This window comes from Neofelis nebulosa, chromosome 8, assembly GCF_028018385.1.
Source record: "Neofelis nebulosa isolate mNeoNeb1 chromosome 8, mNeoNeb1.pri, whole genome shotgun sequence".
NCBI classification, from domain to species: Eukaryota; Metazoa; Chordata; class Mammalia; order Carnivora; family Felidae; genus Neofelis; species Neofelis nebulosa.
Window position 1 is genome coordinate 121,071,214 of NC_080789.1, and position 72,089 is coordinate 121,143,302.

Genomic DNA, 72,089 nt, shown 5'->3' on the forward strand with positions numbered 1-72,089 from the left:
TGGAGCCTACTTCGGACTCTGTGTCTCCCTCTCCCTCTCTGCCCCTCCCCCACTCATGCTCATTCTATTTCTCTCAAAAATAAATAAACATTAAAAATTTTTTTAAATTAATTTCTGTGTCTAAGCCACCTAAGCTATGGCAACCCTAACAAACGAATATAGTTTCCCCTTTTGTCTTATTATTAGTCCTCTTTGTTATAAAAGTGACACATATCCAGTGGACCAGAAGTTCCGCGAGGGTGCACCGTGTCTGCTTTATTCACCGCCGAATCCATGGTGCCCACCATAGTGCCCAATGTGCTGCAGATGCCCAAAAAGTATTTGTTGACTGATTACAGACAAATTTAAAATGACAAGCAAGTATTAATAAAAAATACAAATAATAGGGAATCCATTAATTGAAAACCATTATTTTCACAGCGTATCATTTCTCTCCACCATCAAGTATTTCTCAAAAATATGCTCTGTATCTCTTGGAGATACCGACTGAAACTTAATTTTTAACTACTTCTTAATTACTCCTTTCTAACTACTACTCATTTTTAACTACCTTTGGGTATTTAAATTGCTTCCATTTTTGTCATAAATACCATGAAGGATATCCTCGTAAACATAGGATTGTGTCCTGTTTCCTCAAAATAGATTTCTAGAAGTGAAGTGCTTAAGTCAGGCGTATACACACCATTAAGGTTTTAACATAGATGTCAAGTTTTTATTACTTAGGGCTTGACCAGTTTATACTCCCCTATCAGTCTGTTGGGTTTCTAGCTTCCAATAATGATTATAATTTGAATATTAACTGAGCCTTTACTATGTGTCAGATGACGCACTAAGCACTTTATAAGCGTGATTTTACATAAATCTCCCAAACCCCCTTGGAGGTGGTTACTAATATTATCTGCATCTTACAGATGAGGACAGGAGTCTTAGAGAACATAAATGACATGCCCAAGTTCCCTTTGCTAGTAAGAGGAAGAGCCTAGAAGCATAAACCAGTCTGTCTGATTCTAGTAACTCCCCGGTACCCTTTGCCAACACAGGGTATTGTTGTTTGTTTTCTCTTTGCAAACCTGATAGATAAACATAGAGGGCTGTCATTTGAATTTCAGGCTTATGAATTCGTTTGAGCCCATTTTTCCATGTTTCTTGGCCATTTTCTTAACATTGCCATGTTCTTCCCGAGTGAATTGTCGTCTCCGTTCCTCGCTTGCTCTGCTACTGAGAGCAACACCATGATTATTAAGCCTGGGAGCTGCCATGAACTCACTGGTACTCATGCAGACCCCCTGAAACCTCATCTGGCACAGATCTGGAACAGGTACTTCAGCTTATAGGCATTGCGGCCAAATTTTCGGGATGGTCTCCTCATCTCGGGAGCCACACTCGTTTGGAGACAACCCACCCGGCCGCTGCTTTTATGAAGCCCTTTTCCTTTGCAACGTTGTCAGGTATTGCAACGGAATGGTGTCCTGATTCTTTTCGTACTAAATCCACCTGCATCGCTCTTGACCGGTCCCGACGCCTTTCCCTCCAATTGTGGAAAGAAAGAAAAAAGGAGGGAGAAAAGGCACAACCACCACTTCCTCGGGCTCACCTGTAGCTTCGTGTGATCGCCGCAGCAGGCAGCCCAGCCCTGAGCCCAGGGCACCCAGCAAGGACTCATCCGTGGGGCTGGCGGTGGTGACAGGGAGGAGACAGAGGAGGACTGTTTTTATCCTGCGAACCAGTGTTCCCCGAGCAGAAACATTTACCTGGGAGATAGGTTCAGTGTGTGGGATGGATAATTATATGTCGAGGAGCTTAATTTAGGACAAGAGAAGGCACTAACGCAGAGTAGTCACGCAAAGCTCCCCTGGGGCCCTGGGCTGTTGGATCCCAGCGCTCCTTGCCCATGGGGCCGAGTCAAGGTTCAGTTCGTTAAACGGAGATCACGTCTGCAAACCCACTCCTCGATGACACGGCAGCTTGAGTCTGGAGAGGAAGAGGTGCCAATATTCTCGGTTCCAAATTTAGAGTTAGGAGAGAGGGGCAACCCTTTAGCTCCCCCACCCCCACCCCGGACAACTGCTTCGTGTGTTTGTTTTTGCCAATTTAAAGAGGAGAAGACTTCTCTCCCCGAGCCCCGGTTCTCTGGCCTCCCCAGTGGATGCGTGCATTAAGACATGTTGATCCTTTAATAATTAAGAGCAGTCTCCGGATTGTTGACCTCCTGCCTTACTCAGCTTATCAGCAGTCACAGTCAGCAGCGTCTGTGGGAAAACCAAGCCGAAGGGAGGGAAACTGTTTAGGCAGGAGCATTTTGCTGACGGTGACGAGTCCCCCAGGCATGGCTCCTTCACCTGCTGAGGAGCTGCCATTCACGACAGCCAGGTGGCCGATAAAGCCCATGCCTGGGAGTTATTCTGTGCCCACGTCCCCCCCCCCCTCCACCCCCCCCGCCCCAGGGGTGGCCGGAGGAGTTGTGTCCTGCTTAGGACCTCAGTTTAGATCATTCTGTTGCCACTATCAAATCATTCAAGTATCAGAGGTGACGCTGCTTTAAAGTCAGACTCCAAAGACGGTGTTATTAACATGCAGCTGGGAGCCAAAGAATGCGTCGTTAGTCTCTTTGAAAGGCCTTATAACACAGCCAATGGAGCCAATTAGGGTGACCTTAAAGTAGTCAGAGAAAGCGGTTCCCACTCATCATTAGTGCCTCCAAGAGCAAACTTGCAAAAGAACCCGGCTGGCAGAAAGGCAGCGACTTCTCTTCGTCCCTTCGGCCCCAGCAAGACGCCCTGATGCTTCTGCACCTCTCAGCCAGGGCTCCGGGAGCCACACAGCTGCCCACGCGCGCAAAGAAGGATCAGCTAAAGCCCTGCTCAGCCCTGCTCTTCTGTTGACCTGGATAAAGCCAGATAACCATTTCAACTTCCCTGCCATCCCTAAGGGGATAAAGGGGGGCTGCTCAGTCACCAGCTGAAGGCCGTGGTCCCTATGCATCTTTTATTGGGGTCTGCGACACAGGTGGACGGGGACACTATCCTCTTTTTTTTCTCTCCAGACGCCAGATATGGCATAATTAGGATTCTAAAAAAAGATTAATCTAATAAATGGATCCCAAAGGCCGACTCACTCACATGCCTCCCCAAAGAAAGGGTTACTAGAGCCTAGACTGATACAAGTTTGATCCAGCAAACACTTTGTTGGAAAACATTACTTTTGATCTTTTAAAAAATGTCTGTTTCTTTTAAGTGAGAAAGAGAGAGCATGAGCGGGGGAGGGGCAGAGAGAGGAGAGAGAGAATTCTAAGCAGGCTCCTCACTGCCAGTGCAGGGCCTACGAAGAGGCCTGATTTCATGAAGCATGAGATCGTGACCTGAGCCCAAATCCAGCGTCAGACGGTCAACCCACTGAGCCACCCAGGCGCCCCAACATTACTTTTAAAACCACAGCCAGGGGCGCCTGGGTGGCTCAGTCGGTTAAGCGTCTGACTTCGGCTCAGGTCATGATCTCGCGGTCCGAGAGTTCGAGCCCCGCGTCGGGCTCTGTGCTGACAGCTCAGAGCCTGGAGCCTGTTTCAGATTCTGTGTCTCCCTCTCTCTCTGCCCCTCCCCTGTTCATGCTCTGTCTCTCTCTGTCTCAAAAATAAATAAACGTTAAAAAAAAAATTTTTTTTTAAATAAATAAAAATAAAAAAATAAAACCACAGCCAGTGTTGTAGGTCATTTCATAAGCAAAAAAAAATACTTGATATTTTAAAACAAAATAAAACAGTTCTTCCATCAGAAGAGAGAGGTACTACAGGTTCGGATACATTGTTCTATAATGACCTGGAAATTATAAATCTAGTTGAGCTTAACGAGGATACTCTTTATCCAGAATTACATCAAGTATGAATACTGCGACTAAATTCTAATTACCGGGAAAAGCTAATGACACACCAAACAAATAAAGCTCATCGAAATCATTAGTAAAACTTGCTAATCAATCACTCAAATCCTATTTGGCCATCCAGAACCCCAAGAGTGTGAAGAGGCGGGGGTGGGGGATGGGACATGAAACAAAAGGGTACTTCTGAGAATCCCAAAGAGTGACAGAAGGATGACAACGTCCATGGATATCCGCAAAAGTGAAATTAGAGATAATGCCATCGGCCGCTAACATGCTAGTTTCTAAAACACCATGAACAAGGCCGGCCACTTCCTGATGGTTCTTCAAGGTGTTTCTAGCAAAGTTTATCTATTTATAGCTTCTGATTGCCACTACCCCCATTCAAGTGGCTAAGACAGGGAAATATGACCTCAAATAGTTTTGCACTATTTCCTTTCCTCAGAGGAAATGGGTTTCAGTCTTCAAAATCAGCTCCTCGGCTAGTCTTTCCTATTGACCCTTCCACAGTCAACTTGAGATGCCCCCCTGCCCCCAGAGGGAGGTGTCTCCAGGCAGGATGCACTGACTTGCACTTCTCAGCACTTGAACTTAACCCCCTCTTTGGTGGTTGTTTATTTTAAAAGTGAAACGCTCTGAAAAGAGCACCTATGATACAGACATTCAAAAGGAGTAAACACTGAGAAGCAAGGCACAAAGGAGGAGCAAGAGAAGCAGAAAACGCTGGGATAAAGATAGGAGAAAACAGTAGCTATATATGAAAATTCACCATGAGTGAAGAAAGCATCTGGACAGCTGCCAGACCCGAACAGGTAAAGAGACTTACTGAAAAAAAAAAAAAAAAAAAAAAAAAAAAAAAAAAAAAAAAAAAAAAAAAAAAAAAAAAATTAATCAGCAGGGAGATGACAGAAATGGAAAGCTTAGAAGTTCATTAAGGAAACTTACTTTTATTTTTTTTCTAGAGATAACGAATATAGATTTTTAAACGTACGAATATACCCCACTGGGGTGGGCATCAGAGGCCTCGTGGACAGTCAGAAATATCACCGTGGCCCAAGGGTACTGAAGCCAGCCCCACTGCAGTACCCGTGCAGTCCACACGGGGGAGCCAGAGCTCCCATCCCTGTACAGGTGTAACAAGGAGCCTCCCTGTTCTGGAGAGGCCCAACAGGAATCCGAGCTGTTACCTCCAGCTTAGGAGTAATATGGTAGTGCTCCCTTTCTCCTTCCAGAGAACGGTCAGAACTGCCAATTAAAACCAGATTTGAGATCCAGAGACTCTTTACACTATAGGAAAGTGTCCACATTTCAATTAAAAGAAAAAATCACCCATCATACCAAGAACCAAGATCGCAAACCAAGTGCAAAGAGACAATCAAAGATAGCCACCACCAAGTGACAGAGACGTTGGAATTATTTAACACATATTTTGAAGCAACCATGATAAAAATGCTTCAAAAAGCAGTAATGAGAAAAATAGAAAGTCTCAGAAAAGAATTAGAAGATAATAAAGAAGAGCCAAATGGAAATTTTAGAACTGAAATTTATACAATAATTAAATAGTAAGCCCAGTGGATGGACTCAACAACAGAACAGAGAAGACAGAGGAAAGAATTAGTGAACTGAAAGATGGAACAGCAGAAATTATCCAATCTGAACAACAGGAAAAAAATGAAGAGAGACTCAGACCTGTAGGGCTATAAGAAATATCCAAGATTTGGGGCGCCTGGGTGGCTCAGTCGGTTAAGCATCTGACTTCGGCTCAGGTCATGATCTCACGGTCCGTGAGTTCAAACCCCACATCGGGCTCTGTGTTGACAGCTCAGAGCCTGGAGCCTGGTTCGGATTCTGTGTTTCCCTGTCTCTCTGACCCTCCCCCATTCATGCTCTGTCTCTCTCTCTGTCTCAAAACTAAATAAACATTTAAAAAAAATTTAAAGAAATATCCAAGATTCATATCATTGAATCTCAGAAGGAAATGAGAAAGTTTGGGCTAAAAATGTCCTTGCAGAAATAATGGCTGAAAACTTCCCAAATCTGCCAGGAAACATAAAGCTACAAATTCAAGAAGCTGAGTCAACCTCAAAAGAGATAAACTTAAAGAAATTCATGCCAAGACATTTCATAATTACACTTCCAAAAACTAAGGCAAAGAAAAATCTTGCAAAGAGCCAAAGAAAAATAGTATATTCTTTGCCTATAAAGAAAAAAACCTATTTGAACGACAGCAAGTTTCTTATCAGACCCCATGGAACTCTGAAGGAAGTGACACAATTTTCAAGTAGTGGGAGAAGAGATTGACAACCTCAAATCTAACACCCAGCAAAAATATCCCTGAAGCATGAAGAGGAAATCAAGACATTCTCAGATTAAAGAAAACAAAAAGAATTTGTCACTAGCTGAACTACCCTCAAAGGATGGAGAGAAAAAAAATTCTCTAAATAAGAAAGAAATGATAAAAGAAGGAAATCTGGAACATCAGTAAAGAAAAAAGGAACAAAGTAAGCAAACATATAACGTAATGCAATGTTTTTCTTATCTCCTTGAGTTTCCAAATTGTTTTCTGATTTTAGCAAAAATCATAACACTGTCTGATATGGTTCTAAATGTTTGTAGAAAAACATTTAAGACATTTATAGTCTATCATCATTGTTTACAGATTCTATATTTGCCAATTCATCAGCTCATTAAAATGTATTTGTAACTCTCAAATTAATACTCGTGCCATTTTTACAAGTGCAGACTGGCAAAAAATTTGAGTCACTGACATACATGTTCTAAGATGAGGTCAAATAAGGTGACATTCTGTCCTCTTAATTCTCATACTGTAAGCAAATGCTCTTTGTCTACCTAGTGTGACATATTTTTTTTGTGCTTTTTATTTATCAATTTGCTGTTTAAAATGGCCTCCAAGTGTAATGCTGAAGTTTTGTCTCATGTTCTAAAGTGCAAGAAGGTTGTGATGTGCTTTATAGAGAAAATACATGTGTTGGATAAGCTTCATTTAGGCATAAATTATAGTGCTGTTGGCCATGAGTTCAATGTTGCTGAATCAACAATATATATTAAATAAGGTATCTTTAAACAGAAACATGCATAAAACAGGTTATGTATTGATGAAAATGAAACCTGAGGCTCAAAAGAATTTAACTCTGTTTTTCCCTTGCGAGCAGTGATTTAGTATTTGCTAATTCAGTGTTCACAGAGACCTTATAGAATGTAACTACCGTGAATAATGAAAATGAACCGTACATTTTAAGCAAGGGAAGGTGAAGGAATGTAAAGAAAGGTGAAGTTTCTGTACTTCACTTGGACTGGTGAGACAATGACACCTCATTATTAAATGCAATACTTAAAGAAACAAGCAAACAAATGACCTAAGAGGATATACTCAAAAACACTAAACAGAAAAATCAAAATGAAAAAATTTTCAAGTAACCCACATAGGGAAAAATTGAGAAATCAAAAACAGAGAGCAAATGAAAAACAAAAAAATAAAATAGTGGTAATAATCCCCAACATAGAAATAGTTATATTAAATGTAAATGATCTTTTAAAAGCAATTAAAAGACAGAGATTGGCAGAGTGAATTAACATTTGCTGGCTATATGAAACTCACTTCAAATATAACAGTATAGGTAAGTTGAAAGTAAAAGGATGGAAAAAATATGTCACATACACATTAATATCAAAGTAGATTTAACAACAAAAAAAATTACCAAAGACAGAGAGGAACATTATATAATGATAAAAGGGTCGTTCCACCAAAAGGACACAGTGATCCTAAATATGCATGCATCAAACAACAAAGCTGCAAAATGTGAAGCAAAAACGGACAAATCTGAAAAGAGAAAGATAAATTCAATTTATAGTCAGAAATGTCAACACCTCACTCTCAACAATCATTAGAACAACTACACAGAAAATCAGCAAGGATATTGGAGAACTTAACACCATCAACCAACAGGATCTAATAGACATTTATAGAACATTCCATTCAACACAGCCAAATGTACATTCTTTTCAAGCGCCTATGAAAGATATGAAAATAGACCAAATTCTGGGTCATAAAACAAGCCTCAAAAAAACTTAAAAGAATTGAAGTTTTGTAGTGTTTTCTCCAACCACAATGAAGTTAAACTGAAAATCAATAGCAGAAAGATAATAGGAAAATCTCTAACACTTCAAAACTGAGCAATGCATTTGTAAGTAATCTATGGGTCAAAAAGAAAGTTTCAAGGTACATTTAAAAATACATTGCACTAAATAAAAATGAAAATCCAACGTATCAAAATTTGTAGGACATAGCTAAAGCAATGTGAAGGGGAAAACTTAGGGGTGCTTGGGTGACTCAGTCAGTTAACTGGACGGCTCTTGTTTTCGGCTCAGGTCAACATCTCATGGTTTGTGTGTTCGAGCCCCAGGTTGGGCTATGCACTGACAGTGCAAAGCCTGCTTGGGATTCTCTCTCTGCCCCTCCCTTGTTCTCTCTCTCTCTCTCTCTCTTTCTCTCTCTGAAAATATAAATAAACTTTAAAAATGTGAAGGAAGAAATCTATAGTACTAAACACAGACATCAGAAAAAAAGAAGTCTCAAATTAATGATCTAGGCTTCTAACTCAAAAACATAGACAAAGAAAAGCAAAAATAAATCCAAAACAAGCAGAAGGAAAAGAATATAAGGATAGCAGAAATCAATGAATTGAAAACAGAGAGAGAAAGAGAGAGGGGAGTAAAACAAAAACGCATTGAAAAAAATCGACAAACTTGTAGCAAAACTGAAAAAAAACCCACAAAATACCAATATATGTAGGAATGGAACATGGAATATCACTACAGAGCCCACGGACAGCAAAGTAGCAGCAGGTGGATGCCATCAACTCTATCCACATACATCTGACAGCTTAGATGACCTGAATCCCTTCCTTGAAAAACACAAACTATCAGAACTCATCCAACAAGATATAGATCATTTGGACAGCCCTCTAACAATGAAAGAAATTGAATTCGCAATTTTAAATCTCCAAAAAGGAAATTCCCAGGCCTAGGCACCTCACTGAAGTATTCTACCAAACTTTTAAAGAAAAATTAACACCAATTATACACAATCTCTTTCAGATAATAGGAAAGGGGAGAACACTTCCCAATTTATTTATGAAGGTAGTAGTACCTTACTGCCATAATCAGACAAAGACAGTACGAATAAAGATACAGAATACAGTACATCAATATAGATGCAAAATATTAGTAAATAGTAATATATAAAAAGAATTAGACACCAGAAACAAGTGGGGCCTATTCTAGAAAGGTAGGGCTGGTTCAACATTTCTATTAGCAGGCTAAAGAAAAAGTTACATGATTATATCAACTGGTAAAAAAGACATTGATAAAATTTAAGACACGTTCATAGTAAAAGCCCTCAGAAAACTAAGAATAGAGGGAAACTTCTTCTACTTGATAAAGTGCACCTAAAAATAATCCAGAGCCAGCCTGTACTTCATGGTAAAAGACTGACTGTTTTCCTAAAATTGGGAAAAAGGGAAGGATATTCAGTCTCACGAGTCTTACTCAACATAGTGCTAGAAGTTCTAACCAGGGTATTCAGACAAGAAAAATGAAAAAAAAAAAAAAAGAAAGATTACAGACAAGAAAGGAAGAAACAAAACTGTCCATATTTGCAGACGACATGATTTTTACATATAAATGTCAAAAAAAATCTACGAGAGACTCTCAGAGCTAATCAGGATACAAGATAAACACATAGAAATTCATTTTAAAAAACCAACAAATCTAATTTCTAGAAAAAGAGGTCAGACTTACGGTTTAGCAGAGGCAGCAAGTGGCAAGAGGGGAAATCAGAGGAAGGTGATGAAAAGTACAAACTGCCAGTTATAAGATGAGTGAGCAGTAAGTATGTAATTACAACATGAAGACTACAGCTAACACTGCTGTATGATATATAAGAAAGTTATTAAGAAGGTATATCATATGAGTTCTCATCCCAAGAAGAAATGTTTTCCTTTTTTCTTTCTTTCTTTTTTTTAATTGCATCTATAGGAGAAGATGGACATTAGCAGAACCTATTATGTAGTCATTTCACAACATATGTAAATTGAACCATCATGCCACACACCTTAACCTTAAAACAGTGATGTATCTCAATTATTTCTCAATAGAGGTGGGAAAACATCAGGTGTATTTGTACACACCAGCAATGAACACATAGATACCCAATACAAAAATGCGATATCGTTTACAACCTCTCAAAAAATTCAACATTGCGTGTAAACCGAACGAAACATGTGTGGGACTTGTATGATAACAACTGCATAACCCTGATGAAAGAAATCAGAGAAGATCTACATAAAGGAAGAGATACACAGTGTTCATGAATTGAAAGGCTCAACAGAGTAAAGGTGCCAGTTCTCCCCAAATTGATGTAATATAATTTCTATCCAAATCCCAGCAAGATTTTTTTGCAAACATTACACAAGATTATACAAAAAGCTATCTGTAAAGGCAAAGGAACTAGAATAGCTAACATTTTGAAAAAGAAGAAGAAAGTAAGAGGGATCCATCTACCTGATTTCAGGACATACTGTACAGATACTGTATTCAAAACAGGATGGTGCTGGTGAAGGAATATATACATAGATCAATGTTACGGAGTAGCGAACCCAGAAATAGACCCACACAAATATGCCCAACTGATTTCTGACAAAGGTGCAAAAGCGATTCAATGGAGAAAAGATAGCCTTTTAAACCAATGGTGCTGGGGCAAATGGACATCCACAGGCAAAAAAATAAACTTCAATCTGTCTCACACTTTACCGAAAAATTAACTAAAAGCGTACCACAAAATTAAAAGTAAAATGTAGTGCTGTAAAATTTTTAGAGAAAAAAGTAGGAAAAAAATCTTCAGGATCTAGGCAAAGATTTCTTAGATGTGACACCAAAAGCATAATCCATAAGGTAAAAATTGATAAATGAGCCTTCATAAAATTTAAAAACTTCTGCTCAATGAAAGACTCTGCTAAGAAAATAAAAAGACAAGCTACAGACCAGGAAAAAAAAAATATTTGCGAATAACATGTGGCAAGGGACTAATATCTAGACTATATTAAGTACTCTCAAAACTCAACAGTTAAAAAAAAAATTAAAAATCCAATTAAATCATGAGTGAAAGACATAAAGAGACACTTCACCAAAGAAGATATAAAAATGGCAAATAAGCATATGAAAAGATGTTCAACATCATTAGCCATTAGGGAAACGCAAATTAAAACCATAATGAGATAGCCCTACACACATATCAGAATGGCCAAAATAAAAAATAATGACAACACCAAATGCTGCCACAAAAGCTAAGAAATTGGATCATTCACACACTGTTAGTGGGAACGTAATATGGCCCAGCCATTTTGGACAATGGTTTGGTACTTTCTTTAAAACAAAACAAAACAAAACAAAACAAAACAATCCTAAACGTGTAACTACCATACCGGCCAGCAATCAATATTCCTGGTTATTTATCCCAGAGAAATAAAGACGTAGGTTCACAGCAAAACCTACACAGAAATATTTACAGTTGATTTATGTCTAGTAGCCCAAAATTAGAAATGGATGGATGGTGAAACAAATCGCAATACGTCCACACCAGAGCACTAAAAAGGAATGAGCTACACAGCAACCTGGATGAATCTCCGGAGACTTATGTTGAGTGAAAAAAGCCAATCCCCAAAGGTGACAGACTATATGATTCCGTGTATATAACCATCTTGAAATGGACAAAATTACAGAACCGGAGAGCAGATTAGTTGTTGCCAGGGATTAAAAGGGGGGGTGGGGCGCCTGGGTGGCTCAGTCAGTTCAGCGACCCATTTCGGCTCAGGTCGTGATCTCACAGCTTGTGAGTTCTAGCCTTTCTAGTCCAAGCTCAGAGCTTGGAGCCTGCTTCTGATTCTGTGTCTCCCTCTCTCTCTCTGCCCCTCCACTGCTCATGCTCTGTCTCTGTCTCTCAAAAATAAATAAACATTAAAAAAAAATTTTTTTAAGAGGGTGAACTGGGGAGAAACTGGGGGTGGCTATAAAAGAACAATATGAAGGACCTTGTTGGGGATGGAAATGTTCTGCATCTTGACTGTATCAATGTCAATACCCTGTTGTGATACTGTAGTGTAGTTTTAATTTTTTTAATGTTTTTATTTTTTTTAAGAATGGGGAAGGGGCAGAGAGAGAGAGAGAGAGAGAGAGACAGACTCCGAAGCAGGCTTCAGGCTCTGAGCTGTCAGCCCAGAGCCTGACACGGGGCTCGAACCGTGAACAGTGGGATCATGACCTGAGCCAAAGTCAGATGCTCAATGGACTGAGCCACCCAGGTGCCCCTGCATTGTGGTTTTACAAAAATGTTACCACTGGGGGAAACTGCATAAAGAGTACACGGGTCTCTCTGTATCATTTGTTAAAAACTGCATGCGAATATACCATTACCTCAAGACAAAAGTTTCAATTACAAAAAATATCTGAATACAGCGTCCTCCATTGGAAGAAAAGGGGGAAAGAACCCACACAATGCATCTCAACAAAAGAAACACTGAAATGAATTTTTCTGTAATAGAAAACCATTCCAGTATTCCGGGACAAATTTTAGAAATTGTTCAGGGCAACAAAATTTTCATTCGCCCAAAAGCTTTCAGTGGGCCCCTGCAGCACATATCTTGTATAACTCCATTTCCAGTCTTGCCATATAGTGGGCGTGTTCAACATTTGTTTGCCTCTATTAGCGACTTGATTTTCCCGCTGTAATTTGAACTTAAGACTAGAGCACCTCGTAAGCATGAGGATCCCCGATTTCTTTCTTGCTCAGGTGATACTAGTCAGATGACAGATTTCTTCTTGGTCACTCTGAACACCGTCAGAGTGGATGCCAGGATTTCAATAAAAACAGAGAAGCAGAGACTGCCGTAGAGTTCACATGCGAGGTGAGCCTGCTCAGACATACTGGAGGTGGTGTGCAGGAAGATGGAAAGGAAGGGGTAGAGAGACCCAAATCTGGGCAGAAAACAGAAAAGACTTCACAGGAGGGTAGTTTACCTGAAGCAACAAATGAACACAGAATTACGAAATCCAGACGTAGGTTAAAAACAACAACAACAACAGGAAAACACCAGATACTGTTCAATGCCTCCTCGTTTCACTTTGAATATCCCCTTTACCTCCACTGACTTACTTATTCATTCAACAGGCATTTATTGAATGCCTCCTAGACACGAGGAAGGCACTCGGAGGGAAAGTGAGAGATATGAAAGGGAAGCTCCTCTCCCTTGAAGATTTTATAGCCTAGTGGGGATGACAGAAATATGAAAACAGTAATGTCAGAACGAGGCATAATTGACCCAAATACCAGCTGAAACTCAGTGTTCTGGAAGCTTGGGGTAATAAATAACCCCTCACCAGCACTTGCTGAGCCCCTGTACCCCACCCACTTTTTCCCAAGCGTTCTGCCTCTCCTACTCTGACTTGTTCTTCCCCCAAACTACTTACCCCAGGACTGTACTTTCTGCCAGCGTTAATCAGATGAATCACTGCCGATTAAGGTATTAATGCCTGAGTCTGGCTTCATCTGTGATTCTCGCAGATGACTTAAGTCATGGAAAATAGGTAGGTGAAAGCTTCAATCACCTCATTGCATCCCAAGAGGAAAGAAACAGAGCAGGGTGTTTGAGAATTGGAGGGCTTCTCGCCAGCCCTGAAACTGCACCCTCGAGGGCTCTGTCCCCAAAGTGGCCAGTCAGATGATAAGAATGACCTCACCTCTGAGAGGAAAGCTCTGGGTAAAGGCCAATTTGCTAGAACAGACTTTGAATATAATGCTGTTATTGCACAAATATTATTAAATCAACTCTAGCTAAAAACCAGAACATTTTCATTTGTCATTAGCGTGAGCTGATTCTATAATGTGACTCATTAATCTTTTTCACTGAACTAATCTTAGGTTGCAAAATAATTCCATCTCCTGGAGTCCAATCTTCAGGCTGTAACTCGATTTCTAAAGACTTCCTTAATTGTAATGAACTCTTTCCTTGCTGACGTCACCTGCTACACAAGCAACAGAATCAATGCAAATTAATTACTTGGACATAGGGCATATCTGAAAATAACACACAGGTCGAGGGCATTTGTTGAACGCATAACGCATGCCAGTCACGGTCACATCTGTCCTTTCATCTAACTTATATAACTACCCGCTGCGCTCGGCATTCGATCTCCACTTTGAGCTACGAAGAGCGGGATCCAGAGAGGTTAAATGACTTGCCCTAGGTCACACAGCTGGTAAGTGGTGAAGCCAGGATTCAAACTCAGGTCTATCTGACATCAGAGCTTATACCCTTTCCTTTACACATCATTCCACATGCAATTTGGGACTGGGAGGACTCAACGACTGTTTGTCATTTTTACTACAGACGGAACAGGAATAAATGACTTAGGTTTAAAACGTTGGAAAACTTCTTCTAAATAAGATGCCTGTGAGGCATGGGGATATGCGACCACAGGACCTCTTTGAGACATGCATGAGATTGGAATGAACAGCCAGCTGGAAGACCTAGCTAAAGAGCAGAGGTTGAATTAGAGCAGCATGCTTCTCAAGCTTATGTCTGAGACTCATCTTTCCAGCTCCTTCTACTATTGCGTGACTTTAAAATTGTTGTTAATGTTTATTCATTTTTGAGAGAGAGACACACAGAGAGAACGGGGGAGGGGCAGAGAAAGAGGGAGACACAGAATCCAAAGCAGGCTCCAGGCTCTGAGCTGTCAGCCAGAGCCCGATGTGGGGCTTGAACCCACAAACCGTGAGATCATGACCCGAGCAGAAGTCGATACTGTGCGACTCCCAATCATTAAGGTGGTACTCTCTAAAATTACATCTTACGTTCTCAGTGGCTCAGATCAATCCAAACCAGAGAAGTCATAATGAGTGTCATCTACCATAGGTCCTAAGGGGTTGGGCAACTGAAGGCAACAAACCTCTTCATCTTTTTGAAGTCAAGAGAAAGACAAATACAGGGGAGGTTGGGGTGCTTGGGTGGCTCAGTTGATTAAGCGTCTGACTCTTGGTTTTGGCTCAGGTCATGATCTTGCGGATCGTGAGATCAAGCCCCATGCTGGGCTCTGCACTGACAGCACAGAGCCTGCTTGGGATTCTCTCTCTCTCTCTCTCTCTCTCTCTCTCTCTCTCTGCTCCTCCCTCCCCCAAAATAAATAAGTAAGCTTTTTTTAAAAATACAGGGGAGGTAGTTACCAAAAGGCTCACTACTGGCTGAGAGGAGGAATGACCATCCAAGCATCCTCTCCAACAACTTCCTGCCACTCCTGAAGAAAAAAAAAAAAAAAAAAAAAGCCAAGAAATAATCTGGTCCATGGCCACAATTTTCCCCCGTGCCTTCACACTTATTCCATTAGTTTGAACATCAAATTATCAATATACCTTCTATAACATTTCATTGTACATTTAGTCACATGCGATAATGATTCCTTAGTTTTAAACAATGTGTCATTTTCACCATTAAGAGAAGACAATAAGGTTTAGTAGCAAAAGCCATATGCCAAAACCACAATTTGTCTCTTTCCTTGCAAGTATGAGCAGATGGCCACAGGCCTACTGGGATGATTCAAACTTAATGCATGATTCTGAATCATTTCCTTAGTTGAGCAGAAGGGCTTCCAGCTTGAACCTAAACCATAGTCATCCTAGGATTCAGACCTTCTGGTGGTATTTGGAAGGCCCCGGTGGTGGGACACCAGAGTTCTGTGTATGCATGGGACCAAGACTGAAGACACTGATAGCAAGCTTGGCTCAAGGTCAAGGCCCCACGCACAGTTGGACAACTGGAGAGGAAGGAGATGTTGGACACAGTGCTGTCACTTGGGACATCCAGCTACCCAACCCCACGCAGACAGGTGTTTGCTGAGAGCCCTGGACGGCCCTCCTCTGACCAGGTATCGACGTTACATGATGGCAGAGAAAGAGGAAGAGTCTCCCCACTTTGGTAGAGAATCCAGCAGGGCATTTGTGCTCCTGCTGCAGCATCTTTTTTTTTTTTTTTTAATTTTTTCAATGTTTATTTTTGAGAGAAAGAGATAGACGGGGCCAGCAGGGGAAGGGCAGAGAGAGAGAGAGGGGGACACAGATCCGAAGCAGGCTCCAGGCTCTGAGCTGTCAGCACGGAGCCCCACGCAGGGCTCGAACCCATGAACCCGTGAGATCATGACCTGAGGTGCAGTCGACGCTCAACCGACTGAGCCACCCAGGTGCCCCATGCTGCAGCATCTTTGACTCAGCACGTTGAAAGTCAGTGTGGCTCAACTGAAAGGCAGCGTGACCCTGTCCTGCTCACAAAATGGGAAGTGGCCATGAGTCACCAAAGATCTCCAGTGGGCATCAGAGAACACCGCATCAGATCAGCATGGCAAAGACTCAGCAGGAGAGGGAGAGATGTCAGGCTCTGCGATGCCGTCCTTGGAAATACACCACGATGCTCCTGGGGGTTTCCTGAAGTATTGGGGGACCTCATACTGAGAACGTAGGTGTTTTATAAGAGTTCGTGTGTACAGAGAGAGTGGCCCCTGTTATCCTCCCTTCACTTTAACCACTTAGGCTGCCTAGGAAATTCAGGTTACCACGGGCCGTGCTGAAACCTGAGACAATGGAAGGATACAATTGCAAACAGACCTTGGAGAAAGGAAGGCTCTAGAGAGCATGGCCAGCCATGACTTCAAGAATTATTTATCCCGGAAGCCTCTCAACACGAGCAAAGACAGTTAATTGTGCTTTGTTTCCCCTTTATTAAAAAAGAAATTTGTGGGGCACCTGGGTGGCTCAGTCGGTTAAGCATCCGACTTTAGCTCAGGTCATGATCTCACGGTCCGTGAGTTCGAGCCCCGCGTCGGGCTCTGTGCGACAGCTGGGAGCCTGGGGCCTGCTTCAGATTCTGTGTCTCCCTCTCTCTCTGCCCCTCCCCTGTGCATGCTCTGTCTCTCTCTGTCTCAAAAATAAATAAAAACATTTAAAAATTTTTTGAAAACAAATTGCCACTATAGGTTAGAAGCTCTGCCCTTTTCAAGTCTAATCGTTTCAGACATTTTTGGTCCAAACACCATATTCTCCTTCAGAAGACATCATGTATCACCTGCCTTCCTATTGCCTTTCTTAAAAAGTCACCAAAACGAATGGCGTAACATTCGGCATGTGCGTCATTTCTCACCAACATTTCCAGGCAGAATGCATCGAAGCAGATCTCATTACCTTTTCATCAAACCCTATGCCTCCCTCTGCAGCTCCTACCACAGCAAGTGACCTTCCTATACATCAATTTAAAATGCTGATTCCAGGTGGAACATCTACAGTCCATCTAGCGAATAAAAAAAATATGGCTGTGAACTGGATAAAAATATAGGAAAACCCAGTCTTATAAAGATGAAATTTCTTCAAAAATTGGTCTACTATCTCAATGAAATTCTAATCACAGTTTCAGCAGTATTTTGATGAAATGCAACAGGCTGATACCAAAATTTCTAATCACAGTTTCAGCAGTATTTTGATGAAATGCAACAGGCTGATACCAAAATTTCAAGGGAAGGGAAAGTGCGGAAGAATAGCCAAGAAAATTTTAGGAAAAGGAAAATGAGGGAAGACTTCCTTACAAGGTAGCAAAACTATACTGTAAAGCTACAGTCCTTAACGCCTTAAAGTCCTTAAAACAGAGTTCTGAAATCGGTCCATACTTATGGATGGGGAGACTTATTTTATTTTATTTTATTTTATTTTATTTTATTTTATTTTAGAAAGTGTGAGTGGGGGAGGAGCAGAGAGAGAAAGAGAATCTTAAGCCAGTTCTGTGCTCAGCACAGAGCCCCACACAAGGCTTGATCCAATGACCCTGGGATCATGACCTGAGCCAAAATCAAGGGTCAGACACTTGATCAGCTGAGCCACCCAGGCATCCCAAGGCATTTTAATTAGTAAGACGCTCTAATTGGTGAGAAAAGGATGGAAGGTGCCTGCGTGGCTCAGTCGGTTAAACATCCGACTTGAGCTCAGGTCGTGATCTCACGGTTCGTGGGTTCCAGCCCTGCATCAGGCTCTCTGCTGAAACCTCACTGCCTGGAGCCTGCTTCAGGTGCTCTGTGTTTCCCTTTCCCTGCTCCTCCCCTGTTTGCCCTCTGTCTCTTTCTGTCTCTCAAAAATAATAAATGAATATTTTAAAAAGTTTTTTAAAAAGAAGAAGAAAAGGATGGACCAAATCTTAAATAATATTATTACAACTGGCTATGATTTTTAAAAAGATTAATAACTTATATATGATTATTTACCCAATTTATACAAATCAATACATTCCAGATGGGTTTAAGATCTACTTCTAGGGGCGCCTGGGTGGCGCAGTCGGTTAAGCGTCTGGCTTCAGCCAGGTCACGATCTCACGGTCCGTGAGTTCGAGCCCCGCGTCCGGCTCTGGGCTGATGGCTCGGAGCCTGGAGCCTGTTTCCGATTCTGTGTCTCCCTCTCTCTCTGCCCCTCCCCCGTTCATGCTCTGTCTCTCTCTGTCCCAAAAATAAATAAAAAAAAAAAAAAAAAAAAAAAAAAAAAAAAGATCTACTTCTAAAAACATAAAGTTACAACGTGGAGAGAACTTGAGAACATTATGTTAAATGAAAGAAGCAAGTCACGAAAGACCACATATAACGTGACTGCATTTATATATGCTCAGAATAGGTAACGCTACAGAAACAAAAAACAAACTAGGGCTTACTTAGGGTGGGGGGGAAATGGCGTGTTGAAGGAAAATGAAGAGTGACTACAAATGGCTACAGTGTTTCTTTTTGGGCTGATGAAAATGTTCTAAAACTGGTTATGGTAATGGATACACCATTCTGCGAGTATACTGAGAACCAGTGAATGGTATACTGTATATAGGAGAATTGCATGATATGCGATTTACATCTCAATAAAGCTATTAAAAATACATCAAGCTAAAAAATTCAAGGAAAATGTGCTTATTATCTTGCACTAGACAATGCATTCATACACACACACACACGCACACTCACTCACACATTTTTAAATAAATTGTACTACATAAAACTTTTGAAACCACACAAGAGAAGACCACATAAACAAAGTTAGAAATCACAAAATAAACTAGGAAAAAAAATTTGCAACATATAGAAAAGAATAGGAATTGCTTATATGGATGCACTCATCTTCATACCCATACAAAAATACGTATAAAATAAGCTACATTCTATAAGGACCCCAATAGAAAATTAGTAATAGCTATGGATGGGATGTTGAAGTTAGAAAATCATTCAATTTCATTATTAATTTAAAATATGATTTAGGGGCACTTGGGTGGCTCAGTCTGTTAAGCATCTGACTTTAGCTCAGGTCATGATCTCACAGTTCATGGGTTTGAGCTCTGCGTTGGGCTCTGTGCTGTGCAAAGCCTGCTTGGGATTCTCTGTCTCCCTCTCTCTCTCTGCTCCTCCCTGACTCATGTTTTCTCTCTCAAAAATAAATAAACTTAAAAAAATGTTTTAAATATATATGATTTTAAATGGCATTTTTCACCCATCAAATTGGCAAAAATTATTTTAGGCTGATACCAATATTAGCAAAGGTGTGAGGAGATGACTATTTTCATATATTATTGTAGGAGTAGGGATTTGTAAAACTCCTTGGAAGGTTACTGTGCAGCATTTTATTATAGCTTTACTTGTGCATACGATTTGGCCCTGCAACTCCACTCTTGTTACCTGTTTTAGAGACATAGTCATACATGTATATAACAAACATGTATAAGGATTTTAACTGGCATCTTACTTGCAAAGTGAAAAATTTTGAAGTGTTTTGTATGTCCATAATTTGAAAGATGGTTAAATTGTGGTAGGTCTATATCCGGAATTTTCATTTACTGTTGTCAAAACCAGTGGAGCTTGTTTGTTTTTAAGGGGACTGGTGTTGTCAGTAGTTTTGCTGTATCTGTATAGATTTTTTTTAAAAAAACTATGTATTACTTATATAATTAAAAATAAATGAAAACAAGAATGTGTGATACGTTAGGGAGAAACATTTTGAGACAATTGTCAAAACTACAATTTGTATTGGTCTCGAGTATAGATGACGAATTTTTTCAAAGTGGACCAATTTAATTAAAATAAGAGTGTTTTAAGGATCCTGGTCATCTCACTTTTTCATTTTACCTTGTATAGAAAAATGAATATATATATATATATATATATATATATATATATATATAAAGCACCCTCCTAAGGATATCCATTCCAGAATTTTTAATTTAAAAAAAAATGGACACGGGGCACCTGGGTGGCTCAGTCAATTAAGAGTCCAACTCTCAATTTTGGCTCAGGTCATGATCTCACAGTTCGTGAGGCTGGGGGGGACAGAGAGAAAGGGAGATACAGAATCTGAGGCAGCCTCATAGCCCCTAGCTGTCAGCATAGTACTTGACACAGGGCTTGAACCCACGAACTGTGAGATCATGACCTGACCTGAAGTCAAACACTTAACCAACTGAGCTACCCAGGTGCCCCAAGATTCACAGTGTCTTAGTTAAGAACAAAAGTTATTCAAAGGCACAGCATTATAATAAGATACTGCAGTGCAAGCTGCTATGTAGAGCTAGAAATTTCAGCAGAAAAATCATTATGACTAGCAACATAGTACATAAGAAAAGGAGAAAACTTTAAAATGAGAGCTCCCCTACAAATGACCCAAGGGAAGATGATCCCACAGTGGTGCTCAAAGTTGACAAGCCTCAAACACATTTGCAGAGATTCCAGTCAGAGTTTTAGTTCCCGCATCTTGATCACAAGCACATAAACAAGGGCAGACATACGAGAAAACCCTCGAATGTGGAAGATAAAGATCAGAGCAAACAGAAAAGAGCAACTGAAACCATCCAAGAACCAAAAGTGCAACTCGTATCCTCAGAAACACAAGAAAAGATAATGAGTTCCTGAAGCAAGAACAGAATCCTGTGGAAAGGGGCATTGGGAGAACAACAAGCATTCTTGAGAACTAAAAACATAAAAACAGAAAGAAAAAAAAAGCTAAACGAGTTAGAAAACAGGGGGAAAGATAAAGAAGAGGACACCTAGAGACACAAGACAATTAGAAAACAATTCCAGGAACTCCAACATCAGAACAATCAGATGAACAAAAAGAACAGAGAAAACAGAGGAGAGGACATTAGAAGCAAAATTTTCTTTTTTTTTTTTTTTTAAATTTTTTTTTCAATGTTTTTTATTTATTTTTGGGACAGAGAGAGACAGAGCATGAACGGGGGAGGGGCAGAGAGAGAGGGAGACACAGAATCGGAAACAGGCTCCAGGCTCCGAGCCATCAGCCCAGAGCCTGACGCGGGGCTCGAACTCACGGACCGCGAGATCGTGACCTGGCTGAAGTCGGACGCTTAACCGACTGCGCCACCCAGGCGCCCCAGAAGCAAAATTTTCTAGAACTAAAAACATCAGTTTCCAGACGGAGGGGCCCACTAAGTACCCAGCATAGGGGCAGAAACAGACTGCAAGGCATATCAGTTCAGAACACTGTGGACTAAGAAAAGCCACTGCATGACTCTGTTCTTCCCAATACCAACATCGAATTCCAGAAGACCATGGAGCAAGGCCTTCAAACTTCTGAAGGAAAATAACTTCCAACTTAGAATTCCATACTCAGACATAAAATATAGATGAGGTAAAATTAGAACAGTTTTAGAAATCTAAGATTTCAAAAAATTTGAAATACACACTTGCTCAGGAAACAATTGAAGATGCCCTCACCCGTGTGAAGGAGTACACAGAGGAAGAATATATATGATAGGAGAGTCAATTCAAAACAGGAGAGGGCATCTGGGTGGCTCAGTCGGTGAAGCATCTAACTTTGGCTCAGGTCATGATCTCACAGTTCATGAGTCCAAGTCCCAAATCAGGCGAGCTCTAGCCCCGCTTCAGGTGAGCCTTGCTTCTCTCTCTCTCTCTCTCTCTCTTCCTCTCTTTCTCTGCCTCTCACTCACTTGTGCCCTCTCTCTCAAAAACAAAAACAAAACAGGAGAAAGAAAAAGGACAAATTTCAAGATGATGGTAGAGAGATTTCTTTTCTCTTTCTTCTTTTCTTTTCTTTTCTTTTCTTTTCTTTTCTTTTCTTTTCTTAAAGGTTCTTTACTTTTGAGAAGGCCATAGAGACAGGGAGACAGAATCCCAAGCAGGTTCCTCAACGTCAGCATGGAGCTCGACACAGGGCTCGAACTCCCGAACCATGAGATCATGGCCTGAGCCGAAACCAAGAGTCGGACGCTTAACCAAATAAGCCGCCCAGGTGCCCCGATGGTAGAGAGATTTCTAATGATAACTGGGCACAAGTGTAAAGTATGAATGAAGCAGAGAGAGGCAGAGACTGGCATGGCCAAGACTGCTATCCTGATTCCCTTTGCTACTATAACATCTACTAGATAAAACTCCTGGAGAATGTTCTTTAATAAAAAAGAAAAGGGAGGGGAGGAAGAGCAAGATATGAGATCAGAAAGGCCACCCAGGCCTGGAATGGGAGTAAAAGTAATCCAAAGGTGACCACAGTCCAGCCAGATTGCAGGAGCGAAGGAGCAGTGTCTCAGAAAATACATACAGGAACTGAGAGGTTAGCTGTTGTGATTGACCTTAGTGGAGAGTTTTACTAAAAGGCCATTAGAAGAAATGGAAATAATTTAAAACATACAAAGAAAACTCAGTGAATGAAAAGACCAGCATTTTTAACTCTATGAAAAATATAAACAAAGGAAGGAAGAATAATCATGGTATGTGACAATGCTCAGTTATAAAGAATATTAGGATAATCCTAATACTAATTTAACCCAAATTGTAATAGGATTATACTGCAAAGGTGAGAAAGGAAGCAAAATGACATCCAAATAAAGAGTTAGCTCCATCTTCCATGCTAAAATTGACAATTAAAGAGATAGCAATATATGCATCGTTCTTAGAACTTGGGAAAGTTGTAAAGGTCAGGAGGAGCTTTTAAAAGGGTTGAAAGCTGTTGCCTTTGAGGAAGGGGACAAGGGAAGTGAGAAGGGGCAAGTCAGGAAACTAAATTTCATAATGGCTCTTTTATTACTATTCAACTTTGGGTTTTGTTTTGTTTTGTTTTGTTGCTTTTTTGTTTTTTATTTTATTTTATTTTATTTTAATCTTAATTTTATTTTTAATGTAATTTGTTGTCAATTTAGCTAACATACAGTGTATACAGTGTGCTCTTGGTTTGGGGGGTAGATTCCCGTGACTCATCGTTTACATGCAACACCCAGTGCTCATCCTAACAAGTGCCTTCCTCAACGTCCATCACCTATTTTCCCCTCTCCCCCGCCCCCCTCATGAACCCTCAGTTTGTTCTGTGTATTTAAGAGTCTCAAAAAAAACCAAAAGTTACAAACAGAGAGGGAGGGAAGCAAACCATAAAACTATTCAACTGTTTAAACTATATGCCTATAAATTACTGATTTTTAATTCAAAAATAAAAATAAAAATAAATTCTGGATTTCTAACATAAACAGGTAGCCTTTCAGGCGACTAATTTTGAATATTGAAAAGAAGCTAAGGGGTGCCTGGGTGGCTCAGTCGGTTGAGTGTCCGACTTCAGCTCAGGTCATGATCTAGCGGTTCGTGAGTTCCAGCCCCACGTCAGGTCTCTCTGCTGTCAGCACAGAGCCCACTTCGGATCCTCTGTCTCCCTTTTTCTCTGTCCCTCTCCCCACCTCAAAAATAAATAAAACATTAAAAGATGTATGTAAAAAAAGAAAGAAAAAGAAAGAAATATTATATATTATATTATATTATATTATGTTATATTATATATTATAATATTATAACATTATTTGAATATCTCTCCTGGCTGGAGAGAGGTATAATATAGATTACATCCAGAATAGCTCATCTGTTTTCACCTTAATATTTTCATGTGACTTCTGAAGCACTTTTATCCTTTTTAATTGTTTCAGTAGTCAGGGATCAGATCTTCTCCAGAAAGGTCAGCCACAGGCATAACAGGATCTACTACATGCTCACATAATTTCTCTAAAACACGATGGTACAGGCAATGGTTACCCTTTCTTGGGGAATAAGAAGATACTCCTCGCTGTGTACGTAAGCCTCACTGCCTTGAATAATCAAAGTCCCTCAGAATTGTGTAGTACTCTGGACTTTTCAAACCGCTTTCTCATGTCTGTATTCAGCCCTGCCACAGTCCTGAAAGGTAGGAAGGACAGAAGCTCAGAGAGTTTGAGTGACTTCCCTAAGGTCACTCAGCTGGCAACAGCAGAGCCATGAGTAGAACCATCAACTCGTGACTCTCTCCACCTACCACACTGTGCAGCAGTCTTGTTTTCAAATTTCATAAAGTCTCCATTTGTTTAATAGCCCCAGTCGCTGGCAGCCAAAAGACCAGATGGTGGGAAAAAGAAAGAGGGTGTATGTGAATTTCCTTCTCTAAAGCCCAGCCACTCTGCCGAGAGCCAGCCTTAGAACAATCTGCCCTCTGCCCAGAAGATTAACCCCAGATCCTGGCTTGCAAACAACACAAATTTGGGGTCTTGGGATTCTTCCACATTCGAGGGTCTCTTTTAAAATTGGAAATGCCCCGGAGAAGTGGAGCAATCCTCAGACAGGGGTGGTTGGCAACCAGCTAAAAATAAGCCTGAGATACTGTAAGGCAGTTAAGGGAGGAAGAAAGAGGCACCAATTTATCCTAATTCCAAATTGTTCCCAGGACTAACCTTGCCCATCCGAGCCAGAATTATTAGAAAAGATTCCTTGAGCAGAAACGCCATGAGGTGCCCACCCTCCTTTTGTCTACCGGTGAATATATAGTGATTGGAAAGCCAACAACCGAAACACAAAAATCTCCACTAAACCCAGTTCACTAAGAAAGATTTAAGCTCAACTGGCATTTAGAAACCTAACAGTTATTTGTGCGTCGATTCTAAAGCAGTTGGACGTTTCATCTTGTTTGTCAGGGACAAGAGTTTCTCTCTATTTTTAGCAAACATTGCAAGCTGGGCACGTGCAGCCTTTGCTAAACAGAATGCGAAACGGGGTTTCTTCTGGGTCCTCAATGTGCGGGAGTCTGACAAGGCCCAGAGCAGGGCAGAATCAAACACAGGCTGCGACTATCACTTGGAGATAAGATAACCAAACAACGGGTCAAACTCAACTCTGGCATCCGAGGTGGACTCTACTTTTTTTATAGCATGAATGACCACAACACATCCATTTAGATTTGCATGCAGCCTATTAGAATCCATTTGTGCGAGCTCTGTGTGCAATGGGTAGCAAACTCTATGCAGATTTAAATATAGAGCAAAGGATAATTGTAAGATATCTCAATCAGGGTTTCTGCTAGACTTCACATATTTTAAAGGCATAACACACAGAGGTTACATAACTGCCTTTACGGAAAACCCTGCATTCAGAGTTGTTTTTGAAGCCTGTTTGCAGCTGAGTGTTTACTAAATCAAGCACTAAAAACTAGATTTACACTGGTTTTTGGAAGCTGAATGCCAGCTGCAGCTGCCATTAGAGCAATTCAATTTCTTTTTTATAAAGCACAAGTAAGGCTCAATTTACTAAAGTTTTATTTCCTTTTTATGCATCCCATATGCTAGGGGAAAAAATTAAGTTTATGAGATTAAAAATGAGTTTTATGCTAAATGTTTACAAAGTTTCAGCTGGTTGCATTTGCGAGCCCTCAAACCCACCAAGTTCAGCTTCTGGGTTTTTTCTAGCAAAAGAAGGTCTTTGTGTTTACCAAAGGAAATGGCCCAGACCTCCTCTTCTGTTCCCATCTAGCTCTGGCTTCCCTTTCACATCGCATGATTTTATAAGAGGTGAGGTAGACAGAGAAGTTCCTCAGGATGTCAAAATCTTCAGAAGGAATGTCCTGTATGGACACAATTGCTTTTTTAAATGATTCTCCACCCCACCCCTTCCCTCTGTCTTGATTTAGCTAGTCTGGTGATGTTTTTCAGTTCTGTGATCATCTCTAAAAAAGCAATATAGCTTTTACTTGATAGAAAGAAACATCTAGATAGCTAACAGCTGCTGAATCTGGAGAAGACTGCTTTTCATCACCTAATTACAAACCACAGTAGATTAGAAAAGTTGCATTTCTTTGCTCCAAAAGTAATGGGCACAACGAATTTTTTTTTTTTTTTAACTGTGCATATGTCACTCGGAAGAACCCAATGTATCCCTTGTGAAAATATTTCACTACACAAATTCTTCCTCCCTCTGAAATACTTTGGCCTTTCTTAGGATTGGTTTTTTAAATTACTCTAGTTCTGATTAAGCTATCATAGAACCTATTATCTTGGGGATTCATTCATTGAAAGAGACAGGATAGAAAAAAAATTTAAGATAAGAAAGCCTTCTAGAGATAAGGTCAGAGAATCCATCCAAATGACCAATGGAATAAGTACATTTATATTCACAAACTAAAGCTGTTTCTACTTAACTATTAAAAGGTCGAGTTTTAAGCTTTCCTAGAAGTGGTAAAGGAAATCCTAGAGCCTTACAGTATGAGATTGGAAAAGCAAAGAGAAAAAAATCAATATTGTAGATATCACAGTAGATGACAGATGGATGTTAGGGTCCTTTGAGAATAAATTGTTAATGGTCATTAAGAGAACTCATGTCCTAGCATGTCACAGTGTTCCAAGGAGGGCTCTTGTCTGAGAAGAGCTCACAGAAAACTCCAGCACTGAGATTTCCTGAGCAAAGAACAGAAGTGAAGATCATCTTCCAGGCATTGACCTACATGATGGAAAAGTTGATATGGACCAATTTTGGTCAGAAATACTAGCTAGGGGTCAGTATATTGGAGTTCTCTCGGTGTATGAACCAAATAATCCTATCCCAACAGGCAACTGCTGGCAAACAGGATGGTTTATACCAAAAAGGATAAAGAAGAATGACAACCGTGTGAAATGAACGGTCTCCAGAAGGAAAGCTGAAGGATGCATACAGAGCACGGATCGATTTTATTGGTCTGTAGGCCTGCAGCCTCCAAAAGCAAAGAGTGGACACAGCAGAGATACCCCCTGGGCACTTAATCTCAAGTGCTTCTAGCAGCAAAGGGGATCACTGGGGACCCTGCCAGGAGAGGGAGGGACTTAAAAGCCGGGGTCACCCTGATTGTACAGCAAGGGGCTTAGAGCATAAATTACTTTTTGTTGGCATGTTAACCACCCCCACACTGTTTTAACTGTACCCTTTCAAACTATTATAGCGTAGAAAATAAGAGTCACACTGATGAACCATTGGCCATATTCTTGATTTGGGGATCTTTACCCATCAGTTAGGAGAGACAAGGCACATGTTTACAAAACATCTAGAAAAGACTTAACTGGTAAGGTGTTTTCCACAATTCAGCGGAAACTTGGAAAGATAGAAGGACCCATGTATATAGGAGCGGTCTGAGAAATGTTTACAGAGAGATGAGTCTTGAAGGATATATAGCATTTGGATAGAAGACCGAAGAAGGCATTTCAGGCCTAAGGAAGGATACGAGCCACAGCACGGGATGCAGGTATAAGAGGGTATGTTTATAGAAAGGGGGGCAGCAATGAGGAAGCCAATTGGAGCCAAGTTCTAGGAGAGTAACAGAACACAACATTTGAAAGAGGGATTAGACTCAGGATTTGGAGCACTGTCCATAATAGACTGGCAAGCAGTGACAAGCCTTTGAAGGTTGTGAGAAGAAAAATCACACAGTGAATGTGGCACCTTAGAGAGACTGGTCTAGTGATAGGGCAGCACGATAAAGTGGAGAGAAACGAAGTTAGATCACTGAGGAGGGAGCAACAATGATCCAGGCGTGAGGTAATGAAGCACAAGTAGAAGCCATGAGGAGAGAGAGTTGGGGTATTTGTTCTCTCCACTCCCCTCCCTGCCACCTCCCCATACCTTACTGGTAGGTGGTCCTACTTCCATAGACCCAGCTTTCTCTGGACTCCCATAGCATTGTTTGCCAATGTGTGAGCCCCAGGGAGGTCCCCCAGCCCTTGCTGCTTTCCTTAACCATACCACTGGGTTTTGTCTGTTTGGTTTTGAATGGGCCATTTGTGCCTTTGCAGAGCCTGACTTATACAGACCACAAGAACATCTTGAAAGAAAAGTAAAGAGCTGTGAATTGGACTGGAAGAAAAGGAACATTGATGAATACAATTTTGACTGTGGGAAATCAGAAAACATGGCATAGAAATATCAAGGGCTGGCTGGGAGTAAAGATTCTCAGAACTGCCTAGGGTGAACCTTGGCTTCTCCACTTGGTAGCTGCGCCATGTCAACTGGGGGCACAATGCTTTGCATCCCTAGGCTGAGCTCCTTCATCTTGTGAAATAAAGAGGATAACTGGAATGGTTCCGGACTTACTGTACATGCTGCATAAGTGTGTTCTATTTACTGTTCTCAGGAGAACTCACGTGGGAAATATTGATTATGAGCCAAATCTTGTTCACTTTGAGCCAAATGGTGGCGGTAGAATGCTTAGGTGGAAATTTCCCGGAAGTGCTTGGAAGTAAGTACATTTGGGCAAGAGGAAATTACTAAGACAAAGATAGATACAGAGTAACCTGTGTGAAAGGGAAAGGGGAAACTTTGAAAATGGATGACCTTTTCAAAGGGAAGGATGCATCAAAAGAGTAGCAATGTTCTCAGAAATACATCCTGGACAAGCCCACAGTGAGTGGGTAGGAGGAAGATGAGAGGCGAAAAAAAGAAAAAGAGAAGCGGAAGAGCTGGATCTCGCGGTAACACAGAAGCTAAAAGAGCCAGAAGCAATGAAAATGACAGATGCCTTTGAACTTCGAAAAGAGATTACCTGGAGCTTGGGGAGACAAATCTTGAGGCAGTGGAATTTGAAGGAAGAAATAAGTCTTTCTAAAAAGCTATTGGAGGGGGGCCTGGGTGGCTCAGTCGGTTGAGCCACCAACTCTTGATTTGGGCTCAGGTCATGATCCCAAGGTTATGGGGTCAAGCCCCTAGTCTGCTCCATGCTGAGCATGGAGCCTGCTTGGGATTCTCTCTCTCCCTTCTTCTACTCTTCTCCCCCACTCACATGCTCTCTCTCCCTCTCTCTCTCTCTCGGAAATAAAAAATAAAAAAGATTTTTTTAAATAAAATAAAAACCTTGAGGAAGCAGGTGCAGCCAAAGGTAGTTCACTCTGGTTTTCCCCCATGATGCAGTAGTCACGGGCATACCCAAATTTTGGAAAGAAGAAAAAATGAAGAGAGAAAAACTGAAATTTTTAAGGAAAGAAAAAACAAGTAAAGTTGCAAAATGCTTCTGTGAAGACAGAAGAGGCTAGGTTGAAAAATCAAATCGGGGGACACCTGGGTGGCTCAGTCCTCAGATCATGATCTTGCGGTTGACGAGTTCGAGCCCCGCATTGGGCTCTGTGCTGATGGCTCGGAGCCTGGAGCCTGGTTCGGATTCTGTGTGTGTGTGTGTGTGTGTGTGTGTGTGTGTGTGTGTGTGTCTCGCTCTCTGCCCCTCCCCCGCTCATGCTCTGTCTCTCTCTGTCTCAAAAATAAAATAAATATTTAAAAATCAAATTGGAATTTTTTTGGAAATGAGAAATCAAACTTCCAAGTGTCTGCAGGGTTTTCCTACCCCAATGGCACTCTTCTCATTTATAACAAAGCTAGCTACTCAGATTTTAGTTGTTACCGTCCAGCTTTGAAGTTGGGTTAAGCTGTGAATCTGAGCTAGTTTTACAGCAACCCCCTCCCCATCACCAAACAAAAGACAACCTATACTTCTTCACTTCAAAATAACATTGTGGTTAAAAACATGGCATCCAGAGTAAGACTGGCTGAGTTTCCGCCTCCAACCTTGCCACTGAGTAGCTACGTGCTCTTGGGCAAATTACTTTACCTTTCTATACCCAAATCTCCACATCCTAAAGTGGAGATAATAATAGGGCCGTCTTCCCTGGGCCACTGTGAGGAATAAATGAGATAACGCAAATAAATAATTGAAAACGATGCCTGGCATATAGTAAAGAATCAATGATCCTTGGGTATTATTATCCTCATACATCCACCTTATACAATAATTATATATTAATTCTTTCTCCTCAGGGCAGTACTCTGATTTCTTTCAACTCAAAGAGAACATTATTATAGAAAATTCCCTTGATAATCATGCCCCAGGATAATGTAAATTCAGATATAATGCAATTGAAAATTGGCAAGTGTCTTCATCTGTGCCCAATCTCAGGTCTCAAACAGAGCAAAACAAGCAAAGCTCTCATTTTCTGAGAGGAAGACACATAAGATGAGGAGGTAAGACTGGTTGGAGAGACTGTAAAACCCTGTTTCAGGAAATAGGGATGTGACGGGAGGGTGTCCATATCCCCAGTAATCTCTCAGCCCAGTTTCCCCACACTGGGCTGAAGAAAGGGGCATTCAGTGACCCAGAGATTTCTGGAATCCCCACTGCTGCCCTGAAAGCCCAGCCATGCCCACAACCCAGAATCATCCCTACTGATGTTTAACCACAGAGCAGACACAATGACCACCAAGTGATATCAAATGGCACCTGGGACCAGGAAGGATTAACGGTGTCGGCAAGACCAGAACTCCTGGTCAATCAGTTGCACAGACTGGTCTCCAGAAAACTGTTTCAGGTTGATTAATAGTGTCTTTTTATTTTTAATTTTTTTTCTTAGTTTTTTTTTTTTTTTTTTTTTTTTTTAAGTAGGCTCCATACCCAACATGGAGCTTGAACTCACAACTCGGAGATTAGAGTCGCATGCTCTCCGGATTGAGCCAGCCAGGCACCCCTGATTTAATAGTCTCTTAAACTTGTTAGTTTTTCTGTCTCTCCCAGCTGGACTCCAATTTCCTTCAGGGCAGGGTTCATTTTAATCAAGTGGTTTGCTTTGTTTGTTGTTCTAATTTCCCACAATGTCCAGCACGATTTAGTGAGAGAACCATTACCATAGTAACACAAACAGGGGGCTCTGGAGGGATTTAGCTTGACCCTACCAATCCATAATCTCCATGTCTCCTTCAACCCCTTTCCACTCCCCTTTACTAACAAATTGTGCCCCCAATCCCCTTTCTTATGGAGATTCTGAAGCAACTTCTGAGTTGGTATTAAACAAATGTTCCTGGAATTTTCTGTTTGATGGTAGGATAGATCCCTTGTTTTATGTCCCTCAAACGTGTCTCTAGCTCCCCTTTGTGGAGGGTAAAGACCACGGGATCTCCGACAGGTAGTGCAGCTGGCTTGGGGTCCCAGGAGAAAAGGAGCAAAAATCCCACAACCACTTTAGTTGACCTACAAAGAAAGGCAAATGCTCTTTTGCGAGATGTTACCAAGACAGAAAAATCCTCAACAGAGCCAACAACAGGAAACAGACTGAAAACAACTACCTGGCCAACTCCTTTGAGTTGGACGCTGGTATCTACGCTTCTGTTTGAGCCTTCATAGGATCCCACATAGCTCCTCTTCTCTCTTGCTTCTAGAAAGGCCTTTTCCAGTCTCTTGTTGGGCAATCAAAAGCTCTCAAGGTTGTTCATTCAGATACCTGCCAATGTTCATTAGAGCCGTTTAAAAAGCTAACAGTGGAGGGGCACCTGGGTGGCCCAGGTCATGATCTCATGCTTCATGGGTTTGAGCCCCGTGTCAGGCTCTGTGCTGACAGCATGGAGCCCGGAGCCTGCTTCAGATTCTTCTCTCTCTCTCTCTCCCCCTCCCCCACTTACCCTCTGTCTCTGTCTCTCCCAAAAACAAATAAACATTAAAAAAAAATTTTTTTTAAGTTAACAGTGGAGCAGAGTCTCTATGTAGGTTTTCCTCTATCAGAACGAAATGACTGCCTTCCTCCCACCCTCGCTTATGCCAGTTCAAGTTACCATATTTCATATTCTCACCCACCAATCTGTTCTGCTAGAAGTGGGCAGATAATGGCAGGAGGCTCCTCCTTTGCAGGCTTTTAACAAATACTAACATACCACTGCCACCTTCATTTTTCTTATTTATTGCTGCAGAAGTGATGCCGCCCAGAGTGTGAACTCCGAGCAGAGTAATTGGTAAATGGTTCATGGCTGTGTTCACCTTTGAATTCATCGGTTGGGTAAAAGACTCTATTTGTTTACTCATTCGATATCCAGGTGCTTGTTTTAGCTTCAAGGAGTTTCACAGCACATTTGGGAAGACAGGGGAGTAAGCAGATGATAGCAAGAGGCTGTGATAAGTGTTGTAGCAGAACTATCCACAGAGTAGAAAGGTTAAGAAAGCCTTTCTGAAGAGGGGAGTGGCTGGGCTGAACGGGGAAGCCATGCAGACAGAAGCTGTGCAATCAATCAGTCTCTACAGAAGGAGCAGTCTACTCACTGAGACAAGCAGGGGCACAGCCCATTCGGGGAGAAACGCACATGGCTGGGAAGTAGAATCGCAGGAAGGGACTGGCTAAAGATCATGTTGGAGGAAGAGGAGAAACCATATGGAAGAACTTACAGATCTTCAGCTGGCATGGGGTGGGGTGGGGGGATGTCATGAAAGATTTTTTTAAAGGACGCTACGAGATCTTCAGTTGAGAAAGTTAACTCCAGAAATAAGAATGATATCAAGTGGTGAATAACTCAAGGCTGGGACAAAAGGGAAGAGGCTATTAAAATAAGCCACACAAGCAATACTAAGGCTCTTGACTAAGGACCTAATGGTGAAGGTGGAGAGAAAGAGATGCATTTGAGGAATAATAATGAGATTTGTGGAAAAATCATACTGACTGATAAGATGTAGGGATCAAAAATGAAGGAGTCACCAATGATTCATTCATATGTTTCCGGCTTAAGGACCCAGGTAGATAGTGATACCACTCTCTGCCCCAAGGAATACGAAGAATTCAGGAAGAGTTTATTTGTTAGATGCACTGACTTGGAGGTTTCCATAGAACTAAGAGGAAACGCCCAATACACAATTAGATAGACAGCTCTTGAGTTCAAGAACGAATTCAAGAATAGAGTTACAAATTCAGGAGCCATTCATTGAGGAGGACGCCTGTTGGGATGAGCACTGGATGTTGTATGGAAACCAACTTGACAATAAATTATATTTAATATAAAAAAATTCAGGAGCCATTAGCAAGCACATGGGTGAGAGCTAAAATCATGAGAGAAAAGAAGTTCATTCAAGGAGCCAATGAAGAATGAGAACAGGGCGGGGAATCAAGACCAGACTGAACACCAGCAGACCGTAGCTTTAGCTAATGTCCACCCTTCTACATGAAAAATGCAGAACAAAGGAAAGTCTTATTCCTCCATATTCTCTGGATGGCTTTATTTACTGTTCTAAAGTTCATTTCGGGACTTGTGTTATTTCATGAACACTACATCTTCCAATCTGAATTGGTCTAAGGAGCTAAGAAAGAGTGGGGGTCAAATTAATTGATGCAAAAGGAGAAGTGCATTCCAAGAAGCTTGGTTCAGACTCTCTCCCTGTCCTGTATGTCTGCATCTTGGCTTCTATCTCTCCTCTCTGAGGCTGATTTTCTCCACAGAGCAGCAAGCAGTACCACGCAACTCCCGAGTCTCACCCCAGAGAACAAGTCAGACTCATTCTCACTGGTCCCAAGTTCAAAATGCCTGAGGAAATTCTCTGGCTGGCCCAGCCTAGGCAACATATCTACTCCCCAAGCACACATTCTGCCCAGAAAGATGGTATCCCCCGAAGGGAAGGCAAAAGAATAGGCCTTCACCCCCTCGCTTAGAGCACAATCCTCCCTTTGTTACCTCGTTCCCCCCACCAGATCTGCCTGGATGCCTTATACATCAGGGAAGCTTCTCCTCTTTTAGAGCCTATTTCTGCTCAATCATCCCTTCAAGATCTTATCGGCTCTCAGGCTGACACTCTTCACTCCTCTACCCTTCCATAGACACCTTTGCTTCCAGGACCCCTCGTGAAATCAACCTGTCTTCTGCTCACCTAATGCAAACCAGATGAGATGGGGGGAGGTCAGAGTTTACGTAACACTGGATCAGCCAAAAGAGAGAACATTTGCCCTGCTGGTTTCACACTATGGCTTTGCAATCCTACCAAGCAGGAAGCTTGGTGAATTCGAAGAAAACAAATTTATCACTTCTTTGTGCTAATTCTGATTTTTAAAAACACATAAACACATACAAATGTCTTTAGAGACATATGGCAATTTAAGACAGCAGGAAACCAAAGAACCTGACATTCTTGGAACAACAAATAAAAAGCTCCTTAAAAGTTAACAAGGCAAAGACGAATGTGGATTCTAACACGTGAAGTTAGTCAGTATTTTGTGATTTGGCTCTGCTGGAGGTTATTACACCAGAACAGAGCCAACATGGAAACTTAGTTTGAGCTACAATTCCCAGTGAAAGAAATTTCAAATTAGTCACCGTGTAATCTGGGTGTGGAGTATTTCTAATGGACCGCTAAGCAGATTGGTAATTAATTTTTGTTTGAATGTAAGAATGTAAGAAGAATGTAAGAAGAAATGAGACTGATGATGTGTCGGAAGACAGATTTGGAAAATATGGCTCTACCCAGGACCATTTATTAAAGGTTCCATGTGAATACAACAAGTTCTAAAATGTATTAGTCATTTTTAGTTCACTAAATATTTGATAGCTATTTCTTTGTTATACATATTGAAAATTTCCCTTCCATCAATTACCATTTCCTATAATTTTTATTTTCTTGGCTATGTGGACTTTACGAGAGGAAACAAGATAAGCAAAGAGTTATGGTTTTATACTTTATTTTTTATTTATAAATTAATAATAAATGAATTCATTAATAAATATTAATGTTAAATTGGTAGAAGATTGAATATTATAAAACAAATTATAAAAACATAATGCTTTGCTTACTTTGTTAATTAATTGTAATTAATTTATTAATAAACACTAATTTGGAAATCTGAATGTATACAATGGTTACAATTCATTTTCCTTACTTCAGTCCTGTTAAGTTGGAAACAGCTAAAAGGTTTTTTTTTCAGTCCATACGACCACTTTTATTTCTTTTTTTAATTAATTTTTTAAAATTCAAGTTAGTTAACATACAGTGTAGTATTGGTTAAAGGAGTAGAATCTGGTGATTCATTACTTACATATAACACCCAGTGCTCATCCCAACAAGTTAAAAGCTTTTATATTCCTTTTCAGTATAAGAAATCATATTTCACAGATATTACCACTAGGTGGCTCAAGTGGCTAAAATAACAGATGTGCAGGGGAAAGAAACCCAAATATTTAAAGATTTATATCTCTTTCTGCAGTTATATGCTTTATAGTTTAATTTTCTACCAATTTTCATACTATTTGTAGATGATCTCTGTAACACTGCACACAGTGGGCAATAACTTTAACATAGGTCATCATCATGTATGCCATTTTTATGAAGGAGAGAGAGGATTAGTGGACAAAATGAATGAGTTATGTTACATTTTGTCACAAAAAATTTAATAATAAAATAAATTAAAATCTTATCAGCTGACTGAGAGCACAGCATTCAATGGGTACGAAGGGCTGACCTCTTGGGCTATCTTTCATTTTAATTTATCAAGGCATTTCTAGAGATTACCTTATTTTCTGGCAGTTGTGGTTCTCATTTATGTCTCTTCAAGGCAAACGATTTGCAGCCAGGGCTTGAGCTCTCTCCAGTCCAGGGACCTTGAAAATCAAACCATTTTTCCTTAATAATTAGTTATTAAAATACAGGGCTCCAAATACTGCATCCATTATATCAGATACCTTGGGACCCCCTGCTCTTTCTGATACACAAAAAAGAGCAGAAAACGGTTACTTTTTCCCCAACTTTAATAAACATCTTATAATTCTGTTTGTTCAAGATACAGTGCCAGGAGGTCAAGAAAGAGGAGGTGGTCTACCAAGCTGGAAAAGAAAGTATTAAGCCTGTAGATTCTGCCAAAGATGGGAAAACAGAACAGGGACCTTAGAATAGGAGGCCCTTATAAATTTCTTAACCAAGAAGAATCGGTATTTATTCTTAAAGATAGTTCTCTAGGCTAGCTTAGTACCAACAGAAGCCCTTTCCTTCTCGTTTAAAATTTAGAACCACTGAGAAGTGCCTGGGTGGCTCAGTCAGTTAAGTGTCTGACTTCAGCTCAGGTCATGATCTCGCGGTTCGTGAGTTCAAGCCTCACATCAGGCTCCGTGCTGACAGCTCGGAGCCTGGAGCCTGCTTCGGATTCTGTGTCTCCCTCTCTCTCTGCCCTTACCCCACTCATGGTCTGCCTCTCTCTCTCTCTCTCTCTCACACACACACACACACACACAAATAAATAAACATTAAAAAATATTTTAAAATTTAGAACCACTGAAATCTTAAAGAAACGTTCTTTCAAGATACTGGTTTTATCTTTAGATTATTTGTCTTTTTCCTTGAATTACTCGTCCTTATATTCACCAACAATCAAAACTTCCATTCCAGAAGTTATTTAGTGGACTCTACTTTAGGGGAGAAGTAAAATCCTCTGTATGAGAGGAGTTGAGGGAGGATTTTCCTAATTCTCATAAGAGGCAAGTAGCATTTTTTCATAATTTTTAACCTCTGTAGAGGTATTTTTAAAAAATATTTTCCTTGGCCATTTATTACTTGTCATTGGGAAGTCCATGTGGGAATCTGAGCTTGGCTTAAAAGAGAAGTATTGATTTTCCCTAAGGGAGATAATTTAGGTTCAGCTGCAGTAACAGCAGGTTCTGATATTTTTATATTCGTACTCAGGCACCTGACATTTAGGTTTTATTCGAATATAGAGTTGTAAATATAACATGAACTAGTTATCACACAGCTCTTAAATACTGAGATCTAATTACTTCTTTCCAAGTTTAACAACTCTACTTGGTCAAGGTTCTAACCAGTTAGCTTCTCGAGAAAGGCACGAAATCTTACCTTCCCAAATTATGGCCATGAATAGTTTCCACTGAGTGATTAAAAAAAAAAAATTGGTGTTTGGATGCCTGGGTGGCTCAGTCAGTGGAGCATCGGACCCTTGACTTCGGCTCAGGTCATGATCTCACGGTTCGTGGGTTCGAGCCCCACATCTGGCTCCATGCTGTCAGCTTGGGATTCTTTCTCTCTCCCTCTCTCTCTGCCACCCCCCCATGCTTGCTCTCTCTCTCTTTCTCTCTCTCTGTCAAAAAAAACCAAAAACAAGCAAACAAAAAACTCAAAGTAGCTGAAACAGTAAGAGACTGAATGGCTAACATGACTGACTGCTTAGAGGTAGGGTTGGCTTCAAGGGTGGTTTGACTCAGTTACTCACCAATGTCAACCAAACCCAGGTTTCCTTCTGCACCTGTCTGCCCTTGTCAATGCCAGCTTTACTTCCAGTGGCCCTGCTTTGGCCATCCACAGCTGCCTGCTCCCATTCATATCTAAGGAAAGAGAAAGAAAATGGTCATCCAAAATTCTTCCAGAAGACAGAGGACACTTCCCTCCCAGAAATGCCTCAGCAGACATGGTCTGCAGGCTTACTGCCCATCCCTGATGCAGTAAGTCAGGCCACAGAAGGGGACCCCAATTGTCACTTTAGGCCCAAGCTACATGCCCCGTCTCAGTAACCGGAAGTGAAATCAACTGCCCCCTAGTAAGTGAGCTGCATGCAGGAGGTATGGACACCCGTGTAAAACCCAGGGCTCTTGAAGGAAAGGAAGACAGTATCAGCTGCAGCAGGAGGGCGGAAGGGATATACACTATTTCATATACCTGACTGTATATGGGGAACTCTGGAACCAAATTGCTTAAGTTTGAATCCAGGCCCTCCTGCTTGTTAGCTGCATGACCGTGGGCAAGTCACTTGTCCTCTCTTGTCAGGTAACAAATGGGTCAGTGATGTGTTTCATTGCTCATATCGGTGTTTTTCTAAAATCCACGACATTAGGGAGCCCGGGTGCCTCAGTCAATAAGCATCTGACTTCGGCTCAAGTTATGATCTCACAGTGGTGAGTTCAAGTCCCACATCGGGTGAGCACCAGCCCAGCTTTGGGTAAAAACACAAGGCCTGGGTGAGCCCCGCTTCTCTCTCTCTGTTTTTCTCTCTCCCCTTCCCTCTCCCTCCCTCTCTCTGCCCCGCACTCACTTGTGCCCTCTCTCTCTCTCTTTAAAAGAAGTAAATAAATAATAAAATCCATGACATTTCACCAAGATTCATCATATTCTTCCTTTGTGATAGGCATTTAGATAGGCATTCACAAAAGTGAACCAAATGATGTTCTACTTCAAAGAGCTAACAACTCAGGAGAGGAAATAAGAGGTTAGAAATGGTAGTAAAAGAAGGGATAAATTACATTAAAAAGATGTGTTTCCTAAAATGCATTCTTCTCTTCTTTTTTAATTTTTTTAAAGTTTATTTATTTTCTTTGAGAGAGAGAGCACAAGCAGGAGAGGAACAGAGAGAGAGAGAGAGAGAGAGAGAGAGAGAGAGAATCCTAAACAGGCTCCATACTGTCAGCACAGAGCCAGATTCGGGGCGTGAACCCACAAATCCCTAAGATCACGACCTGAGCCGAAATCAAGAGTCAGAGGCTTAACCAACTGAGCCACCCAGGCACCCCATAATGCATTGTTTTTTCTAATTAAATAGTCTTTAAGAACAAGCATGTTTCTTAGTGTTTTACAAATCTTATACAAAACTGATATAATTTTTTTCTGGATAGCCATTCATTAATGAGAAATGTCAACAATAATTAATAATCAGACAATAAACCTACGAAAAATCAACAAGGAGTAACCAAATTTCAGCTATAAAAAGTATAAAATGTAATGTTCTCCATTCCCTAATATTAAAGAAAATGGAGAGGAGCAGAGGTGAGGACCGTTCAAAACTCACTGGACTTTTTCCTTGGAAGTATAATCGTGCTTACAGGAAGTATGTGACAATTGGAGACTCTGTGACTGGGACGTCACAAAACGACCCTCACCGTGGAAACTTAGGAAGTTGCCATTTCCGGGCCCCGAGTCTGGCCCAGCTCTTGCCGAGGGTGGGAATGGACAGATTCCCTTGGTCCTAAAGAGTTTATTCTCTTGGAGCAAAACTGGAGCTAAGAGTTTGCTTTTTAAACACCCTTAATGGGCAAACAGTATGTCAGCAAAGCAACTCAGTAACACCACCCTTAGGGGGAGCTACTGCGCCTCTCGCTCGCGGGGGTGACCTCCCTCCCTCACGGGCCGGGCGGGCCCCAGGGTTCCACACAGCTCGCAGCCACTGCTTTCCTTTGGACCCCAAGTCCTCAGAATTGTAAACACTGTCCTCTTTCCTGAATGTTTTCCCTTTGTTAAAAACTAGAGTCATAGTAAGGTGACAGTCCTGCGGAGCGGAATAGTCCAGCTAAATTAACACCAGGTGGAAGGTGCATATTGTCTTTGCTCCAAAAAAGCAGAGAAAAACGTTCACCGCCATTTGCATTCACTGATACTTCCGGTAACTTCTTGATAGCCTTTTGGCAATTCATGAATAAAATTTGCAGGGCGGGGGAGACAGGTAATGTTCGTGAGCACCTAAGATCTTTAAAATGGAACCCACAGCACAGAAGCTAACTGGCATTATTTCTGCCAAGCTGTGAGAGCCCGGGGGGACAGAGCTTTTCCTGTTCTGGGTCCCCGGTGCCTGGCTCGGATTAATACCTCAATAAGTGTATGCCGAGTGGAGTTCAATTTTGCCAGAAGGTTTGCAAACCAACCCAGAGTAGATGTGACCGAGAAAACAATGACGTGAGAGATACAAACGGTAAGACTGAAGTGGAGCCTGGAGAAGATTTACAACTGAAACGTTATCTCAAGAAGGGAGTGTCTAGGCAGAGCTCCCTCAGAGCCAACAACCACGACCCGTGTGGGGGGAAAAGAAAAAGTCCACAGCATTCCAGAAGTGAGAATTGCAAAAGACCATCCCGGTCCTCTTGAGTCAACCCTTGATCTTACAGGTGAGAAGAGAGAACGAGGTCCCCAGAGGGAAGCCACTTGCCAGCGTCTCTTAGCTGACTACAGGCAAAGGCGAGACCATGAACGATTTCATCCCGGGGTGAATCCCAACTCCATGTAACAGAGGCCACCTCACCCATCCAGGGCATGGAGGACAGGCCTGGCTTGTCAGCAGAGAGGCTTCTTGAAAAACCAAGCGCCAGCTCAGAGTTCACGTCGGAGTTTCACTGACCATTTCCCGGGCTAGGGCAAATGGCTCAGCGTCCAGTTAGAAATGCAATAAAATTGGGGCCCCTGGGTGGCTCCGTCGGTTGACCGTCCAACTGCATTCAGCTCAGGGTGTGATCTCAGGGTTCGTGCGCTCCAGCCCCGAATCGGGCTCACTGCTGTCAGCATGCAGCCCGATTTGGATCCTCTGTCCCACTCTCTCTCTCCATTTCCCCCACTCATGCACTCTCAATCTCCCCCTCTCTCTCTCAAAAGTAAACATTAAAAAAAAAAAGAAAGAAATACGATACAATAAAAAAAAATAACACTTTATCCGTCAGAAATAAGGAAACAGTGAGTCTCCCCCCATTCCCCTTGTGCCCTGACTCACCAAAGTCCATTGCAGGAGACCACAGCCAGAGCCCCCTACAGAGAAAGAAAAGGCCAAGAGAGAGCCTAGTTTCTCAAAACTCTTCCTTTAGGTCTTTTGAGGATTCTGGGCTCCAGAGTTTCTAAAAGACCTAGATTATTAGAAATGCTTTGATGGGGTAACGCAAGTTGAAATCAGAAGGTGTGTGAACGAGCAAAGAAGATATTGCCAGGTTCATCAAATCCCAGAGTGAGATTCATCAAAATCCCAGAGTGAAAAAGGGATGCCATTTAGCAAAAGCCAACCACCCTCTCAGCCTCGTCATGTGATTCCTCACATTCTCGTTCCAATGTATACTTTTTTGTAAATGTTTATTTATTTATTTATTGAGAGAGAGAGAGAGAGAGAGAGAGAGAGAGAGAGAGAGGGAGAATAGGAGCAGGGGAGGGGCAGAGAGAGAGAGAGAGAGAGAGAGAGAATCCCAAGCAGGCTCCATGCTGTCAGCACAGAGCCTGACGTGGGGCTTGAACTCACAAACTGTGAGACCATGACCTGAGCCACAATCCAGAGTTGGACACTCAACCGACTGAGCCACCCAGGTGCCCCCCGATGTATACTTTAAATATCTACAACAAACTCCTAAGCTGTACGGTGAACAACAACCTGTCAGATGGTCATTTTTTAACCGACACTGAAGCAAATAAATGCATGGCTCCTGCTTCCATTCATACACTCAATCTATCATTCAATCCTGAATTGATGAGCCATTTATCAAGTGATCAGTGTATCAGGCACTGCGATTCTAAGCTTTTAAGATAACAAACAGTCCTTCCCTCCTGGACTTCCAATTCCAGACAGGGTGATAGAGAAGAAACCAAATTGCGACTTTGCGACGAGAAAGTGCTTTAAAGAGCAGGATGACGGCAAGGTCAAGGGAGAACAGAGGAGTGAGGGAATCCTCTCTGATAATACGTGGGGACGTTCACTCAATTAGATTTCTGGGGCCGAAGACTCCCTGTTGACTGATTTCATAAACTAACAGTCATGCAATTTTCTCTCTAATGGTAAAACCTCCAACAACGTTAATTCCAAATTCGCCGGGCTGGTACTTAATAAACACTTGTAGAATTGAATTTTGTCTCTCCCTCCCTCCCTGACCTTCTACCCCTTTCAACCTAACAAGACCCTTGTTTAACTTGCTAGCTATAAGAAAATGCCCTTGCCAATTAGCAAGATCATACATTACAACCTGAAGTAAATAGATTTCCTTATATGGTCGGAAAGCTGGAAATACAGGTCAGCTGTTCTCCAGTTAACAGAAGAGTCTTCCAAGATGGTTACATACATTTTTAAAATCTGTTGTTGAATCCTAGAACGGGGAATTTGGAGATGACAGAGACCGACTTTCCCATTTTTGCAGAAGTATACTGAGACCTATACTGATTGAATGAAATAGCCAAGCTCATAAAATTAGCATTAGAAGGTACCTGGCAACCTTTCATTATTGTTGTCACAGAACTCACAGTCACTGCCTTCCATTTACTCAAGGTTTTAGAGCCGTCAACAAGAGCATTCTTGGCGATTCTTGGCGATTCTTGGGGATACTCCATATGGAAGTTACATTTAACTCGTCAGCCTACCAAGCTTTGACTCGTCACCAGCAAGGATCTGGTTCCAGCTCACCTCGGCCACAACCCTCTCCGTGCTCGGCCCCTAGTCCCAATCACTACCAACAAGGGCATCTCATCTAAAACCCCACTTTCAGACACCCCACCTACCTCCCACCGGCTCGTTCTCCCACACCCCAACTCCAGCAGTGTTTGACTCTATTGGCACATCATTTCCATTGTTCGTTCCCCCTCTCACAGCCTTACTTTTCTTTACACTCGGCTCAAATTCCGTGATCGACATGGTAAGCGCTCCTTGCCAAACACCCCCAACGCCATATTCATTACTCCTTCACTCATAACTACCTGAAAAACTCCATCCTTGACCACATCTGACTCTCTCTCTCTCCACTCCTCACCTGCACCTGTGCAACTAAGGAAGACACAGTCATGCCGACTGCTCTTTCTGCAAAATCACGACCACAAGCGACAGGCTGACCCTCAACACTGCCTGCCAGTTGTGTGCTTTTAGCAAGCGTGCTGTCCTAAACAAATATTCCACACCTTCTGTCTTCTCAAACCTCCCAAACCCCTTACCCTCTGCAAGATCAGCTGAGTGCTTCTTATTTCAATGAGACAAAATACGATCCCTGTCCACAAATCTACTAACTTTTTGTAGCTGTAGCCATATTCCTTGTCTTCGCTTTTGAAACAATGAACTTGGTCCTTGTGCATTAGATCTCACCCCCTCTTTCCTACTCAACAATTTCAGTTCCGCAAATATCTCCTTTCTCCAGCGTTGTCAACTTTTCTTTCTCTACAGAATCTTCTCCATCAGCATTTACACATGCTTCCATCTTAAAATGTCTCTGTGGTCCCCACATTTCTGTCTAGGTACTATACCACTTCTCTGCTTTCATCAAAGTCACCCGTGACCTCTAAATGATCAAATCCAGTCATCAGTTTTTATTCTTTCTCTTCATTATCAGCAGGATTTGACACATATAACCTCATTTCCTCCTTGAAATATTTCTTCTCTCGGTTTCTGGACAACACACCCTTGCTCTCCTTCTTCATCCTCGGCCCCTTAGTCTCAGCCTCTTTGATGGATCCTCTTCTTGCCAACTTACAAATGCTACAATGTCCTAGGGCTTTCTTCTTGAACCTCTTCTCTACCTACCACTTTTTTTTAATGTTTATTTATTCTTGAGAGAGGGAGAGAGAGAGAGAAAGAGAGAGAAAGGGAGGGGCAGAGAGAGGAGACACATAATCTGAAGCAGGGTTCAGGCTCTGAGCCATCAGCACAGAGCCTGATACGGGACTTGAACCCATGAGCCGTGAGATCATGACCTGAGCCGAAGTTGGATGCCCAAATGACTGAGCCACCCAGGTGTCCCACCCTTTTTTCTTTTTTTAATGTTTATTTATTTATTTTGAGAGAAAGAGAGTGTGGGCAGGGGAGGGGCAGAGAGAGAGGGAGAGAGAAAATCCCAAGCAGGCTTCATGCTGTCAGCACAGAGCCCAACACAGGGCTCCGTCTCACAAACGGTGAGATCATGACCTGAGCTGAAATTAAGAGTCACACGTTTAGCTGACTGACCCACCCAGATACCCCTCTACCTATCACTCCTGCGATGATCTCAGCCTGCTGGCTCTAAATACCATCTAAATGTTCATGGCTCATCGATTTATACATCTAGTCAAACTCTGAACCCCAGACATACCTATCTAACCTATATTTCCCTTTGGAAATTAACTTAAGCTTTCCAAACAGAACATTAGGCCTCCCCCCCAAACAAGCTACGAATCCTCCTCCTTCTCCTCCCCATCTTAGTAAATACCAACTTGGCTCATTTCGTTGTTTGGGCCAAGCCTTACAAATCGTTCTCAGTGTATTTTTTTCTGTCATTGCAGCTCACATCCAATCTATAAGTAGATCTTGGTGACTGTAGTTTCAATCCATTTCTAGAATTCTATCAGTCTCTATCACCCCCAGTTTATCCCCTGGACTATATAAAAGCAATCTCTTCACTGCTCTTTTTCTTCCACTCTTGCCTCCCTACGGTTTTTTTTTTTTTTTCTCCACAGAACAACCAGACTGAGACATTTCAAATATAAGTCTAATAAATTATGTCATTCCAATGGTTAGATAAGTCCTTTCAATGACTTCTCAAAGTAAGTCTCAAAGAAAAGTGGAAACTTTCTTGGGTTTGTTTGTTTGTTTGTTTGAAGTAGGCCTCATGCCCAGCATGGAGCCCAACATGGGGCTTGAACTCACAACCTTGAGAGCAAGACCTGAGTTGAGATCAAGAGTCAGATGCTTGACTGACTAAGCCACCCAGGTGCCCCAAGTTGGAAGTTGTTATGATTATTTCTAAACCCCAACATTATCTGGCCCCACCTCTCTGCCTTCATCACCGACATTGCCCTGGCTCTCTTCCTTCAATTCATCACCACCCACCTTGCTATACTTCCAATTCGCCAAGCATGCTCCTAATTCGGGGCCTCTCAATTATTTCTTTTCTGTTGCCTGGACACCCCTTCCCTCACATGGCCAACCCCCTGGTGGAATGTTATCTTTTCAGAGTATCTGCCCCTGACTTCCCATCATCTGCTGTGGGAACTGTCCCCAAATTGGTGATTTACACACATTACTATTATCCCTTATAATTCTGGAGATGAAATGAGCATGAAGGAGGGTGATAGACCATGCAGCCCTGTGGTAGCCAGCCTCTGTGATGGCTGTCCATGAGCCTCGCCTCCTAGTACTAATACCCTTGTGTGGTCCCCTCCCACACTGAACCTGACTGACCTGTGTGACCAACAGAATATTATGGAAACTACAGTGCATGATTTGGACACCAGCTTATAAAAAACATTGAGCTGATGCTTTGATGTGTTTGGGATCATCTCCAAGGGAAGCAAACTGCCATGCACTGAGGCCATGAAGCACCCCGATGGAAAGGTCCGCACGGCAAGGAACTGAGGCCTCCTGCCAAAGGCCAGAACCAGCTTACCAGCCTGTGATGGAACCAACTCCGGACCTACTCACACTTTCAGATGGCTGAAGCCTCAGCCGACATCTTGACTGCCCACTTATAAGAGGCTCTGAGCCAGAACCACCAGGCTAAGGTGCTCTGAAATTCCTTACCCACAGAAACCATGTGAGCAAAGAGTATATTACTGTTTCAAGTCTAGGAGAAGTTTGTTGCATGGCAATAGCAATAATTTACTAATACACAGTGCTGTCTGAAAGAGCCTCCCCTACCAAACCCGAGCACTCTTAATCTCTCTCCTCTACCTTATTTTTTTCCATTGCATTTATCACCGTCTGACATAGTATGTATGTTTATTCGTCTATTTGTCTCCTTCCCCTTTCACCCTCTAGATTGTAAACTTTGAAAGAAAAAGAATTTTGTCTGTATTTTTCCCTGTTATAGTCTCAGTGCCTATAACTGTGCCTGGTACATAGTAGACACTAAAATAAGCCGTATTACTCATTCTCTTTATCATCAACATATACTTATTATTGCTGACTCCTTAAGACAGCATATTATTACCCTGGTGATTTACTGTAATATTTATTTATTTAACAAATATTTATTGAATACCTATTCCATGCAATTATAATAATAGGTAAAAATCCAAATGCAGCATATGTATTGTTTCACTTGATTTTCAAAACAGCCACATGCCAGCTATTATCAAGAGTCTGATGTCGGACGTACTAAGTTTGAGCTGCCTGTGAGACATCCAAATGGAAACCTCAAGCGGACAACTGGATTATAAGTCTGGAAAACAAGGCAGAGGTCCAGGGTGTGGACATAATTGGGGCATTTAAACTCATGGGACTGAATAGTCTCCCTCAGGAAGAAGCATAGTTAGTTAGAGAAGAGAAAATGAATGATGGAGAATCACGGAAGTACTGTAATAGCAACCCGGAGGAAGGGGAGGGACAAGCGAAGGAGACTGAGAAGCACCAGCCAGCAAGGTAGAAAGAAAACAAGGAACCTACAGTGTCTTGGAAGGTGAAATAATATACTTTAAGGAGAAAGAGATCGGCTTATCAAATGCTGCTGGGAGGTAAAGTCAGATGAAGACACACAACAGGCCATTGGAATACAATGTGAAAGCCTTGTTAGTGAGTTGGTGGGGGAGAGGCATGGAAGCCAAGTTGCAGAGTGGTGAAGGACAGGAAAAGGAGGGAATGACTAGAGACAACTCTTCTGAGAGGTGCATAGGAATGTGGCAGTACCCGGAAGGATACGTGGGGTCAAGAGAGGCACTTTAAGATGGAAAAAACGACAGCATGTTTGTTTGCCGATAGTATTAATATATTAAACAAGAATCCAGACAGATATTGGAACAGAGTCCTTGATTAGGTAGGAAGGAAAGGATCTACTACACCAGAGGGGGGCGTGAGATATGACTTGAGATAGAAACAACGTCAGTTCTTCCCCAGGACCAAGATGACTACAAGGGATCAGATGGAAGGGGGAACGTGTGGAAAGAATCTTCTCTTTGCTCCCATTTCCTCAGTAAAATGCTCTGTCATCCAGCTGAGAGGGAGAAGATGTCAAGAGTTTGAAGGGAAAGGAGGAAGTGTGGAAGATTTATCTAGAACAGCTGGAAAGGAAACAGACTACATAATTATGGTAGTCATGACCTATAGCTCTAGGACCTCACTTAAGATTCATGCCATGTATAAATGTCCCCAAAATTCATAGGTTGAAATCCCAGTGTCTGATGTGATAGTATTAGGATGTGGGGCTTTGGAGGAGTGCTTAGGTAATGGGGGTGGAGCCCTCACGGGCTTAGCAGTCTTATAAAAGAGACCCCAGAGAGCTCCTGGTCTCTTTCTACCATGTGAGGATACAGCCAGAAGGCACCAGGTAAGAGCCAGGGAGAGGGCTCTCACCAGAATGACCATGTTGGTGCCTTGATCTCAGACCCTCCAGCCTCTAGAACTATAAAAAATAAATTTCTGTTGTTTATATGCCACCCCATCTGTGGTATTTTGTTTTAGCAGCTAGAATGGACTAAAACAGTCCATGAATTTAACAAGCATGTTTTTCTCAAGCCCTGTCCAGCTGCAATGGGTGAAGAGTTGAACTTTTCACCAGGGGGAACAATGCAACGGATGTTGTGTGCATGATGGGCCACGGATCCTCAGCCGGGCAGAGTGGGACAGAACAAAAGTGGTATTGGAGGTCCCAACGGGGTCCAACCATTATTGGAGTTAGAATCCCAAAATCTTGGGGTGCCTGGGTGGCTCATTCAGTTAAGCGTCTGACTTCAGCTCAGGTCATCACCTTGCGGTTTGTGGGTTCAAGAGTCCCACGTCAGGCTCTGGACTGACAGCTCAGGACTGGAGCCCTACTTTGGATTCTCTCTCTCTCTCTGCCCCTCCCCTGCTCACGTTCTGTCTCTCAAAAATAAACATTAAAAAAAAAAAAGAATCCCAGAGGAAATGAGTTAGACAGATACAAGATGATGGTTAGAGAGTGGGGCTGCTTACAATGGGAACTTTGGAATGTTATCACTGGTAACAAGAAGATCAAGACAATGAACAAGGGGAACGTGATGAGGAAGGGTAGGACCCAAGGCCATTCCACGAGGGGAGGTAACAAACTGGGAGATCAAGGAGTTAAAAGCACAAACATTTATGTCACAAGAATGATGACAGGACTGTCCTTAAAGGAGTTAGTGTGTCAGGAGCTAATGTCCTCAAGGAGTGAGCAGGAATGACCCATGGTCTGCAACAAGGAGCGGCGGTGGGTGACAATGTCTGTCTTTTTTTTTTTTTTTGATAATTTTTTTTTAAGTTTGTTTATTTTTGAGAGAGAGAGAGAGAGAGAGAGGGAAGGGCAGAGAGAGGGGGATAGAGGATCTGAAGCCGGCTCTGTGCTGACAGTACAGAGCCCTATGTGGGGCTCAAACTCAACAACCGCGAGATCATGACCCGAGCCAAAGTCAGATGGTTAACCAACTGACCCACCCAAGCCCCCTGGCAATGTCTCTTGATAGGAGATTTGGGGCTGAAAGTATTAAGGCGGAGGGGAGGAGAAAGGCCTGGAAGAGACAGTGTGGGGAAAAGGAGGATATCCTTCCACCCGCTGTGTCCAAGGGGAGCCAGGGTGTAGGCAAGAAAAGCACGTCCTTTGAAAGATCTGCTGAGACAGCAGTGGCCTCAGAGAAGAGCTAGGTTTCATTCAGAGCAAGAAGATGAACGGGATGGTTTAGAGAAGAATTTGCAGAGATAGAGAAGTGAACAGAGTGCATTTCGAAGAGCACAGCTGGAGTGTCAGGGATTGGGGAGAGGTAGGTGATTGTGAAATCGTGCCCCACAGGGTTGATGAGGTTAAAGCTGTCCACCAGCAAGACCATCACTGACCTGCCTTCTTCACGGGAATGTTAACCTTAACTTTAAAAAAAAATTTTTTTATGTTTACTTATTTTTGAGGGAGAGTGAGCGAGCGAGTGGGGGAGGGGCAGAGAGCGAGGGAGATGGAGAATTCCAAGCAGGCCTGCAAGGACAGTAGAGAGCCCCATGCGGGGCTTGAACTCACAACCTACAAGATCGTGACCTGAGCCCAAGTTGGACGCTTAACCGACTGAGCCACCCAGGTACCCTGAACCTTATCTTTTAGATGCGAACAGGAAGAGCTCTGGAGTTGCTACACCAGGTTGAGCTCAACCACTGACTCATACCTGCCAGATGGACCACAGGTTGTCGGACAGCGACCTCTACCTCATTATAGTGTTACAATCTCCGCCCACGCAGGAGCACAAGCTTCTCTGACATAACATATGATATGAGTAGAGGCATGTTTTTTAAGTACACCTGTGCAATCTTATGCCCACCTTCATATGTGATGTCAAAACTCCCCTTCCTGAATATTCCTCCTAACCCAAAATGAAAGAAACCCAGTCACACCCACTCTAGGAGTCATGGCTTTGGAAGTTATTCTCCGTGACCTCCTTATCTTCTACAGATAAAGTTTCCTTTGTGTTACAACCCCACCTGGTGCAGTCTCTGTAACTCACCAGGGAGTGAACTCATGTTTAGTTCCGTTAGAGCTGGGACAAGAGAGGGCATGTTCAGAACTGAATGGAGAAGAGAACCCAGGGGTCGAGGAAAGCCTGGACACCCTGAGTCATGTCCCTTTTGAGGGTGCTTGAAGTAGGAGCGCCTGGGTGGCTTAGTCGGTTAAGCCTCCAACTCTTGATTTCAGCTCAGGTCACGATCTCATGAGTTCATGAGTTCCAGCCCCGAGTCTGGCTCTGCGCAGACAGCATGGAGCCTGTTTGGGATTCTCTCTCTCCCTCTCTCTCTGTCCCTTCCCTGCTTGTGCATTTGTGCCTTAATGTACGTCCTCCTTGTAAAAAAAAAGGCCAAGGAGTTAATGATTTCTTTGGAGTCTTCCAGCAGGATAGATAACATCTAGGTAGTGATTATGCAGCGTCTCCGTAAACGTTCTCCAAGACCACTGACCACAAACACCTTGACATCAAAACCTCCCCCCGGCTTCAGGTGTTGAGTGAGCTCTGAAGGACACCTGGCCCCTGTCCATGTTCGGATCAGTTCTTGGATGCCTGAGTGGACAGGTGCACCAGACCACAGTCACCAATAAAAACCCAAGACCCCAAGCAAAGATGAGATTCATGCTCCTTTTCCTTTCTGAGTCTCCTGGATGGTCCATCTGAATCTGTACTCTCTATACATCCTCAATAAACTCTGCTCTCACCTCCCGCTGGCTCACATTTGATCTCTATCCTGTGTAGAGCCAAGGACCTTCTTGGTTGGTCCCATAGGATCCTCTCTGGGTCCTCAGACCCAGGCTACGGCATCAGTTTTAGGAGCTATCATGATTCCACACCTTCTTTCTGTTCCCTTTTTCCTAAGTCAAGACTATTCCATACGGGAGCTGCTCCTTCAGCCCAAATCCCGGAGTGAAACATCAAAGCTCACCTTCAAAGATTGCACATGTGAGTAAAAACTAGCCCTTTGTTGTAAACCACTGAAATTTGTTTTTTTTTTTTTTAAGTTTTTTTCAATGTTTATTTTACTTGAGAGAGAGAGAGAGAGAGAGAGAGAGAGAGAGAAAGAGAATGAGGGAGGGGCAGAGAGGGAGACACAGAATCTGAAGCAGGCTCCAGGCTTTGAGCTGTCAGCACAGAGCCGGATGTGAGACTCGAACTCACAGACTGCGAGATCGTGACCTGAGCCGAAATCGGAGGCTTAACCAGCTGAACCACCCAGGTGCCCCTGTAAGCCATAGAGGTTTCCAACTATCTGCCACTGCTGCATAATTTAGCCTCAGTGAATTCATACAGACACCTAGAGCAGGGTCTACAAACTGTAAAAACCAGAAAGTAAATATTTTAGGTTCTGCAGGACCTACAGTCCGTCAGGGCCACTAAACTTTGCTGTTGTCGTGCAAAAGCGTTCATGGATTCTAGGTAAACAAATGAGCATGGCAAAGTTCCAATAAAACTTTCTTTACAGGGGCGCCTGGGTGGCGCAGTCGGTTAAGCGTCCGACTTCAGCCAGGTCACGATCTCGCGGTCCGTGAGTTCGAGCCCCGCGTCAGGCTCTGGGCTGATGGCTCGGAGCCTGGAGCCTGTTTCCGATTCTGTGTCTCCCTCTCTCTCTGCCCCTCCCCCGTTCATGCTCTGTCTCTCTCTGTCCCAAAAATAAAAATAAAAAATGTTAAAAAAAAAAAAAAAAACTTTCTTTACAAAAACAAGTAGCAAAATAGGTTTGACCCTCAGGGACAGGTGGATGGATACTCCTAAGAACGTGCTTTAAGTAATTTAACCAATGGCTAGAAGTTCTATAGGCAATTGCTTAAAATCACATTTGTTAATTTTACACAGCCAGTATTATTTTTGTAAGTTTTGTATTAAAGACGATACAGAACATACTTTATTGCAATAGGTCTGTTGAAAAACAAAATTCAACTGCATAAATCTGAAGACCTAATTGGTTCTATTAAATAATTCATGAATAGGGCAGCATCCCTTATATCAAATCAGAGGAGAGCCCTGAGAAGCTGTACAACATGGAAGGTTTGGGTGGCTCCATCAGTTAAGTGACCGACTCTTGATTTCAGCTCAGGTCATGATCTCACAGTTCGTGAGTTCAAGCCCCATATCGGGTTCCATGCTGACAGTGCGGAGCCTGCTTGGGATTCTCTCTCTCTCCCTCTCTCTCTTCCCCTTAAACACACATGCTTGTGCTCTCTCTCTCTGTCTCTCAAAAATAAATAAATAAACTTTAAAAAAAAATGGAAGGTTTTTATAGGAAAGAGGGTCAGGCAAGAAAGTTATTAGCTAAAGACAAAAAAGAATTGTTTCCGGCAAGATCACTTCCCTTAGGAGGAAGGGCAGAGGGTCTTAGTATGAAAATAATCTCCTCTTCCTCTGGGGGACAGAGAAGGCCTACAGACAGAAACCTCTCTGGTGAGTATCAGAAAATTCCTGCCTGACCCGTTAAGACTTACATTTCTGGGATGGGTGGAAACTGCAATTAGGTTAAGCCTTAAGCCCTGGGTTACTGACTTAAGCCTTAACCTGAGTGATGCCATTTTGGGCCCTTTGTTTTTGCTTTTTAACACTCCCTAGAGCCCATTTATTTGGTAAGATTTAAAATGGATAAAAAAAAAAAAAAGGCAAAGGATGGCAGATGTAATATTTCGGGATGGATAGGGAAAAAAAAAAACCCAACTAGAAATTATCTCTCTGCTTGCACAAAGCCTTCAGAAGCAATTGGGAAGACTCAAAAAGGAAATGAGGAGAGAGAAACAGATGAATTAGGGATAAAAGGGGGAGAAATGAAAACATGAAGAAAAATAGCACAAAGGTGAGAGAAAATTGGATGAAGCTGGGATTCCTGTATTGGTTTTTCTTCCAGCACCAGAACCAGAAAGCATGCTTGTTCCTCTACTGCCCCCTTCAGTTCTTCCAGGGTCCTCGCTTGATTTTTTGCAATTGGCCACTAATGGGTTACACCGTGGGGCGCCTGGGTGGCTCAGTGGGTTGAGCATCCGACTTTGGCTCAGGTCATGATCTCACAGCTTGTGAGTTCCAGCCCTGCGTCGGGCTCTGTGCTGACGGCTCGGAGCCTGGAGCCTGCTTTGGATTCTGTGCCTCCCCCTCTCTCTGCCCCTAACCCACTCGCATTCTGTCTTTGTCTCTCTCAAAAATAAATAAACATCAAAAAAAAAAAAAGAATTTAATGGGTTACACCCCCCCCCAGGATGCAACTCTTATGAGTGATTTTCCATTTTTTTATTTTAGCTCCATCTTGCTGAAGTCCACAGGGATTCAAAAATGGCAGGATATATGTAAGTCATTTGAGTAAATGAGATTTTGGATGGGCAGGGTGTGGTAGGGGATGAGGACAAGACCAAAGACTGAGGATAAATAGGGGCCAAGGTTAACATGGGGAGGGGGAGAGATACTGAGCAGGAGTGAGGGTTCAGGGACGGAGGTAGTTTAGAGACTGAGCCTGATTCTACAAATTAAAGAACTGGGGTTGCATGTAGCTGAGCAATTCCACAAACGTGGCAAGGTAAATTGATAAAATATTAATTACGACTGGGATCTGGGGGTAGGAAATGCAAGGAAAATGATGGCATGACAGATAGTTCCGGGTAGATCTGGGATGGAAAATCAGAGCCTGCACTTTATCAGTCTGGTCGGGGAATCAGTGGGAATAAGATCATGGGCATATAATCTTGTCATAAGTTAGCCAAATCCATGCTATCATCGCATCATGGTCAAGTGTCTAAGAGTCTGTCTACATTGTGAGCAACCTGAGGTAGAAACAAGTCTTTTTCCACCATTGTAAACCCACCACTCATTGCAGTAGCTGTCCACAAGCTAGCACTCAATGAATTTGTGTTGAATTACATTATGTCCTTTCGATAATAAAGAATTTCCGGGGCACCTGGACGGCCCGGTCAGTAAAGCGTCCGATTCTTGATTTCAGCTCAGGTCGTGATCTCACCATTGGTGGGATTGAGCCCCGTGTGGGGCTCTGCAATGAGAGCACGGAGCCTGCTTGGGATTCTCTCTCCCTCCCTCTCTGCCCCTCCCCTGCTCACCTGTGCGTGCACGCTCTCTCTTTCTCTCCAAATAAATAAAAAATCAATAAACATTTAAAAAATTTCCTAATTTTTTTTATAGGAAATTGTCAGTTCATTGGAATGGGGAGGGAGAACGCTTGGTCCTGGGAATCTCTGAGAGTTTGCCACCATTTTCCATGTCTTCATCCTAAAGCCACCCTCCTTCCTGTCAATCGACTGTCGGCCGTCTACTACTTACCAGCGCGGGAGTCCAAAACAAATGGTAAAAGCTTCGCTCTCATCACCGCAGCCGTAATGTACATTTGGTTTCATGCTGACTCCACGCTGAAATTCAGGGCTATGGCCACTCCGAGTCTCCCAGCTGATGTGCTTCCTGAGCACAGGAAGTGTCCATTGTCACCCTGTGAGAAGTAAGGGAGATGATTCTTTTTCAGAAATGCCGAATAAAAGCTGTGCTATCTAATTAATAGGTTTACAACCTTTTGAAAATATGTGAGAACCCCCTTCCCCCCCCCCCTCCCACCACCACAACGAAGTCCCAAACCTTTAGACACTTCGCTTCCTATTTCTTCTTCCCCTCTCCGATTTGTGGCCTTATTTTTGCAGGCTTTGCAATAAGCAGGCACCAAAGAACACAGAACACTGAAAGTCTCTGCCTCACCTCCGGAAACGTACACTTGTTCCAATCAGACTACTTTTTGCCTTACATGGGCACAGGCGACATCCAGGTAAGGCTGTATGTAACCTCTGTAGCGTTCAGCCAATGAGGGACCAGGGGAGGGACTTACCTCTGTAGTGCCCAGCCAATGAGGGACCAGGGGAGGGACTTGCACACTAGGAGATAAATTGTCTGCTGTAACTGCCCCCAGTGTGCCTGTCCATCAGACACCCACTCTTGCAAGAACATTGATTAAAGCCTTGCCTGGCTGTGCTCCAAGTCTCTGCATCCTTCCTTTGATTGGGTCAGTGGGCTTATTTCTCATAACCCCCCCCCCCCCCCATGGCATCTCTTCCTGGCAAGTCAGGCCCAGTCCAGGAGTGGATGACGGAGCAAGCACTTACTAGGTGTACATTATGACCTACAACATCTAAGCTATTCACGTGGTGAGATGCTTTTGCTTCTAAAAACAACACTGTACATAATAGTAGAGGCTATGTTGTCAAGGTAAGGAAAATTAAACAGGGGCACCTGGCTGGCTCAGTCCATGGAGGGTGAGACTCTTGATCTTGGGGTTGTGGGTTCATGCCCCACACTGAGTGTAGACACTTCTGGAAAAATAAAATCTTAACAAAAATTAAACAAAACCTAGGATAATCAAATGGAACAATTCACTACAAAAAACAGCCATGCCTGCTGTATTCCTAAGTTTTGCTTTTCTCTGATGATTGAGAATACTTCACTTGACTAACACATGGGCAATTCCCTTCTTTTTTTAATTGAGAGAAAAATGACATGTAACGTCGTGTCGGTTTAAGGTATACAATGTGTTGATGTGATACACTTAAATATTGCAACATCATTACCATCATAGCCTTAGCTGCACATTGCAATTCCCTTTTGATTCAAGTCAGAGGTCCCTCACCCAAGGTGCCTCCCTGAGCCTCTCCTCCACGTTCCCACAACTGGACCTGTGCCCCTGCTTCATCCACATGACAGCCATCTATTGCATTGACCTCCTGCACCACCCTGTGAATTCCTTCCGAGCAAGAACGCGTTCTTAACTGCCTCTGTCGCTTCCACCCAAACACCTGGTAGACTCTCACTAAGTGTGTTTTAAATCACTCATTCATTCATTGATGATTTATGGAGTCAAAGAAATCGCAAATTCAATTTTAGGCAGCTTTGGAGTCCTGCTAGTCACATCAACTCTGAGAGAAACAAAGTAGCCCCACAGACTTTTCTATCACCCTTAGCTGTTGGGATCCCGTGGATTGGGATCCCGTGGACCTCTCAGGCATCGATGAGAGAAATGTCAAAGAAGTCATAACGATGCAGTAATGGATATTGTTCCCTCTGGCTTCGTACTCAAGGGATGTCATTTGTGGTTTCTGAGCTTAGGGCCATGGAAAGAGCAATGTGGAGATTGCTTGTGCTCCGGCTTGCTTTAAGGTCACAGTGACCTTGGAACAGACTTCCTAGGATCTCTTTTGCCCAAGAAGTAGTTATTGTTACTTGATCCTTATACCCTCGGCCGTGGCAAGGCGGAGAAACTTTCTGGAGCAGCCATAAGATAAAATAATAATTTAAAATTTTTTCTTAATAAGGTAATAAAAATAGTAAAATTAGTTTTTAATTTTGATTCTTTTCTTCTCAAAAGAACACTTTGTTTCAAGATTCCCTGCAGCAACCTTTCAGGAGAGGCATACGTAAATGAACCGCATGACCATACTCTTTATGTGTCCACCAAATCGGTAGAGGTACGTGGGTGCTTTTATGCATTCTCTTGCCAACTAAACCAAGCTTGCCCAACTGGAAAAGTTCATTTTTGAGAAAATTGGTACAAATTACAGGATACTGTTTCTCAGGGAAAAATATGGACATACACATACGTATACTTGTAGATACATCTATTGAGTCTTCCCTTGAGTCATAATTACTCGTAAAAAGAGATCAAATCAGATTCAGACCATGAACCCTTGGAGCCCCATTAATCGGCATGTCCACTTAATAAAGAACAATGAGCTAATTGCTTTTAATTGGCAGCGGTTCATGACAACATTGTCAAAATTCCAGCACCACTTAATCTCGCTTCTGTTTTGTTCTAAGGAGACCTTTTCCACATAGAAGATCTGCGCTACGTTGATTGTCATGTTTCCAATGCACACATGGGCTTGTGTAACTCTCAGCCAAGCGAGAAATAGGTCAGTAGTCACTGCACTGAAATCTGAAGTTCGTCCCACGCTGTCAGGCAGATCATAGACATGTAGCACTCACCTGTTGAAAGAAGAAAAACATTTTTAGTCAAGAGCAACTTATTCTCCTGAAGATACAGTCTAATGCAGGCAAAAAGCACGATACCAGTTTTTAAAGTACACATTTAAAAAAAATAAAAAATAAAAAAATAAACACATTTATATTAGACTCTGTGATCGTTTGGCTCTGTTACTGGTTAAATCATTTTCTTCTGACCCTAAGACTGTTATTTGAATAGCTTAAGCTGCAAGAGTTAAACACACAGACTTTGCTTTCTGGGGTCTGGGAGTTGAAAACGCCCCTGCTATAAAACCAAAGGTAATTAATTACACAAGAGAAATTTACAGTGGCCAAAAATGACTGAAACACTTAAACTGGAAAGAATAAACTGGTAATACTAAACAGTTCTACAGGGTTTTGCATGTCTTTGGAACCAAAACTTTAGGTTCTCAATCACCACATGAGTAACAGATAATGCCTGGAGACTTTCTGAGGGAAAGGAGGTAGAACTAAAAAACTTGAATCAAAAGAGTTTCCAGAAGGTTTTACCCCCTCTGTAAAAGGTAGACTGGAAAAAATAGAAATTAAAAATTAAAAAAAATTTTAAAAAGCCACCCAAGAAAAGAAGACTGTTTATCTTGGCTTCAGTTGGAGAAAATAATTATCTCCCCCCAAAATATGTAGTCATGCACCTATTCCATTGTCTAGAGATGTCTGAGGCAAAAAGATACTAAACAAACAAACAAACAAAAGTCCTACCAATCTAGAAATATCCTTGGCAGCAGGAGATTAGAAGTCACTCTGGAAGTTGTGCCAGATTCCCACCAAAAAGTCCCACTTGAGATGATTTCACAATCCAAAATTTACAAATAGTCAAAGAAACCATACTGAAAATCATCATAACATCAACACATAGTGGAAGAACTTCAGATAACAAAATTATCAGAGACATAAAACAAGTATGCCAAAATCAAAGGCAAAAGAGAACTTGGACATGAGAAAAGAATAACACTGTTTAAAAAGTTAAGATAGATTTGAAAAAAATAAAATACAAGTCATACATATGAAAAATATAATCATTGAAATTAAAAACTTAGAAATGTAAAGCACCATATTAGACACTGCTGAAGAAAAGATTACTAAGAAAGAAGTTAACTGTGAGGAAATTGCACAGAAAGCAAGACAGGGAATCAAGGATGTGAAAAACAGGAAAAAGAGGTCAAGAAACATAGAAGATAGAAGTTCAAATATAGTTCTAACATGAGTTCCAGAAACTGAAAATAAAGAGAATGCAGGAAAGAAAATATTCAAAGAGATAATGTCTTATGTTTTACCAGAATTGATAATAATCTGATCCCTTAGTTTCTAGAAGAAAAACAAACTCAAACGGGATTAATAAAAATGCACCTTTTCCTAGTATAGAAAATTCCATTCAGTGAAAAAGTAAAATAAAATTAGATCCTTATCCTACACCATTTATAAATTCAAGTATAGATAAATTAAGAGCTAAATGGGGGTGGGGAGAAATACTTTAAAGCATTTAGGAGACAAAATTGGGGGAAATAGCTTTATGACCCCAAGATATGAAAAGCTTTATTAAAGAAAAAATTAGGGGCACCTGGGTGGCTCAGTTGGTTAAGCCTCTGACTTCAGCTCAGGTCATGATCTCATGGGTTGTGGGTTCAAGCCCCGAGTTGGGCTCTGCACTGACAGCTTGGACACTGCTTGGGATTCTCTCCCTCTGTCTCTGACCCTCCCTCCTTCCCCTCTGTCAAAATACAAAAAAGTAAAAATTTTTAAAAAGAGAGAAATTCAGCACAGAGCCCACTTCAGATCCTCTGTCCCCCCCCCCCGCCCCTCTCCAGCTCATGCTCTCTCAAAACAAATAAACATTTAAAAAAATAAAAATAAAGAGAAAACTTTTAAAAGAGTTACCAGATTATTTGCTAACTAAAAGATAACATTTAAAAAACAAGAAACCACAGCCTGGGGGAAAAAATATTAGTGGCAAAATATTATAAAGAACTCCTATAAACCACTAAGAAGATAAACAATTTTTAAAAATAAGCAAAATGTGGGAAGCCTGGGTGGCTCAGTCGGTTAAGCAGCCGACTTCGGCTCAGGTCATGATCTCATGGTCCGTGAGTTCAAGCCCCGAGTCGGGCTCTGTGCTGACAGCTCAGAGCCTGGAGCCTGCTTCAGAGTCTGTGTCTCCCTCCCCCTCTCTGCCCCTCCCCCACTCACGCTCTGTCTCTGTCTCTTTCTCTCTCAAAAATAAACATTTTAAAAAATAATAATAAAATCAAAATAAGCAAAATGATATAATAATGTAATTCTCAGAACAGGAAACCTGAATGGCCAATAAACATATACAAAGGTTTTTAACTTCAGTACCGATCAGGGAAATATCTATTAAACAATAAGGTATATTATTTCACACTCATCAGATTGGTCAAAATAAAAAGTTCTGGTAACTGTCAGTGAGAATGCAGAACAGTAGGGATGCAGTTCCAGAAGACCGTGGAAAATGGGCACAACCACGTTAAGGAACAATTTGGTCATAGCTGGTCTTAGTAAAGATGTGCCTACCTTATGTAGGAGCAATTCCACTCCTACATATTTATCCCTAAGAGATTCTTGCATAAGAGATTTGGAGAAATGTCAGAGAATCTTTAACCTGATGGCTTTTGAAACTGAGAAAAATTTGAAACAACTGAACAACAGGAGAACAGCTGAAAAAGAAAATGTTTGGTCTGTTCACCTAATAAAATGCCAAACATCAGTGAAAGTGAGCGAAATAGAGCTTACCTCTGCCAACATGGTTAAATGTCACAAATATATGATTAAACAAACAAACAAAATTGTTTTAATGTTTGTATTTGAGAGAGAGAGAGGGAGGGAGGGAGAGAATGAGCAGGGGAGGGGCGGAGAGAGAGGGAGACAGGATCTGAAGCAGGCTCCACCCTGACAGCAAAGAGAACCGTGTTCCGGGGCTCGAACTCACAAACGTCAGATCATGCCATGAGACGAAGTCGGATGCTCAACCGACTGAGTCACCCAGGCGCCCTACAAAAAAAGTTTTTGAAGAAGGACATATGTGGTATGACTCATATAAATTTAAAGGTATGCCAAAAAGATCATAATTTTAAGGCTGTATATGTATAGAGTAAAAGTATGAAAACTGAGGAGGGGTGACAGGGTTTCATGGGGACACCCACTGTCTTTGCAATCTTCTTCTTAAGCCAGGCGGCCAGTACATTGAGTGTTCATTCTACTGTCATTTATACTTTTTATAGGTCTACAACAGTTCATCACTTAAAAAAATAACTCAAAAGAGATGCAGACACCCTCACCCTTCATGGAGAAACCTTGAAACAATTTCTGAATCATGATGAATGAGCTGATGTGTACTCTTGGGCCTTGCGAAGCTCTTGGGAAAAATGAAGAAAGCATGTCTGCAACCACTTGGCTTATGAGTAAAGGAACACTTACTACTTTAAATCATTTTATCTGCTTCATGAAACATTTTAGATTTTAGCATCCCCATTGGAAGCTCCATGAGAGCATTCAAGCCTAAGAAACCGGGATCAGGCGTGGGGGGCAGGGAGAGATACTAACTGCACTAAGAAAATTTCTTTTTTTTTTTTTTTTTTTAATGTTTTTTTTTTTTTTAATGTTTTTTATTTATTTTTGGGACAGAGAGAGACAGAGCATGAACGGGGGAGGGGCAGAGAGAGAGGGAGACACAGAATCGGAAACAGGCTCCAGGCTCCGAGCCATCAGCCCAGAGCCTGACGCGGGGCTCGAACTCACGGACCGCGAGATCGTGACCTGGCTGAAGTCGGACGCTTAACCGACTGCGCCACCCAGGCGCCCCTTCTTTTTTTTTTTTTTTAAAGTTTATTTATTTTGAGAGAGGGTGCAAGTGAGAAGGCAGGGGAGGGGCAGAAGAGGGAGAGACAGAACCCCAAGCAGATTCCACGCTGTTAGCACAGACCGCAATGCGGGGCTCACGAACCGTGAGATCATGACCTGAGCCCACATCAAGACTCGGAGGCTCAGTTGACTGAGCCACCCAGGCTCCCCCAAGAAAATTTCTTGTTTTATGCATTCTGATATGGCTTAAATCTTCCAGGTCCCCAAACCAGAATGATAAAACGAAACTAGAACATTTTAAAGAAGTAATTTGCTCAGGAGTATCTATGAGGTTCTCTCACAGGCAAGAGGGCCACATTTTTATTTAAAATATTTCTAGAACACACTATGAAATTTATTGATACATATATATATATAGGTGTCTCCTCTCTTCATTTCAAAATGCATTGGAAACACCTAGACCTTTATTCTGAGTATAATAAAGCCAGGTGCTTGGGATCAGGAAACACGTATTACACGATGCCTACCCATGAGAAGTTTTATGAAATAATCTACAAAACCTTTGATCCAAACATTCCAAGTCCATGTTCTACATTTTATAGACTATCTGCACACTTAAATGGGTGGCTGATGCAAATACATAGAGAGTAAATCTCATCATCATCAGATATAATATCCATGGGCCCATTTATGCTCACCCCAGAGTGTCCCAGCCACTGACAGAGTCAGCATTAACCTTTCTTGCTGATCATTTTGTGATCCTTAAAATACATTAAAAAATACAGTTTTGCAATTTCACAGCAACTTCATAGTCCGCTTAGGCATTTTCTTTGCATGCCCTCTCTCCACAGTTGCTAGCCACCTAGAAAAACGTTGTCATGATCACGTCTGGAAAATGACCCTATTCAAAGTATTATGGAACAGTTTTTACATCAGCAATCGCCAATGACAGAAGAGTCCCGGAGGATACTTACTCAGAACAGTCTCACCCGGGTCAGTCTGATCCTGCCCAGGCTGGAACGAAAAGCTTCCATTTCCATGAAGTCTTGTGAGCCCAGGAATCTTTCTGATGAACTGGTTTGAACTTTGGGAGCCTTCAAGAAGCAAATAACAGCAAAGCCTGGTCAAGTAAGGTGAGGGTGTGGGGAGGTCAGACGAGACAGCATGGAGCCCAAGGGGAAGTCAACTATAATAGTGGCTTCCGGGTCACTAGATCCAATCTCCTTGAGATGGTTATTGAGTCGAAGGGGGTTTGGTCAAATCACTTTTGTGATCGGTATGTAAGAAATATGTTAGCGGCCCAAAGTCAGTCAACTTCTTTGTGACTGGGGTTACATCTATCAAATATGACAGCACACCTTGAAGGAGTTCAGAGGCTCACCCAATACCCTCATTTTACCTAAGGAGAGAATGGAGGCCAGGTGACTTGCCCAATTACAGCAAAATCGGAAAGCAATTAGCAGGGCTGCTGATAGCAAAAACGGGTCCTTCCCCCGTCCTTGTCCCCCCACCATGCTGGCACAGACGTGTGCGATGAGCTATTGGAAGAGTCTCACCTTCAGGCTGCAGGAGCCAGATGACAGAAGCCCAAACAGGAAACAGTGACCATGGCAACATTTCTAAATATACATCTGGAGGAGGCTCTGTGATTCTTTGATTAGAGAGGTCCGTTAAGAAAAGTATCTGTCCATACACGCTTAAAGAGGCAAACAACGTGCTGTTTTCCCAAAGGAAGGCAAGAGCCGAGAGCACGGGTGACAAGTAGAGTCCCTTCTACTTGTAGGTGGACACTGAGTCTCGAGCGGGAGAAAGTAGCTTCCTTCAAAGGCTGCCCGAGTTAGAGCTTGTGCTCAGAGATGCCAAAAGTCCAAAAGCAAACACCTAGTTTGAGTAAAGCGAATTAAGAGGGTTGCCCCTTCTCACCCCGGCCACCCCACTGGGAGACACCATCCCCGCAAGAAGTGCCTTCCCAAGCAAGCAGGATAGATCTCCTTTGTGATGTGCCCCTCCACATCATCTGCCCCTTCACTGCCAAGTTTACCTGGCTGAGTTGTCTCCACCTTTTTTTTTTTTTTTTCACTTGTTGCTGACAGTTGCAAGAAGAGGGTTTATTCCATTTTCCCTTCTAGGTAATAAATGTCTTACTTTAATTAGGGGCTTACTCTATGGCAGGTATAGTTCTACGGGCTTTACACGCATTCATATTTAACCTTCATCATAACTCTATAAAGTGGATATTACTATTATCCCCATTGTACAGATGAGACAGCAAAAGGTGATGGTTTTATATATATATTACATTCAGGTGGCCCAGTACATTCTATATAGTATAGAATGTACTATATATATATATATATATATAGAAAGAGAGAGAGAGAGAGAGAGAATATAGTTAGAATATAGTATATAGTATATAGTATATATATAGTCTATATATAGTCTATACTATATACTATATATAGTCTATATATATAGACTATACTATATATATAGTATAGACTATATATAGACTATATACTATATATATAGTATAGTCTATATATATAGACTATACTATAGTCTATATATATAGACTATACTATATATATAGTATAGACTATATATATAGACTATACTATATATAGTCTATATGCATATATAGTCTATATGCATATATAGACTATATATAGTCTATATATATATACACATATATATATACGTGTATATATATACACGTATATATATAGTACATTCAGGGCCCAGGTAATTCACCTGTTCAATCCATGTGTAACCCAAAGCAATGTTCTAATATTTGTGATTTTTTTTTTTTCAGCTGACTTAGAAGAAAAAGAATGCCAACGTTGGCCTGTAAAAGACTTTATCTCTCTCCATATCTGTATTGGAAGCTGCTCGTGGTTCTCAAATCTTGCGTGGATACCTGTTAAATTTCACCTACACACGTGGTCGACTTTGTGGAAGTTCGAATGTCTGTCTGCTCTTGAGACCTCATATGGCTGCAGAATAAGAGAAGCACAGCTTCACACACTCTTCGTATTTACCCGCAGGGAGAATTCCTAGCACTTTCAAAACGCTGAGCTAGAATCTGCTTCAGCCAAAAGAAAAACCCATAAATCATTTCCAAAATGTACTTCAGTCCATAAAACCGTGTGATATCTGCAACATCATTTTCTCTTCGATACTAATTCGTATCTCTGTAAAGTATTCGCGATTGTATAGTCTGCCTGATAGAAGAAGAATTTCAGGCCCATGAGCATGCTTACCATGCTGCTCGTTCTCTCGGCTCTACCTGTTACCTATTTGGGAGCTCAGTAATGCATCAGCTAAGAATCTTTTCAGTCTGCTTCGGGGGGAAAAAAAAACCAACTCTGTAGCCATCTATAAGTCATCTCCACTGTAACTTCAAAATCAAAAGATGAAATGAAGTCAGAGCGGAAATGAAACAACATTTTACGCTCTCTCTTTCATGAACGGACTGGCCCATAGGAACCAACAAGTTGATATTTCATTCATTTCGGACAGCTCTCGACACACTTCAGAGACCTGGATATAACAGAGCTGATTTCCTTAGTGTGAAGTGTTAAGGACCTCAGCTCTGAAGCTCAAACTAAAACTGAAAGCCATTTGAGTAACGCTTTTAACACCGGCTCACCACCTCACGTGTCCCCTGCACACAAGCAACAGAGAGGTAGCCCAGGCCAGGTTGATAAATGACAGAAAAACCGGTTCTTATGTAAGAGGCACCGCACACCTCACCCAGTTGCATAATTAAGTATATTTGGCAAGAGATGCCTAACAAGACTGGAGGACCCTGCTTGTTTGTAAGTGTTCCCACAGAAGTAGGGATGGGAACAGACATCAAGAGACACCAGTTCCACGTATTCAAAACCCTCGGAGCAGCCTTTCAATGGGCCATGTCTGAATAAACACCCCACCAATTTGCATGGGTGCTGTCTTAGCCCAGGCGGCCACAGTAAAACACTATCGTCTGGGTGGCTTCCACAACAGACACTTACCTCCTCACAGCTCTGGAAGCTGGAAGTCTGAGGACAGGGAGTCCATATGGTCCAGTTCTGATGAGGGTCTTCCTCCTGGCTTGTAGATGGTTGCCTCCTTGTTGTGTGCTCACGTGGCCTTAAAGGGTTCATGCACACAGAGAAGCAGAGACATCTCTCTCTCTCTTCCTCTTCTTACAAAGGTACTAATTCCATCATGGAGGTGCCATATTCCATCATGGAATCCCCATACACGGAGAAATAGAGACATCTCTCTCCCTCTTCTTACAAGGGCACGAATTCCATCATGGTGGTCCCATATTTATAACCTAATCAAAGCCCAATTACCTACTGAAGGTCCCACCTCCAAATAGCATCCCATTGGGGGTTAGGACCACAACTCATGAACTTGAGTGGGACACAAACATTCAGTCCATAATAGGTGCCTATATTAGGGAAGACCCGAATTCTTAAAAAAATCATTCTTTTGTCTTTTTCCTTTTAAAACCGATCTTCAAAAAGTGAATCTTTGCCCATTGCCTTTCCTTCCCAGCCCTCTGCAATTGAGGGACTTACACCATCAGCCAAGATTCTGGAGGCTTTCTTTTCAGGCAGCAAATCTAAATGGCCTTCTTCAGGCTTCACCGTCCTTGATCCCTTTGTAGGGAAGCCTACCTTCCTTTCTCAAACTCTCTCATCCACTAATATAATAGAAAGTTCAGAAACAAACCAATTGGGGTTCAAATTTGTGTCGTAGACAATTACAAGTTACTTAATTCCTAAATCTCAATTGCTTTCTTCACTTACAAAAATAAGAATATTTTTTGCCTACCCTGAGGAGATTTGTGTGGATTAAATGAAATAAGGCAATGAAGGCACCGACCACTAGGTCATCTGTAAGTGATTAGTTTTTCTTCTCTCTACAGCCTTGTTCTTGCCGCTGAGTGCTGGCCCATAATTTCCATTTGCCTTTGGCACACCTCCACCTGGACTTCCAACTCAACTTGTACAAACCTAAGCTAATGCATTCTTCTACTCTTGCTTACTCTCCCATAGCTGATTTGGGGCTAATGGCATCAGCCCTCTTCCTATCCCCTGGGCCAGAATTCTAACGATAATGAAATTAATGGAGATGTAAGAACAAAGGACTTACTTAGAATTGGAACATCACCCTGTCTGTGTCTATCAGCCACAGAATCATTCCAGCACCCAGGCAAGCCTTATGAATGTGTCCCTCTGAGTGTTTAAACCAGTGGTTTTCCAAGTGGGGTCCCCAGGCCAGAAGCAACAGCATCACCTAAAAACTTGTTGGAAAGGTGAATTCTTGGCCCTCCTCAGATCCACAGGATCAGTTACTCAGAATGGGACCCAGTATTTTCCAGGTAATCAGGGTACAAACTAAAGTTGGAGATCTAGTGGTATAAACAACCCACTATCCTGGGCTTTAGCAGAAAACAAATATTTAAATATTGCATACAGTCCATGAATATTTAAACATTAGTGTACTTTAATTCGGTCAGTATACAACAATTTATAATTGTATAACAACCCGTAAAACAGACATTATCTTGGTCTATTTTATTCCATTATAAAAAATTCAGATGTAATCTTGGTGCTATGAGACCAAAAATATTTCCATTTCCTATCCATAAATGCAAACTATTTAAAGAAAGACTGAAAGCATACCTAGCTTAGCTCTGTGAGAAGAGTATTTGCAAGAAACAAAAGGTAACTTACAGAAGCAGATTCCCACTTGAACCTCTTATACAACAATAAAGCAAAACTACCTTTAGGAATGGAAAGGCTGAATTTGTTTTTACTTTAATGTGAAACTCCTCCTCCCCATGATCTAAATAGCATGCGATACACATGATCGGTGACATTTCAGAGGCCAGGATATGCAGAGGAAGAACTTAGCTATTTAAATATACTGTGTTAATTGCTGTCTCCAAAGAGATTAGGTTAAACTAATTGGTACATAAAAATGCCTTTAGAGACTCAGGAAATCTCAGCTCTACTTTCCAACTAGTAGAACAAGGACGCATTAACAAGATAGATTTAAATTGGAGAGCTGCAAGTTCCTTCACAAGATAATGGATCATACGGCAAGGGGCAAGGCAACATCACCACCAAAGGCACCCCGGAAATACTGAGGGGGTGGGAGGGAGGGTGACTGCTAACCACAGAAACTGCCCCAGCATCCACATAACCTGTGAATGACAGTCAACAACCAAGGGTTTCAGAACAATGAAATCAAACAAAGAAACATGACCACCGGTTGTTTATGAAGGCTTGTTTTCTCAAAGGATTACCATCTAGCTAAAAATCAAGCGGGTAGAGAAGATTTTACCTTTTTAAGGTCATTCAGGTTAAGTTATTTCTACACACAGGATTGTAAGACATGTAGTACGAGTAAATTAACACCCATCAGGGCTGAAAAAGGTGCCTCTTGTCTGCCTCTGATTTACTCGCCTTCTATTACTACTGACTTCAAGTCACTGAGCAGATGTTGAATATATTTCAACAACACTTACTTACTGGTTGCATTTAGGTATGTAGTCAAATAATTTTTTTTAAATGGTTATTTATTTTTGAGAGAGACAGAATGCAAGCAGGGGAGGGGCAGAGAGAGAGGGAGACACAGAATCCGAAGCAGGCTCCAGGCTCTGAGCTGTCAGCACAGAGCCTGACACGAGGCTCGAAACCGTGAACCTAGAAATCATGACTTTAGCCAAAGCCGGATGGCTCAACTGACTGACCCACACAGGCCCCCCGTGTAGTCATGTAATTTTGTCTCAAGTATCTAATGGACCCTTTCTCTTGTTTCCCCACAGTTCAGCAGGAAGCAGGTTACAACTTCACGGAGTCTCACTGTCATTTTGGGAACACTGGGAAGGAAGAACCACATGCTGAATACCTCAGAATTCCTACTGCACATGCCCAGAACGTATACTTGGTCTTTAAGAAGGCTAGTTTGCTCCCAATTTCCCTGTGTAGCCATTGCTGTTAATGTACTGGAAATATCCTGAAATCCTCAAAGGAAATTCTGGTATTAGAGAGATAAAAGCTTGGGGCGCCTGGGTAGCTCAGTCAATTAATCATCTGACTTTGGTTCAGGTCATGATCTCCCGGTCATGAGTTCAAGACTTGCGTTGGGCTCTGTGCGAACAGCTCAGACAGAGCCTGGAGGCTGCTTTGGATTCTGTGTCTCCCTCTGTCTCTGACCCTCCCCTGCTCATGGTCTGTCTCTCTCTCAAAAATAAATAAACGTTAAAAAAAATTAATAATTAAAAAAAAAGAGAGAGAGAAATAAAAGACTTTTACCACACCTCAGCTTACCCAGGATTGGCCACTCCTTGGATGACATCTATTTCTTTCAGGAGAAACCATAACCTCAACAAAGGTATGCGATTTGGCCATACATATGTCCTTTAAAATGAAATCGACCAAGAATCAATCACCAACCAAGGGTCAGACTCCATTATATCAGCACAGCGTACGGACCATTAGTTATCCAGTGTATATCAGACTGCAGACCTTGGCTGTTTGTTTTTCAATCTCACCACATCTAGGATTCCAAAACTCCTGGGGTTCAACCTTACAGCATAGTCTACTATTTAAAAGTTTAAAAGAGTGTGGAGAACGTATGCCAAATTTTAGTAGTGGTTTCGTCTGGCTGGTGGATTACAGGTAGCTTTTCTTTCTTTTTTTTTTTACACATCTCTATTTTATGATATTTCTACAAGCCATTTTGGATGTAATAAAAATGTTAAAAGAGAGTGGCAAGAAGAAAAATGTTCTCTTGGCTTTGTGTAGGATCTTGCCTTAGTCTGGAGAGAGTTGATGCTGGAAAGGGGGAATGGCTAGTTAATAGTAGGAAAAGAATGGGGACCCGAACTAGGACAGTAGAGGTGAAAAGATATTCAAGTGGCAGAACTGACAAGAGTAGGCGACAGGGTTCAAAAATGGTAGGGAATGTTTAAAGATGACCCTCAGGTTTCTGGCTTAAGAGAGTTAGTGAATGGTGCTGCCCAGGTAAGAGAGGCAACAAGTTACCGTGTGACAGGAAAGATGGGGCATTCAGTTGCAGACCTGTGGAGTCTCTGAGGTAGCTAGGGGACCGTCAGGCAGAGATTACTAGCAAAAAGTTGGATTTGGAGCCCAGGAGAAACACGGAAGAAAGGGTCAGGCTACACAGTTGTTGCTGAGGTGAGGGCAAAAGTCACTGTTCTAGATGAAATCGTTGGAGAGAATGTGCAGAGAACAAAAGGCAGCTGGGAAGTACCCCTGGTCAAGGCATGAACAGAAGACGAAGAGCCCGAGGAAAAGTTTTCCAAGAAGGAAAGAGCAACCCAGAAGAATGGGGCCACAGAAATGAGGGAGATGATGGCAGTCCCTCTCAGTGACCACACACTTCCTGTGGGCCAGCTGCTGCGTTTCACCCCATTTGGCAACCCTACATGGACGACATGACCTTGCTCCTTTAGAAAGAACTTGTGGGGTATCTGGGTGGGTTAAGTGGGTTAAGCGTCGGACTTTAGCTCAGGTAACGATCTCATCGTTCATGAGCTCAAGCCCTTGCTGACAGCTCAGAGCCTGGAGCCTGCTTTGGATTCTGTCTCTCTCTCTCTCTCTCTCTCTGCCCCTCTCCCACTTGTGCACCCACGTGCTCTCTCTCCCTCTCAAAAATAAATAAACCAAAAAAAAAAAAAAACATTAAAAAAAAGAAGGCAACTTGTTACACCCAGAAGACAAGAAGTTTCCCCAGAGTCACACAAGCCATAAAGGCAGAAGCCAAGGGCACCTGGGTGGCTCACTCGGTTAAGCGTCCAACTTGGGCTCAGGTCATGATCTTACAGTTCACAAGTTCAAGCCCCACATCAGGCTCTGGCTAGCTCAGAGCCTGGAGCCTGCTTCTGATTCTGTGTTTCCCTCTCTCTCTGCACCACCCCCCCAACTTGTGCTCTCTCTCTCTCTCTCTCTCTCTCAAAAATAAAAACATTTAAAAAATTTTTAAATAATAATAATAATAATAGACAGAATCCATACTCGGGCTTTCTGACTTTGAAGTCTTTCCTCAGTGTCGTGCTGCTTTATTAGAATGTGTGGTAAATCAATCACTCAGGCGGCCTCTACCAAGATGGAATCTAGAATCTAGAATCACAGTTCTTCAACGATAGGAGGGATGGCTAGTCGGGTTTTCCTGGTACAGCTGCATCAAGTACCCTGGGAGCCCCCTCTTTCATATTCAGCAGTTTTCTGTAGCTCTGAGACCAATGCCCTGTTGTCTGTTGGTACTCATACCCTACAAATTGTTAAGTGGGTTGAATATTACCCCTGCAAATAACTGAGGGAACTAGGTAACGGTACTGACGTACGTGTTGAACACTCATGGGGCACGCCGCTGATTTCCTAAAAAAAAATTTATCTTTTGAGGAAAATAGCTGCACTTTCTTATTTAAAAAGCAAGACTACTCGAAAGATGAAATTATAAACAATACTTTTAGAGATCAATAACAATCGTTTAAACAGCCAAAGAAATATGTGAGATTTTGACGTATCAAGTAATTCCAGGATGTTCCACTTGAACAGAATAGAGTAAACATTTGCCAATGGATTAACAAGAGAGCACCCGTTAGAAATCATACAACTGTGGGACACAAAAAAGCCACGACATAGACTCATAGATATTTTATGGGCCACGGAAAAAAATTAATAAAATATTATGGTGGAAATAAAAAAGTTCAAGGGCACAGGTGACCATACCTAGTTTCTTAGGCATTTACTAAATGCCTCTGTGACCGGCAGATTCAGATGCAAGAAAAAAACTCGGGGATAAAGAAGATGTGGTATATGTATACAATGGAGTATTACTCTGCAACCAAAAGAATGAAATCTTGCCATTTGTAACAACGTGGATGGAACTGAGGGTATTTTTTTTTAACGTTTATTTACTTTTGAGAGAGGGAGAGAGACAAAGTGCAAGCAGGAGAGGGGCAGTGAGAGAGGGGGACACAGATCTGAAGCAGGTTCCAGGCTCTGATCTGTCAGTACAGAGCCCGACGTGGGGCTCGAGCCCACAAACCGTAAGATGATGACCCGAGCCCAAGTCGGATGTTTTAACCAACTGAGCCACCCAGGCGCCCTGGAACTAGAGGGTATTATGCTAAGCAAAATTAGTCAGAGAAAGACAAATATCATACGACTTCACTCATATGTGGAATGTAAGATACAAAACAGATGAACATAAGGGAAGGGAAGCAAAAATAATACAAAAACAGGGAGGGGGACAAAACATAAGAGGCTCTTAAATATGGAGAACACACTGAGGGTTGCTGGGTGGGGGGGATGGGTTAAATGGGTAAGGGGCATTAAGGAAGACACTTGTCGGGATGAGCACTGGCTGTTATACATAGGGATGAACCACTGGAATCTACTCCTGAAATCATTGTTGCACTCAATGCTAACTTGGGTGTAAATTAAAAAATTTAAAAAAATTTAAAAAAAGAATTCGGAAGCTCTACTTCTCTTAAGAGACAGTAAATTTCAACATGCAATACAATGGCACGAAAGTACAATAGCTGAATCCAACCTACTTAATTATTTTGCCCCCTCCAACAGGATCACCATAGCAGTTTTTCTTTCCTGAGTACTCAGTGAGATTGATCTGGGTACTCCAGATTTAAAATTATGAAAAGATTTCACTGACTTCACCAACACTACAGTGAAGCGAGTGAAGGATTGATCGGGAATCCCCATTTCCTGGCTCGCTTAGTCCCTTCCTGTAACTGCACATCACAGTTCCTTAAAGAAATGAAACGATTAGCCCGGGAACTGGGACCCCAAACAAACGTAAGTATATGTCGTGGCTAATGAAGATATACAAGATCCAGAACAGATCCTCACCCCAGTGATATAGGAATACCAAAGAAACTCGGTTCCTACTCTTGATATAGTGTTCTTGCTTTTTTTCAAGATTGTGTGTGTGTGTGTGTGTGTGTGTGTGTGTGTGTTATAGCGTTTAATATTAAAAAGAGTCGAAAGAAAGTATTAAGTAAAAATAAAAAAGCCAACTCGAAACAAATGAGTTCAGAGATGCAAGAATAAGGGATGATAGAGAGTACTTTTGTCAGTCATGTGAGAGCAAAAGGGCATGTATACGCCAGGGATAGAAACATATTTAACTGCCATGAGTTTCTAATAAAATATGGAGAGATACTTGGTAGAATCTGACAGATCAGATCAGATTAGATTAGATATACATGTTTTTGTTTGTGTTTTGAACTTGGTTTTTTCTTTTTTTTTTTTTTTCAATATATGAAGTTTATCGTCAAATTGGTTTCCATACAACACCCAGTGATCATCCCAAAGGGACTTGGTTTTTTTCTTAAGTTCATTTCTTTAGTTTCAAGAGAGAGAGAGAGAGCCAGCAGGGAGGTGGTTGTCAGCATGGAGCCTGACGCGGAGCCCGATCCCATGAACCACGAGATCACGACCTGAGACGCAACCAAGAGTCGGACGCTTAACCAACTGAGCCATCCAGGTGCCCCTGTGTTTTGAAATTTAAGGTAAAAATTAAAAATGGCCTGGGGCGGGGGAAAGAGGCGCCTGGGTAGCTCAGTCAGTTAAGTGTCCAACTTCGGCTCAGGTCACGATCTCAAGGTTTGTGAGTTCGAGCCCCACGTTGGGCTCTGTGCTGACAGCTCACAGCCTGGATCCTGCTTCGGATTCTGTGTCTCCCTCTCTCTCTGCCCCTCCCCAGCTTTAACTCTCTCTCTCTCTCTCTCTTTCTCAAAAATAAATAAACACTAAAAAAATTTTTTTAAAAAGATGCATTCTTAAGGGAAGACATCACCACAGGGTTTTTTGGAATGCAAGGGATAGTGTAGACTGGTTCACACTGTATCAGTTCTGAACAGAACAGGACAACGGATGTTGCACTTCTAGAATTCTGGAACATTCTCTCTGACTCTAAGATCTCTCCTCTGTGGTGTTGTTCTTGGCTGGCTCTACTCACACCACAAGAGAATTTGTTAATTTGAAGAACCTCTTGCCATCCCTGGTGCAGCTGGAAGAACCCCAGCTCCTTGCTGCCCCCAGTTGTGCTGAGA

The 72,089-nt window shown here is 42.0% G+C and overlaps 1 long non-coding RNA gene across 2 annotated transcripts; it reads right to left on the reverse strand.

Annotated features, from left to right (window-relative positions):
- Positions 1-1,288: 1,288 nt before the first annotated feature.
- On the reverse strand, positions 1,289-53,625 carry LOC131483500 (uncharacterized). 2 transcript variants are annotated; one of them, XR_009247724.1, is made up of 4 exons: positions 53,435-53,623; positions 37,266-37,377; positions 35,561-35,649; positions 1,289-2,249 (listed from the first exon to the last, which is right to left on the reverse strand). It is a non-coding gene; the product is annotated as an uncharacterized LOC131483500 (long non-coding RNA). The 2 variants fall into 2 exon arrangements; XR_009247725.1 differs by lacking the exon at positions 1,289-2,249 and adding an exon at positions 31,379-31,529 and having other exon boundaries at positions 53,435-53,625.
- Positions 53,626-72,089: the final 18,464 nt, after the last annotated feature.